General features: G+C 42.4%; 2 protein-coding genes across 2 annotated transcripts; both read right to left on the reverse strand.

The window, feature by feature from the left end:
- Positions 1-225: 225 nt before the first annotated feature.
- On the reverse strand, positions 226-32,998 carry CEP41 (centrosomal protein 41). The gene is made up of 11 exons (XM_063445467.1): positions 32,894-32,998; positions 30,645-30,708; positions 22,692-22,739; positions 16,103-16,164; positions 14,652-14,727; positions 12,924-13,080; positions 8,772-8,941; positions 7,135-7,202; positions 5,747-5,861; positions 1,724-1,942; positions 226-1,116 (listed from the first exon to the last, which is right to left on the reverse strand). Exons 1-11 carry the CDS (start codon positions 32,924-32,926, stop codon positions 977-979), a joined length of 1,152 nt encoding a protein of 383 aa, XP_063301537.1. The 5' UTR covers positions 32,927-32,998; the 3' UTR covers positions 226-976.
- A 17,243-nt stretch (positions 32,999-50,241) lies between these two features.
- CPA1 (carboxypeptidase A1) lies at positions 50,242-70,756 on the reverse strand. Its single transcript, XM_063448306.1, has 11 exons — positions 70,649-70,756; positions 69,852-69,933; positions 68,265-68,399; positions 66,502-66,606; positions 66,044-66,145; positions 65,459-65,557; positions 64,986-65,096; positions 64,309-64,399; positions 51,519-51,718; positions 51,336-51,420; positions 50,242-50,475 (listed from the first exon to the last, which is right to left on the reverse strand). The coding sequence occupies exons 1-11, from the start codon at positions 70,711-70,713 to the stop codon at positions 50,288-50,290; spliced, it is 1,263 nt and encodes a 420-aa protein (XP_063304376.1). The 5' UTR covers positions 70,714-70,756; the 3' UTR covers positions 50,242-50,287.
- Positions 70,757-72,089: the final 1,333 nt, after the last annotated feature.

The raw sequence follows: 72,089 nt of genomic DNA on the forward strand, positions 1-72,089 counted from the left end.
GATTGGACACTACCCAGCACGAATATGAATGTAAGTACTGGGCAAAGAGGAGGCACATCGGGTTAGCTGCAAAAGCAATGTTTTACAGCTCATAAAAAGTAGGAATTTAGCCAATTCGTATATCTGCAGTTACTAATTACCTCCCCCATCATCCCCCCCCCCCCCCCCCAAAAAAAAAGTTTCCAATTGAACTGTATTGTTCAAATTAATTAAAAATATACATTTTGTAGACTTTCCTTTTAATGGGAAGCCAACGTTAGGGTGCCCTTTTAAATGCCTATCATTTAAAATGGGCACTTTAAAAATAAAATTTTTTATTGATCATCTAAAAAGAAACCATAATAAATTACTTACACACCTATGCTTTAAGAAATTGACCTTGTACCCAATAAAAATAATGGGACAAATGCTTTTATCGCAGGAAAAAAAAATTAATAATTTTAAAGGCCACTTTTTAAGTCTATATGAAATTATGTATACAATAAAATTGTCTTTTCAATAGTGCATCAAATAAAAACCACAAAGATGTGAATTAAAAGTGGGTGTTGAAAGGAAGCACATATATTGCATCCAGTATGTATTTGTACAATCCGAATGATCTAAATAAGGCCCAAAATGAAAGGTGCTGATAGAACATTGCATCAGAACAGAACAACTTAAATGTAGTGTTGTTTATATAGGGAATCATGATTATTCTTGCAGCAGTACGGCGTTTACTGGTTATTCCTATCTGGGCAGACAATTCCACTAGAAATACTAAAACACAAAATCAAGTAGGGAACGCCTCACCTTCTATACACAGAAACTAGCACAAAAACCCAGCATTATAAACGTTCTGTAAACAATATTCTACTTGTTCTCATGATGTTTTACTCTTCCACAATTGTCTAGTCTAACAATACTGCTGGAGCGAGAAAAACTGCTCTATGCAACAAAGCAGATGTGGATGGTTTAATGTTGTGGTTAAATAAGCACTTTATTTCCATGGCTTAGTATGGGGACTGCTGCTGCGCATGGTTCGGGAGCTGATCGAGCTGGCAGATGAGGGTAAATGGCTGTTTCTTGAGCTGCCCATTTTGGATTCCAGTCTTGCAGTTGATAAATGACTGGATCTGCCTGAAAACAGAGATATAGTGGTCGTTATGTACTATTTTTTGGACTTTATTAACCTTATATTGATTAGTATGAGACATTGAATTAGACTAAATATGTTGCTTCAATTGGTTGTAAATGTAGCCATCAGGTGACTTTAGTTCTAGTAAAAAACCTTATGGATAGAAATACTGTGGCATTCCACCGAGAGATAGTGTTCAACCTTTATTCTACAAATCCTTGGGGGCGGGTGGGGAGACAGGGAGGTGGGCACTATAGGGAGATATAGTGCCAGAAAAACAACTTTGTTTTCCTGGCACTATAATATCCCTTTAAATAAAAAAATCACAGCATCTACAATGGCATGTGCTGTAGTTGTTGTGAAGGAAAGCAGAACAACCAGCTTTATGTGTGTTCTCATTAGTCAGTTCTTAGGATATGCACATGTGTACCAGGTTGTACCTTTGGTATTGCCTCAAAGTGTGACCAGCACTGGACACAGCCATCAAATATGTATCAAAGATCCCATGTTATGACACCACTGGGGCAACACATGTGAGGGATACTATGTTTCTTTCTCCCCCCCCCCCCCCCCCCACTTTATACACATAAAAATATTGATAGCACTTACTGGCAGTGTCAATCGACCTGAATGTTTTCTCAAGATGCTGCTCTATCGTTTCCAGTTCTTCTGTAGTAAATCTCCATTTGTTCTCAGCAGGTATAATGACTTCTTTTGGAATGACTCTCTTGCGACCAGACTTTGGCTGTGTAGACTGTGGCAGGCACGTAACAGGGAATGTACCAGTTGTAAGACCTTCTGGGAATTTTTGTGCAATGACTTTTAAACCTGTATAAAGCAGCCAGACTATTAAAATGTGTTCTTGGTATTCAAGCAACAAATGCATTTCATCCGAATAGTTAAAATACCAATGCAATATTATAAAACGTTTAAAGGGACCCTCCACTGCCTAAATAAAATAAATAAGATCACTGTTTAGTCGTTATGTGCACAATGAAAATATGCATTTTTTTTTTCAATTTCAATATATACATATCATCCTTTTCCATTCCCACACAAGTTTCAATAATGATTATTATTATCGCCATTTATAAAGTGCCAACAGATTCCGTAGCGCTTTACAAGATTATTAGAGGGGGGATTTAACTATAAAATAGGACAATTACAAGAAAACTTACAGGAACAATAGGTTGAAGAGGGCCCTGTTCAAACGAGCTTACAGTCTATAGGAAGTGGGGTTTAAAACACATTAAAGACAGGAAATAGCAATCAAATAAGGTGGGAGTGAAGAGAGTAGAGTGCTTCCCTTTAAGAGAGAGCAAGATACAGGTATGTAAGGAAGAGGTTACTTTGGGAGGCCATAAGCTTTCCTAAAGAAATGGGTTTTAAGGCACTTCTTAAAAGATTGAAGACTAGGGGAGAGTTTGATGGCGGTTGGCAGGCTATTCCATAGGAAGGGAGCCGCCCGCGAGAAGTCCTGCAAGCGCGATTTGGCTTTACGGGTGCGAGCAGCGGAAAGGAGGTCACGGGCGGAGCGGAGAGGCCGAGAAGGGGCATGCCTATGGATCTGTGAGGAGACATAAGAGGGGCTTGAAATGTTCAGTGCTTTATAGGTATGGGTTAACACTTTGAATGGACTCCTATAGCATACAGGAAGCCAATGTAAGGACTGACAGAGGGGTGAGGTGTGAGAGGACCGACTAGAGAGGACAATCAGTCTGGCGGCAGAATTCATTACAGAAGGTAGCGGGGCAATACGGCTATTGGGAAGACCAATTAGGAGAGAGTAACAATAGTCCATGCGAGAGATTACTAGAGCATGGACAAGCTCTTTAGTAGCATCTTGTGTAAGAAAAGGGTGGATGCGGGCAATGTTTTTTTTAATTTTTTTAATTATTTTTGTTGTGCATGTTATGACAAAAGATCTTGCACAGCCACGACAGCATGGGCAAGTACAAAAATGACAGTAGGGAAAGACATCATCATGGCATATGTAAAAACAGCACAAATTTTTTAAGTTAAAGAGATCTACATGTTAACAGTGTATGTTCTCGTTTAGTTTAAGTGAGTTATATTTAAGATGAAACAGGCATGAAGAACAGGCGTATAAACAGGCTTATGACTCAGGCTTATGACTCAGGCTTATGACTCAGGCTTATAAGATAGGTTTAGAGAGCAGGCTTATAAAGCCGACTCATAGAGCAGGCGTAGAGAATGTGTCTCATAACATTTTAACGTTTTAAAGCGTGGCAGAGTAGACAGCATATTTTTATAGAAAACACATAAGAACATTCTGCTTTATGACATTAGTATAGTAGTTTAAAACATGTTAAGCTAGGCAATCGTGGAATTAGTTTGGTCTCGTTTAGGGATTATAATCCGTTGTTTGTTTTTGCAGGATTACCTGACATTAAGACAGTGTGCTATGTGGGGTGGAAGGTAGACGTAATGGTTGTTAGGACCAAGTAAATCATGGTGGCACTAAAGCATGTGTCATGCCATTATAGTCAGCACCGGTCCCCAACACAGTCCTCTTTGTTCAGCCTATGCTGCCCCTGGAGGTTGGACAGGTGTGCTGGGAGTGAGGTAGGCCGCATCTCCATGGTGCCGAGAGTTCTCCCTTGTGACCCCGGAATTCGCAGGCTCTGTCTCGTGGGACCGCCATTATGGCGCACATTGGAGTGTGCCGCCGTACGGTCATTGGTATGGTGAGTAAGTCCAGCAGCAGAACTGGGGGGGAGTGGAGACTGTGTGGGGTAATCGGAGGAGGTTTGGGGTGCGTCGCTTGAGTGCCTTTGGATCCACCAATTCCCGACTCTGGGCTGGGTAAGTCGTCTGGGGGGTCCCCTTTGTTTGCCACGGTTGTGGGTTGGAGTGTGCAGGGTTGTTGGTCCGGCGGTTCTCCGTTTGTGACAGGGTCGGACGTTTGAGCTTACTGGCCCGTCTGGAGCCCCGTCCATGTCGGCGCCAGTTCCTTGCTCTGGCTAGGGGTGGGGGTGTACGTCTGCTTAGGATTTTTGTCGGCAGTACCTTAGGTGAGCTTGTGGCCTTTCTGAGTGCCACCACTTGTTGCCCCTTGGCCGCCAGCTTCTCCCAGAACGCGGACAGTATAGCTTCGAGTTTGGTCGCAAGGTCGGGCCTGTCCTCGTCCTGACCGCATGCGGCGTCGGCCATTTTGCGGGGCCGTGTCTCATATCTCTGCCCTCTTGCTTCTCTCTTGGCGTTCAGTGCCTGGGTGATTTCTCCTGACGTGTGACCGGGATAACCCCCTCCGATCCGGGGGGTGGGGGGAAACGGGGTGCTCGAGTGTCAGAGTCTCTGGTTTGTTGGTTGGGAGAGCGGCCGTCTCCGTCTCTTCCCTCCCTCGTCGCTTGCAGGCCCCAGCTAGCCATCTTGGGTTCCCGTTCACCGAAACTCTCGGGAAAAGTGTCAGCTGTATCACCAGGTTTCTTTTTATGTGGGCAACAGCTCCCGGTTCAATATGTGGCCCGGTTCCAGCGAATTATCGGTGGTTAGTGGTGATTCCCTCGGGAGCTCAGCTTTCAGGCGTCTGCTCTGCTCGCTGGCTTGGCCCCGCCCCCCGCGGGCAATGTTTTTAAGGTGGAATTGGCATGATTTGACAACAGACCGGATGTGAGGCTCAAATGTGAGGCCAGAATCAAAAGTAACACAAAGACAACGTGCTTGTAAGGTTGGGATGATATTTGTATTACTGTAGCTCTGATGGTATATTTATTTCACATACCCAGGGGTAGATTGTTTTTAAAATTCTACCTGTCCAAGGGATTACAGTTGTAGCCCAATCTACTTGTCTTGACACAAAATAAATTTATATTGGAAAAATTGGAGCCCCCAACAAGAAGCCTGGATATATATTAAAAAAAGGAAAAATAGATTATTATTTTGACCCTTCAAGGGAAAGAAGGCTCGGTGCAAGGTTGCAAATACATTAAGAGGGCTTACAATAACAAATCGCCATTAGTGAGTGACAAGTTAGCCCTGGGGAGTAGACTATGGCTTGCAGTGGTGAGTAACTTTTAAGGCCTGGCTAGAAGCGCATGACTTAAAATTTTATTCGGGAAGGAGGTTTGCTTGAGTAATCGAATGTTAAGTCAAGAATTGTTGGTCGAAAAAGCAGTAATCAGCCATTGAGCCCAAATCCCTGTATACACCAGCACCCCATCTTGTAATTCTTCAAGCAGTCTCAACTCTTCCATCTTTCTATACCAGAGGTAGAATGGTGGGCTGATGTCCTGCCTCCAATACAAGGGTATTAGCTGTTAAGCTACATTGAGAATAAATATGGTGAGGAATTTCTACGAATACTTAGTTAGAATTTTTTGCAGATTTGGGGTTTATATAGTTTATTCACTATTATGCAGCTAAATGATGTCCATTAGGACCTGAAATGTTCTCCTTTTTTCACCATGTCTATCAACAATACAATTTAAGAATGCTAATAACAGCAAGCAAGTTTGACAACAATTATTTAATCATATGATTGCATGTCTCAGAGTAAATTTTTCCTACATTTGAAATCTTGGTCAAAAACATAATTTTCTATATTGAGCACCACTGTAAAGTAAATCACCCATCGCAAAAAAGGTACCGTAATTGAATTAGATAACGTACCTCCAGACAGCATGAAAAGGTTCTCAAATCCTCTCTCACACATTGTGGTGGCTGCTTGACTTGCCATCCTCTCATCTTCATCATACAAGATAATTATTTTACCATGAGCATTTTTCTAAATACATGTGGTCAAGTGAAATTAATGATTTGCAGGTTTCTTCATTCGTTATATGTACAAAATATAACTTTACATGTCAATGTACACATATATAAAACACAAACACTTTTTGGTTGGTTTTATGCAGAGACACTAGTCTACTAAAACTTGGAAACTTTATAATATTTTATTCTAAGTGTTGAGATTTTATATTCATTTGCCAATTTGCTGGAGCTCAATGAACATGCATCTGAAATATTTTACAGAGCAACAGCTACTTGGCACTTTTTTACATGGAATCAACATGGCAGACCATATCTTTAAGTCTGTACTCAAATTCCACTGTGTAGTGGGAGCATATGCTGTACGTCTAGAAACAAAATGTATCCTGGAGGACTGTCAGGCAGTGTTTAGCATAGTCCGGTAAAATGAGAGTTCATTTTACTGTGCTCAGACAACAAAACCATTTGAACCTTTGTTTAAAAAAAAAAAAATATATATATAATAATAATATATATATATATTTATATTTTATGTGTGTGTATATTGATTACATTAAAATGGTGAATGATATCAAAAAAGTCATCTGGGTATGAATTATATGTTCAACCAGTAATCGTTGCAATTAGTTCTATTTATTGTTTCGCATTAGCTTTCCAAATCAAGTGAAGAATTCAGATTATTTTAACAAAGTTCTAATGCATGGGCAAGGGAGAAATGTTCTCACTAATAACCAAAGAGGCCTGCAGAACATTTGCAACGTTTTTTTTCAAGTCACTGCTTATTTGGTTTATGGATCTAAATTTATTTTCTGTTAAAGAAGTCTAACCCCATGATTACAGGTATAGGAGGTATGCTTTTTGAAGTGCGTGCATGATCCCTTTTACTCAACATACAGCTCCTGTGCCTGCTAGAATGGCAACCTATCTTATGAAAAGTATTCTATAGAATGAACCAAATACATAAAAAAAAAAAAAAAAAAAAAATTATCTACAGGGTTCTTCCACTAATGAATGAGGTTCAGTGCAGGCAACCCCAATTGGCAATAGTCAGCTTCTGCATCACCATGCTGCAAGACTCTCTAGCCTGATTTGGCAGGAGAAGGGTAAAATGACATACCGGAGTGCAGATGCATGCACGGTTAAGATAAGCCTTTGTCTGAACGATTTAACTCTTGCTTAAATTAAACAAATGTCAAAAGTGACTGTAAACCATCTACAATAAACCACACAAAGAGTAACCAGGACTACTAGTGCTTTTGTCACTATAAACAGCAAACATAAAAGGATACAAACTCCAAGATGTCATGTGTGAAGGGATTCATAGTCCTTGAAAGCATTGCTATGGGGTAACTATGAGCTGCAGAGAGAATAGACAACAATGGTCAACAAATAACATACTCTGTAACAATGTACCATGACAAGACAAAAAACAGTGGCATCACAAGTTTAGAAGTACTGAAAAAAAAATGGGGAAAAAAAAAAAAAAGAGGGACAATGGCTCCAGTTAAAAGGTGTGAGATACATAAGCATTTTAACCATACATTTGAAAACAGGTTAGGTTATAAAAATGTGGGGCTCGGGATGTCCGCGGAGGGTAAGAATTTGGGCTCCCAGGAGGACACAATCAGTTTGGCTTCCCTTATTGCAAAATGTGTTTAAAGGGCCACTATAGTGCCCTGAGGGTGCCCCCACCATCAGGGTCCCACTCCCGCCGGGCTGGATGGAGAGGAAGGGGTTAAACTTACCTCTTTCTCCAGCACCGGGCGGGGAGCTCTCCTCCTCCTCTCCAGCTGAATGCGCATGCGCGGCAAGAGCCACGCGCGCATTCAGCCAGTCTCATAGGAAAGCATCCATAATGCTTTCCTGTGGACACTGGCGTCTTCTCACTGTGATTTTCAGTGAGAAGCACGTAAGCGCCTCTAGCGGCTGTCAATGAGACAGCCACTATAGGCTGGATTAACCCTAATATAAACATAGCAGTTTCTCTGAAACTGCTAGGTTTATAGAAAAAAGGGTTAGTCCTAGCTGGACCAGGCACTCAGACCACTTCATTAAGCTGAAGTGGTCTGGGTGCCTATAGTGGTCCTTTAACCCTTTTCAAAAGTTAGAGTTTATATACCATACTACAAAAAGGACCCCTTAAGGACACATGACATGTGTGACATGTCATGATTCCCTTTTATTCCAGAAGTTTGGTCTTTAAGGGGTTAAAGAAAATCACATTTCTTAATTTCTCACACTATTTTTAGATTTCATGCATATTAAATTACTTTTCATATATAAATATGTGATGTAAAAAGTAAGCCATATTTCTCCTGAACAAAATGATATACAATAAGTGTGGTGAACTTAAAATGAAAGGCGAATTACGGTTTAACAGACATCTAGCTCAAATTCTAGGTTTTGTTTTGGTTCAGAACTTGGACAATTACTTCTGTTCTTATGGGGTTAAATTGGATTTTTTTTTTTTATCTCCTGCAACAACCCCCTGTGTGTGATAAGGTTCAATAAACAGAGCAAGACATAATAATTTCACTGGGCTGTAAGATGTGATTGATTTTTTTCCCTACAGAGGGTATGCGAGTCACAACAAAGGGAGGTGTGGCAAGGGCTGCATAAACAGAAACAAAACTGAGCAGTGATCCTGGGATCGACACACCAAAACTGCTTCATTAAGCTACATTTGTTTTGGCGCGGAGAGTGTCATTTTAATATCTGAAATTAAGATTCTACTGCAGAAATTCCAGAGTTGAATAGCTATGTTGAAAACATTAGGGTTGTCACTTTGATTATGATCAGCAAACTATTGGTAGTATTAACCCCTTAAGGACACATGACATGTGTGACATGTCATGATTCCCTTTTATTCCAGAAGTTTGGTCCTTAAGGGGTTAAGGATTTAATATTAAACATCTGGAGCACTGACCTCCAACTATGTGGCACTGTTCATAGCAGTCTTTATCCCTCACATCAAGCAGGAGGAATGGGCAGTCTGTGTATGGCTTGTCCAGAGATTGTGGACTTGGTGAGGGTTCTTTCTTAAGAGTTTTGATTTGTGTATTTCCAAGATCTAATTCTCCAACACCACTTATTAGGCTGAAATAAGAAAGCATAAAACATGTGTCACATAAACAAAAACATTAGTACCGTATATACTCGAGTATAAGCCGACCCGAATATAAGCCGAGGCCCCTAATTTTATCCCAAAAAACTGGGGAAACTTATTGACTCGAGTATAAGACTAGGGTGGGAAATGCAGCAGCTACTGGTAAATTTCTAAATAAAATTAGATCCTAAAAAAAATATATTAATTGAATATTTATTTACAGTGTGTGTATAATGAATGCAGTGTGTGCGTATGTGTGTGTGTATGAGTGCAGCGTGTGTGTATGAGTGCAGTGTGTGTGTATGAGTGCAGTGTGTGTGTGTGCATGAATGCAGTGTGTGTGTGCATGAATGCAGTGTGTGTGTGCATGAATGCAGTGTGTGAATGCAGTGTGTGCAGGGCCGGTGCAAGGATATTTGCCGCCGTAGGCAAAACATTTTTTGCCGCCCCCTCCCCCCCCCATATGTCCTGACTTCCCCTCCTCCTCCCTCAGTGGTCCTTACCTCCCCACCCCCGTGTTCCTTCACTCCCCCCCCCAGTGGTCCTGACTCACCCCTCCCCTAGTGGTCCTTACCCTCCCCTCCCCTAGTGGTCCTTACTTCCCCCTCCCCTCCCATAGTGGTCCTTATCCCACCCCCTCCCTCTCCTAGTGGTCCTTATCCCCCTTCTCCCTCCCATAGTGTTCCTTATCCCCCCCCATCCCTCCCATAGTGGTCCATATACCCCCCCCCTCCCTCCCATAATGGTCCTTATACCCCCCCTCCCTCCCATAGTGGTCCTTATACCCCCCTCCCTCCAATAGTGGTCCTTATCCCCCCTCCCTCCCTCCCATAGTGGTCCTTATCCCCCCCTCCCTCCCATAGTGGTCCTTATACCCCCCTCCCTCCCATAGTGGTCCTTATAACCCCCTCCCTCCCATAGTGGTCCTTATACCCCCCCTCCCTCCCATAGTGGTCCTTATCCCCCCCCCCTCCCTCCCATAGTGGTCCTTACCCCCCCCCCTCCCATAGTGGTCCTTATACCCCCCCTCCCTCCCATAGCGGTCCTTATACCCCCCCTCCCTCCCATAGTGGTCCTTAACCCACCCCCTCCCTCCCATAGTGGTCCTTATACCCCCCCCCCCTCCCATAGTGGTCCTTATACCCCTTTTTTTTTTATTATTAATTTTTTTTTTATTATTTTATTTATTTATTTATTTTTCGTCCCCCCTCCCTGCTTGATACATGGCAGGGAGGGGGGCTTTCCTTCCCTGGTGGTCCAGTGGCAGTTCAGTGGGGGGGGGGGGAGGGGGGCTGGCAGAGCTGTAACTTACCTGTTCTGCAGCTCCTGTCAGCTCTCTCCTCCTCTGCGCCGTCCGTTCTGCTCTTCTGTCAGCTTACACTGTAAGTCTCGCGAGAGCCGAGATTTACACTGGGAGCTGACCGAGGTGCTGACCGGACGGCGCGGAGGAGGAGAGAGCTGACAGGAGCTGCAGGAAAGGTAAGTTACAGCTCTGCCAGCCCCCCTCTCCCCCCAGTCTGTATTATGGCAATGCAAATTGCCATAATACAGACTCTGACTCGAGTATAAGCCGAGTTCCGGTTTTTCAGCCCAAAAAATGGGCTGAAAAACTCAGCTTATACTCGAGTATATACGGTATATTCTATGCAACTTGAAGCAAAAAAAAAAAAGTCTAATTGCCTAGATAATAATATTAAACAATGTATTAAAATAATCAGAAAAGGTTTGTTTATACAGTGTAACCATACTGCTGGTATAACTCAGACGCATGGACGACAATTCTAATTTACTATTGGTCTAATGGTCAAATCTGACTTTTTTTTATTGTTTTAAAAAAAAAAAAAATAACTCTACAAGCCCTCAGGTCTGCTATATATGCCTCTCTGCAGTCATGCAGGGTGAGACCTTGAATGAGAGCGTAAATTGATCACTCTCAGCCACTGAGCTAAGCCCTGCACAACTGAATTTAACTCGGTGAAGAGAGCTTCTGGCTGCAGAGGAGCAGGACCTTGTAAACCCCAGGTTGGAAGTCAAACCTGTACCAAACAGTGCGCCAGATTATAGTGTATGGAGTGTTCCTTTAAAAGACAAGTTTTTTTGTTTTAATAAGCAGCAAATACTTAAAAATATATATATATATTTATACAAACCAAAATAAAACCAGCTATGTGATAAATGTTTATAAACCTACAATAAACTTGGTCAGATTGCATTGAAGGGCACGCCTCTCAGCTAAGGGAGTCTCTTCAGCCTCCACCCCTACTTACCATGTCCATCTCAATTTCACCCCAATCCACTAATGACAGAAACAGGGAACCATTGTGCAGCAGCAGGAGAGAGAAACCCAACACCTGAGCCTGCATTGCATGCATCACACTGATCAGACTCCATCTCTGTCAGGAAGTTACAAGGTGAAGAGAGCTTCCAACTACACATGTGTAAATCTGTCAGGCATGCCCAATGCACCCTTCCTGCAATCCTAGGGATACGCTGATTTATTAGATCAGTTGGCTACATCAGTGCCTTTCTGGAGTGGGTGTGAAAAGCATGAGAAAACAAAGCAGGTAAATTGGACCCCCCCCCCAAAAAAAAAAAAAAAAAAAAATCACATTTACCTGCTCTTTTTTTAGCCTGCAGAGTAAGGCAACTGCCTCATTAAAACTAAAGCTTTGTCTCAAAGTGATGCATGCCCCTGTAAAGGGCAACCTCTATTTAACCTTTAATAAGGTGAATTGTCAGGGAATATAGGACTAGATTCGTTAGTTTATTATATCAATTAAAGGGCTATGTCATTTCTCTGGAAATAACATCACTGGTAAAACCCACCACCTTTCCTAACCTCTCCCACTCTCCTCCATGCATCCTTCTCTCACACCTCCTGATGTTCCCACCCCAATACTCTTTCTGTTCTTCTCCCTACCATTGGAGAATCTTATACGAGATCACATGCAGATTAAGCAAACTATGTCGCACAGGTTACCTGTCTTCCTCAGAGCATATCACGCGAATACTAATGTCATACTAGTTCATTACTACTTATATTTAAAAAGAATGACAGATGCTAGGTATGATTCAATTACCATGCTTTAACATTGTTGTTCAAGTTCTAACACAAGAATCTTATGGGAAACGTGAAGTTTTGTAGTAGATTGATATCTTGGTATAAGGACCATATGAAATATAAAACAAACAATAAAAGGGTTTATTGTATAAAAGCCATTTTTGATAAAGTGCTTTGAGACTAAGTGGTTAGGGTAACCTTTGATGATGTTCCAACAGGAGCACTTGTTCTATATTATAGAGACATGTTCTATAATAAAGTTTTATAAAAAACTTTTTTTTTTTAAAAAGAGGGGAGTCATATCACCATGACGTCATTTTGGCACCAAAACCTCAGCACCCATCTCCCTGAGCCCCCATGCCCCCTCCACCTCAGCACACACGCCCCCTTCACCTCAGCACCCATGCCTTCTTCCACCTTTTGCACCCACCTTAGTCCCATGCCCCACTCAGCACCCATCTCCCTTAGCACCCGCCTGGACTCCCTGCCCCCCTCCACCCACCTCAGCACCCATCTCTCCCATCAATTCTAACACAACGTGTTGACATACAGGAACACATCACAAGTAGCATCCCACACACTGAACCCCACAAATCGCCTACAAACACATATTTGGAGGCCACTTGTATGATTGAAAACAAATGTGGGGGATGCTGCGTGTGATGTCACCAGCAAACAGAGGGGGAAAAACTGTGCACCAGAAGGGGGCCCCTGGTCTCCCATAGCCCAAGGGCCCTGTGAGTTGTCAGTCCGCCCCTTCATACACTTGTATTGTTTATTTCCTCCAAAATATAATGAACAAAACCTAGAGCTGCCAATATTGAGAACATATTATACTGCAGTAATAGTATGCATGGTGTCAAGACCAAGAACCACATTCAGCTTAGGTAAGAAACCTGTAGTTTATTTACCTCTGCAAAGTAGATCGCGCAGAATGCAGCGACTCCCCTCCTCCTTCATTATCAAGTATCTGGATGGGACTTAAAGCCACACTGTTAGGGCTTCCTTTACCATTAGTTCTGTTTGTTGCAAGTTCTGTATCTGCTTCGGCTATAACAGAGTCATTGTCTAGGAGGAAAAAAAATGTGATTGAAGGAAAAAAAAAAAGAAGTAATTTCTAATTTATTTTTATTGTCTGTATTACTGGGGGGCAAGTTCACTGTTAGCATAAGTGACCTGGGTGTCTAGATTTTTTTTATTTGGAATTTAAAATCAGTACAAGAAAAAGTAAGCAATTTTAAGTTGGATATATAATGCATTAGAAATACAGGGGCATTTTTTGCCATTATCTCCTTTAAAAGGAGCGGGCACAAAGGGGTGCCACAATATAGTTTGCCAGTGCTATGATCATATGACCATAGCGCCGGGAACCGTGCCTGGCTCTCCCCTGCCGGCTCTGCAGGACCGGAGGGGAGGTCAGAGATCTCCCTCTCCGGTCCGCTAGCACCAGGGTAGGGAGGGAGAGATGACACGGGGGAGCTCTAACCTGCAGCTCCGCCGGGTTCTACTCTTGCAAGCTCAGAGCTTTGCCGCGGTTACCACGGCAATGCTCCGAATCTCGCGGGGCGGGAGGGATATGAAAATATTTTCATTTTTTTAAAATATATTTGTAAATTTACCTTTCTACCCCCACATAGACACAATAGCTCTCCCATACACACAAACTGTACCTCTAATACAACCTGTCCCCCCCACACACAAACTGCCCCACATACCACTACATCCTACACACACACACACAACAACCTTCACAAACACAATGCACCCCCGTACACTCCCTGCACCCTACACACACACACTCACACAAACTGTACACCTCATGCACAAACACACTGTACCCTTCACACACTACATCCTTCACAAACACAATGCACCCCCGTACACTCACTGCACCCCTCAAACGCACACATATTGCACGCTTCACACAAAATACTGCCTTTATCCCCTACTACAGCCCCTTACCCGGCAGATCCCAGGTAAGTTGTCAAACTGTTCTTAACCCCTTAAGGACCAAACTTCTGGAATAAAAGGGAATCATGACATGTCACACATGTCATGTGTCCTTAAGGGGTTAAACAGTTTGACTACTTACTCTCAGAGGGCACTACGGCACTACTGGCACCATCACCACTACAACGTGCTGCAGTGGTTATTGTGCCTGGATTGTTTCTATTAAAAAAGAAATAAATAAATAAAAATCTATCCCAAGATTACATACTGGATCTGCGCCTAAACGGCAAGCATTTCTGCCAAACATTGGCCCAGTATATGCCGCTGCGCTGTACATATATACAACCTAGGAAATTTGTTTGACTTGGGGCGCCTTGGAAAAATATTGAAATATTAAGGGCGCCTTGAACCTAAAAAGTATGAGAACCACTGGTCTAAGCAACTATTGTACCCAGTGTAGTGGTTGCAATGTTGAAAGCATATGGGAACAGCCTTGTTTTATGCAAGGGGAGATTTTATTTTTGGCAAATCACAGTTTGATATACAAATGGGAAATGGAGCCTATAGAAAGAAAAAAAAATTAAAAAAAATCTTTATGATAGCTAATGGACTTCTTCTTACAACATCTCTAGATGTTTCCATAATTAGATAGCTGACATACAATACTTTAACAATCAAATATTCATTACCTTCCATCCTCTGCAGCTCCTCTCTGGTCATTTCAGCAACATCACTGTCTTCAGATACAGATGCAACCTGAAGAACCTGAGTACAGCAGACAGTTATCCCATAATTATTAATTTAAAAACAGCTTTGCTATGAAGAATATATAGAGATCGTGGTCCTTTTCAAACTTGCTCTGGGATCCACAAACAATACCATACGATTACAGAGTATGAAACATAAAACATGGATCTGTAGCAATCATCCACCTAGATCCTTAAGAACAAAAGCCTGAATTGTTTTTCCTTTAAGTAGAGGCATTAGGAAGGATACTATTCAGTCTAAAACCGAATTGTCCCTTGGAAAACAATTTGCCCAGGAGTATCCTAAGGTGTTCTGTGTCTGATGCAAGTTCAGTCATGTGCAATGAAGCTTCATGAGCCAGTTTGAAAATCAAAATGATTGCCAGGCCCAGTTCAGAGCCAATTACTGTCGTAAGGGAGCGCATAAGGGTCTGTAACTCCAGCAGGTGGAGATCACGGTCAGTGCTCCATTGCGAATTCAGCCCTTTGAAGTAAATCAGTGGGTATCTGTTGTAAATCAAGCAAGATGATGGGAACAATAAAAGTAATCTGCATCTCCCAGAGATGCAGATTGCACACTCCATGCACAAGACCACCAGAGATAACGTCTATCTACACTAAAAAGCAAATAGGGGTGGGGTGGAACTAATTAGGAAAAAAGAAAAACCCTAATAAATGTAAGAAATCTTAATACATTCTCATCACATACACAGAACTCATAATTAACTCCCAACTCCCATTACACGTGCATGCTCCAGCCCTCTCACACAATTCCCAAAACAGAAACGCAGGAAAATCAAAAGAAAACATGTGCTATTTTTTGGGGGGTGCTAAAAGTTGAAAGACATTATGTTCGTTGTCATGGTGATTAGTCTTAATTTAGCACTTTGCCCCAGAACAGCACCTACTTTTGCCTTTATAAATCTCCCCCATGGTGTCACACGTCTGCTGTTGCTTGCAAGTACATGGCTTTGCTAAAATGTGCAGCTCTTAACATCTATTTAAAATAGATTGTTTTCGGTTTCCTGCACACAAAATGCAGAGAAACCTTCATTTTAAAAAACAAAAAACAAAAAAAAACATGCTCAATCTTATATTTTCTAGATCACAAAAGGGGAACTGCTAAATCTTCTGGTTTTGATTTATGGAATCAACAATTGTTTTCAATACTAAAAAATATATCAGAATTCAAAAGAAAGTTTCAATTCAGTTTCAGTTTCTTCTCTTTAATTTCACTAATTTGGACTAATTGTTGTAAATTGATTGTCAACTCATGATTTAGTTAAACAACAAAAAACCTTATTGATAGACATTTTCAAAACAGTAAATTGACACTAAAAGTAAAACTGTAAACTGACACTGCCTTATTGAGAAGAGGAAAAAAAGCCAATTACCAGCTGGGCAAATGTGGTAACCTTAATCCTCTTGAACAATTCATCTTTTTTGTACCGATAATCTGCAAAACAAAAACGTTGGTAAGAAATGAGAGTGCCCAATAGCCCAAGAAAGAGAGATATATAACAGATCATGAAAAACACATATTTAAATTACACGAATGGTATATTTCAAGAAAAAAAAACAAAAAAAAAACCAACAACATGTTAATAGGTTTGATAATGTGAACGTTTATTTTACATATGATAGAATACGAAAATGTCTCCCAAATTAGACCAATTACCAAATTAGGTTGACATATAAGCAGACTAACAGAATATAAAAAGGTGCAGCAATGGAAAATATATTTTTATGAAGCATATCAAAAAAGGCAAGTTATTATCCTGCAGAATGGTATATAAAAAAAAAAAATATATATATCATGGTAAAGTCAACCAACTGCAAAAAACAAAACTAAATGACAAGCCTTACATATTTTTAATTATTATTATACTTTATATCTAAATTAGGAACACATTACGCAGTGCTGTACATGGGTATAATTGGTACAGGTAAACAAAGGTACAATACGTTTGAGACAATACAACATTTGACAAATACAGGAGGTGATTGAGGGCCATGCATGTATCTAAAAGGGAGAAAACTGAAAAATCAAACATAAGCAAATCAGGTTACCAGAAGTATAATAGTTCATGACATTTCATGCAATCTTGCATGTATGTGAAGCAATACAGAACCTAAAAAAAATAAAAAAATAAAAAAGGAATGTGCGATATCCCCTTTTCAACATGAATGCACCAACCCACTTTACAACAACGCCAATTATTTAAAACTGCTTTAGGCATACCACTCTAAGACACCATGGCAATCAACAACATTCCAGAACCTTTAGACTAAATTACACATACCTGGTTCTGCCTGACTGGGAGCTTCATCAGAGCTTTGGGACATTTTTTTGATAAAGTTTAATAACTCAATGCAAGGTGCGGAAAAGCCCCAACGCACAGCTGAATCTTAGGAAGCTACTAAGCACAGTTAGTGTATTAAAATGTCCTAAATCTAGCCCCAGATTCTCTCATTATGCCATACCAAAGGACAGCCAGATCTTTTGTTCAGTTTTATCAGATTTGTATACTTTCAGCCATCATATTCGCATAGTTGTTCTCAAAGCAGACAGAATTACTGTACCCAGTATTTGATTTCACATTGATAGGAGGAATCCTTACCAATACACAAAAGTGCCCATTCTAATCAACCTAGAAATGTCTACATTATACTGCACATGAGAATAGACACAGATTTGTGTGTGTTCCAACCAGTGTTGAAACAAGGGGAAAAAAAAAAAAAAAAAAAAGGAGAAACCTGATGTTCCCTGAGGGAATTAAGTTCTGGGCAGCAACAAAACATCATTTATTAAGCTGCCAGTAAAAAGAGCACTGCAAATTGTTTGGACATTTAAACGAGAAAGAAATGATTGTGCTGCAAGACTAGATTTCTCACCAAATGGGTTAAATATTGTAAAGCATCAATTGCAAAAAAAATTTAATGTCAGTATAAACCCATGGCTAAGACCCAAAAACTGGTTGCTCCTAGGCAGGAAACAGGTATTTCAAATACATTGCACCAGAAATGCTCCATAGCACACTGCAGTACCCAAGTCGGTTAAAATGCTGGACAGTACAGTAGACCCCACATTTTCTGTTTAAGAGGAATGCAGGCTGGATGAAGGGGTTGTCTTCAATGTGCGGTGTACTGGAAGTCTGACCACTGTCAAAGGAGTTATTGTCCACAGCATCTTGAATACCGGTAAACCCAAGTCCTCTTAAATGTAAAATATGGGGTATACTCCTTTACCTAGTGCCAAAAGTTCCCACTTAGGCTATCACAACCCTAAATATACCAGTGGTATTTTTTTTTTTACTATAAGTGCTTCATCCAGCCCTGACACCCCCAATGTACTCCAAGGCACCATAACAACTTAATTGAATTTAGTGTTCATAATAGGCTATAGAATTCCTAAACGGGTTTTCCTCTCCATAATAAACATGGTCTTAAGGGACACGATGGGCACCCAGACCACTTCAGCTCATTTTTACATTGCAGCACTAAGTCTGCCTCCAGTGGCAGTCTACCAGACAGCCACTAGAGGCACCTGCTGCTTGCTAGGCAACTTTTGGTCGCCTGACCTTGGATGTCCTCACACTCTGCATGAGGACATCCAGTGTCAGAGAAATTCCCATAGGAAAGCATTAATTAAAGGCTTTCCTATGCAGAGGGACTAATGCAGTTGCGGTACTCGCCACACATGTGCATTAGGTCCCCCAAAGGGATGCAGAGCACCAACACTCCACCGAGGGACGACAGCACTGTGATCAGGTAGATAAAGGATTTTAACCCTTTATTGCCGAGGTGGCGCGAGGGAGTGGGGAGGCAAAGGGAACTATAGTGTTAGGAATACAGGTTTATAGTATCCCTTTAATGACATTCGATTTGGTATGCGATTCATCAGTTTCTATGACAGTATTTAAATTTAATAGGTAAGCCACAATTGAAGTCTGTATTGACTGACAATATTTAGTAAAATACTTACAGCAGGCAATACTTTTTGTAAGCCAATTGTTGCCATCCTCAACATACTTTCAGAGGTGTACTTATTGGCAAATGTATTTGCTTAAGATGCGGTTGCTCTATTGAGCACATTTGAGAAAAATGTATAGAAGTTAAAAGAACATTTAAAACAGAAAGGTTACACACACACACATATCAAAAAGGATGCTACGTTTCTAAATGCAGAGGTAAGGAAAATTATTGAAGGAAACTGGAAGAAAAATTTAAGAATTATTTTTTAATAAAGGATTGGGACACACATTGTTTGCACCCAGGGCCATCAACAGAGGGTACAAGTAGTACCCTTGTAAAGGGTCTTGTCCAGCAGAGCTGCCCACATGGGAATGTGTAGAGCTTAGTAGTCTGTTTGGGGGAATAAAGGGAGCGCTTTATCAGATGGGAGCCTGCAAGCTCCTTCACAGGTGGCTGTGGTGGAGGATGTTCTATCATAGGTATCACTTCCTGTTTGCATTAACCTTGTAGCAAGTCCTAAAAGAGTATTCTCTGTGCTTTGATACATATCTAAGGGCTCAAATATGGGCAGTATATGGAGGGGCTTTATCATATCGCCACACTCTGGTATTAACTGTGTGGCTGCGCCAGGGTTCTTGCTGTCCTACTGTGAAAAGGAAGCAGCACAGCTATACTGCATCTGAGGTAGTACTACCAAGAGAGGGAGGAGAGGGTAGATAGCTTTGGTTGGTTACTGTAGAGGGAAGATGTGTATCTGTGCAGGTGTGTTTGCATGTGTTTTCTGTTGCTTACGTGATATGTTGGAACCCTCAGGTGCCTAATAAACCAAGGTGGTATTACCTAAAATACAGAGTGTAAAACAAAACAGATGTCATGGCACTCTGTGAATCCAATGCAAATTTTTTATTCAACAGGGAATGGCAACTTTTCAACTCCAATGAGTCATATGGCTTGATAAAGACTCATTGGAGTCAAAATGCCTTTTAGTGTCCATTAAAAATCTGTATTGGATTCACCACGGAGCGCCTGGACATCTGTTAGTTTTACACTCTGTGTTTGTATGCCTGACTGTGTGTCTGTTTGGCTGTGTGTGGGGCCTGGGCCAATTTCTTTAAAGGGGATCCAAGACTTCAGATTTTTCTCTGTTTATGATATTTCAAAACTGGATCCCATTTACAAAAACTAGATTTTTAATAAATTAGTGTGTAGTGCCCAAAGAGGAAGAAGCTTGTGCCTTGGTCCCTCACCACGCCATCTTCACATTGATAAACTTGGCTACATTGTATGGGAATTTATACATGTGGTATACAGTGCAATTTAGGAGGTGTCGATATTAAAACTTTAATCAAAGCACCAAGCCCACTTCAAGCATCTTGACCACTTTAAAATCACTGAAGTCGGTATGTGCAGCATTTCACTAATACACCAGACACAACCAGAGTTTGCTGCTCGATGCGTAACTCCACCAGGTTCCAAGTTAGCATATTGGGCATGTATTGTCAACACCATTGCATTTTGGGCAAACGCCTAATGGTGGCCGAGACCCCACTCTATGCTGCCCAAATACTGCTCTTGCAGCTTATCCAAATATATTTCTATATTATTTTCTCCAAACTTAGATTTTAATTTATTAAACAGCAATATGTTACTCTATTTTTTAGTTCTGTATATTGAAATTGCATCATATTTTCCCTTCAGATACAGTATATGTTTATTGTGGACACATGGTTATACTGTGTATCACATACTTAAGATATTTTTGTTTGCTTTTTAGTTTTCTCTGCATTATAGCCTTATTTGCAAACATTTCTTTTATTTTGACAGTGATTTGCCCAGAGAGAATATGGGGGGAAAGTGCTTTCTGTTCTGCTTTAATTGATAATTAGTTACGTAATTGATTTTGTGTTCCTTTCAATCGTCTTGAGGATTTTTAAACTCACCATTTGCGCAAATAGGATTCTCGAAGGAAGTGTCTGAAGGCACTAAACGTGTAAGCGTACCCTGTTGGGCTCTTTCTTTCAAGTTTTAATTTGATCAAGGAGCCCAGATTCTCCCTCTTTGGGACATGCATATATTCCATTTCCAATTTTGCAAAAGATTCATCTATGGGGAATGCATTCAACAATGGATTTCTCCTGTGTGTCTGCCTATTAATGTACAGACTACAATGCAAGACCTCGGAATTGCTGTTTACACATTTAACTCTTCATAAACAGGTTTTAAAGGTTTCTTCAGATCCAAATGGGTGTGCAAAGAGGTTATTTAAAACTAACATGCTTTATAAATTTGATAAAAATAACTCTGATAACTGCTGGAGGTGTAACAAAGCTTGAGGCTCTCTGTATCCACATATGGCAGAAATGTGAGGATTTAACTGATTTAAAACAAAAAAATTATTATAATGTTTAATACATTATTATGAAAATAAGTTTGTTTGACCCCACAAATGTTCCTTTTTCAAATAGGATTACAAAAATGGAAGAAATACCAACTACAATTATTTACACACAGCATACTTGCATCTAAGATCTGTCTTGCCAGAAATTGGAAACAGCAAGGTAATTTTAAATTGACCAGAAGTGTTTTTAATCAAATTAATTATCAGTGCATATCATTCTAGGCACAATCCTTTAATCAAGTACTGGAAATTATAGGAGCTTTCTCCCTTTGCAAAACCGATTTTATGATTCGTTTAAATATATGGTCTCCTCTGCTCTCTATCAAGCTCCCCTGTATGAATGCGAACGAACAACTACTTTTATGTAATCTATATATATATTTTTTTTTTATAGATTATTTAAAATAGAATTAAAGATGGGAAATAAAAAAAAAAAAAAAACACACACACAACATGCTTTGATGTGAGATACAAAAGATAATTATTGTAGACAAATCATCATTGGTATATAAAATGTTTATATAGGCCAGGCCATATTATTGTACTTGGAAATGTTATATCAATATTTTAAAACTGTAGACGTAGCCTTTTGTTTCAAACATATAAATAAATTAGTTCTTTCAAATGTATTGCTTCATATGGATCATATTGGAAATATTCTATAAATGTGATTTGTGTGCAGCAAATAAGTTTGAACCTATGTTTTATACCATTTGTTAAAAGGACATGCAATTTCTTTGGAAACCACATAATTAAAGGAACACTCCAAGTCAATAGCCACTGGACCCAGCTGTAGTAGTAGGTGCCAGCAGAATTTGTCAAACCATTCCTGCACAGTTTGATACTTGAGTCACACTGAAAAAAAACACACTTTTTTTTACCCAGTCTTCTTGAGATGGGGAAGACAGTTGAGCTTATAAGGTGCATGAGTGCTCATTCACTGGCTGAGAGCACTCAGCTGACAATCTCAGCCAACGAACGAATGCCTACATTGGCATCTCGCTTTTCTTATGCAAGAAGACAAATACAGCCCGGGCTTCCAGGTAAGTGTCAACCACAGCAAACCTTGCACAGGAGGGGGGAGACCAGAAACACTGTTTTTTTTCTCCTCCTCTCTATCAGGGTTAATGCAATAATTGTTGGGATTCAAAGTGAATTTCAAACTGGAGGCTGCAGTTAAACTGGTATTGGCTTATTTATCCAGTTTTAAGAAGCGCAGAAGTGTTGTGTATTTAAGCAACACTAGTGGCCATGGAAAGATCCTAGCTCCAGGCACCCCAAAAAACAGAATGGGTTGTACTGTATTGAGTGTTATTTATTTTGGAGGATTTTTCATAATTGCTTGGCTTGCACATTCCCTCCAAAATGGAAAGTAGGCCACCAGTAAATATTAGTTTTCTGCTGTATAATGATTTTAGTGGTGCAGTAAGGACATACAAAAGAACACTACCTGAAAAACATTACTACGTGTATAACACTTCTAACACTAAGATGGTACCAGGGAACTCCAGGCATTATAACCACTTGGATGAGATGAAGTGGTTATGGATGTCTAGAGTGTCCCTTTAACCAGTAAGTTGAGTTGTTATGAAAGTAGGAAATTTACTTACTTCGCTTGATCTCTTCTATCCTTTCCAAATATTTGGTCATGCTGCTACCTGGAGAGAGAGACATTATGCTAGTGAGTTACAAAATCTACTGTATGCTTTTATATATGTAGGTGATTATTACTATGAGGTCATTGCTACTGAACAAGAGTGACACATATACAGTGAACCTGTCATGCCAGGTTCAACTTGCTATAACACAGTTCCTATGGCAGTAAGTATATACTTTATAATAGTGATAAATTCTATATTCAATTGCTTTATCTGCCGTTATATTCATACTTGCCTCTTTTACAGTGTTCCAGAGCTGCATGCCTTTGTGTATGTGTTACCATCCCTCTCTGACCAACTTGTGAACATGTCGCTAAACAGGGCAATCCTCCTCCCTGATGCTGACATATTGACTTCACTGCCAAAGCATTGGCATCAGAACATAGGTGGGGTTAATATTGGTTAAAATGGTTCTGTTATCTTCAGGAGAACACAATGGCACAAGGGGGAAGCAGAAGAAAGTCCCCCCTTAAGCACCGCCATCATCTTTCAGCTCCAGTTGCTTTATCCACAAGGAGCTCACATCTGTGCTGAAATCTTTTTCACGTGCATAGAGAAGCTAAATGCTCCCCATGGAGATACAAGAAGGAGATGCGGATTGGCACTGGGCCGTGATTTGCCGTGCATGCGCACTAACCTCCTATCGGTGGGGGAGAGGGGCATACCTTGATGTAGAACCTAAGCAATGCCAAAAAGGTGCAGTATGCCATTCAACTGGTACACACAAGATTTGGAGGGAGGGGGACAAGGAATATATGGGGGTTACGCCTTAATATGAAACCAGGCTCCCTTGATAAATGCATTCTGCCGAAACATTGGGGGTGTATTGGTTGACTCTTGTCCTTCTTCTCACTAAGTCTGGTATGTTGTCTTTGTGTAATTTTTTTTTGGGGGGGGGTTATGGAATTCAGCATCTCATATAGTTGTCTTGTATACTCATATATAATTTCTTATGCATTATGCAGTTTGCTTGTATGCAACTTAATAACTTATAGATATTGCATTGTATTCTTTATTGGACATTTATTGTCTTTTTTATGCATTGATACTGTTTATGAGAGCCTATTAATTTGACCCATGTAGTAAACATCCTTTTCTATGTACTTTTGTGGTTTTGCTCCTTGTTCAAGCAATTAATATGAAACCTGAGCAGTGCCAGGCAGATGTAGCGTGCTGTGAACACGGGGGTACAAACCAGACATTGGGGGGTAGGGACCATCGCTGTAGATATAGCTGATGATGTGCTGGGTGGTCTATCGGACCATGGATTGTTGAGTCAGCCACTCATGCAGCAGGGGCTTGTCCAGAACACTACTGAAGAAGACGAGGAACTGAATGTTGATAGTGAAACAGGCCATGGCCAATGTGGACAGGGAACCAAGTACGAAGCCTTATTGGCCCCCACTTACCCAGTTATATCAGGCAGTGTACAAGCTTCTGTTCAGCTGGTGCAGGCAGTTATTGGCGTCAATGGTAGTCATAGTGTGGTCTGAAGGAGATCTCTGCCAGCCATCCCCCACCAGGCTGCCCTTGTCCACTTTCTGCAGCTCCACCAGCACCACTGTACCAGGACAGCTTCGCTTGAGCTTCTCCTGGAAGCCCTGCACCCCCATTCTAGCAGCTGTAGGACTAAGTGGAGGGCTGGGGGCAGCCATGTGCCAATCACACAACTACCCAGTGAGGGGAGGACCCCTATAGAGCACAGTTGACCAAACAGTAGATCCATTAAAGGGACACTATAGTCACCTGAACAACTTCAGCTTAATGAGGTTGTTCAGGTGAGTGCTACAGCTACCCGGAGCCTTTTTCTTGTAAGCACTGTATTTCCAGTGTTTACATTGGAAGCTTGGAACACCTCTTGTTGCAGTCAGACGGCCACCAGAGGGACTTCCGAGTTCAGAGGCCCTAAAAAGGCCTCTCGTCCGATGCATTCTGGGTGAATGCATCAGACGGGCTATCAGCACACAAAGCACTGTGAACGCGCTTTGTGTGCTGATAGCCTGTCAGCACTGCTGTGGGCGTGGCTTCAGCTGACAGCTGAAGCCCGAACCCACAGGGACGCTTACTGTCCACAATAGTGGTTGAAGGGGGGGGGGGGGGGAGACCTACTCTCCTTCCCCCCCCCGGCCCCCACCGCTGTGCGGCGGGTGGGGGCCCTAAAATTATCAATAAGGGGGGGACCTACTGTCCCCCCCCCGGCCCCCACCCCTGTGCGGCGGGTGGGGGCCCTAAAATTATCAATGAGGGGGGGACCTACTGTCCCCCCCCGGCCCCCACCCCTGTGCGGCGGGTGGGGGCCCTAAAATGATCAATAAGGGGGGACCTATTGTCCCCCCCGGCCCCCACCCCTGAGCGGTGGGTGGGGGCCCTAAAATGATCAATAAGGGGGGGGACCTACTGTCCCCCCCGGCCCCCACCCCTGTGCGGCGGGTGGGGGCCCTAAAATTATCAATGAGGGGGGGGACCTACTGTCCCCCCCCGGCCCCCACCCCTGTGCGGCGGGTGGGGGCCCTAAAAGGATCAATAAGGGGGGGACCTATTGTCCCCCCCGGCCCCCACCCCTGAGCGGTGGGTGGGGGCCCTAAAATGATCAATAAGGGGGGGGGGATCTACTGTCCCCCCCGGCCCCCACCCCTGTGCGGCGGGTGGGGGCCCTAAAATTATCAATAAGGGGGGGGACCTACTGTCCCCCCCGGCCCCCACCCCTGAGCGGTGGGTGGGGGCCTTAAATACAAAGGAGGGGGGGGGACCCTAGTTAACCCTCCCCCCCACCCCCCCCCCCAAAAAAAAAAATATCTCCCTACCTACCCCCCTCACCCTAAAAATAATGAGGGGGGGAACATTAACTAAAAACCTGTAAAAAAAAAAAAAAAAAAAAAAAAAAAAGAAAAGAGATAAAAAAAAAACTTACCATTCGATGTTTTCTTTCTTCTAAAATCTTCTTTCTTCAGCCCCAAAAAAGGCCAAATAAAAATCCATAATAACCGACGCAATTTTAAAAAAAATAAATAAATAAAAAACGAGCGCAAAAAAAGAATCCATCTTCACCCATGGAGGGCTCCGCGCAGACTGAGCTCCGCAGGGTGGGGAAGGCTTATAAAGCCTTGCCCCGCCCTGCAATTAGGCTAAGAACACTCTGATTGGTGGGTTTAAACCAATCAGAGTGCTCTTTGTCATTTTACAAGCGTGGGAAAGTTCTTTGGAATTTTCCCACGCTTGTAAAATGACACAGAGCACTGTGATTGGATGGCTTGAAATCCATCCAATCACAGTGCTCTGTGTCATTTTACAAGCGTGGGAAAATTCCAAAGAACTTTCCCACGCTTGTAAAATGACAAAGAGCACTCTGATTGGTTTAAACCCACCAATCAGAGTGTTCTTAGCCTAATTGCAGGGCGGGGCAAGGCTTTATAAGCCTTCCCCCGCCCTGCAGAGCTCAGTCTGGGCGGAGCCCTCCATGGGTGAAGATGGATTCTTTTTTTGCGCTCGTTTTTTTTTTTTTTTTTTTTTTAATTGCGTCGGTTATTATGGATTTTTATTTGGCCTTTTTTGGGGCTGAAGAAAGAAGATTTTAGAAGAAAACATCGAATGGTAAGTTGATTTTACCTTATTTTTTCTTTTTTTTTACAGGTTTTTAGTTAATGGTCCCCCCTCATTATTTTTAGGGTGAGGGGGGTAGGTAGGGAGATATTTTTTTTGGGGGGGGGGGGGAAGGGTTAACTAGGGTCCCCCCCCCCTTTGTATTTAGGGCCCCCACCCACCGCTCAGGGGTGGGGGCCAGGGGGGACAATAGGTCCCCCCCCTTATTGATAATTTTAGGGCCCCCACCTGCCGCACAGGGGTGGGGGCCGGGGGGGGACAGTAGGTCCCCCCCCTCATTGATAATTTTAGGGCCCCCACCCGCCGCTCAGGGGTGGGGGCCGGGGGGGGCAGTAGGTCCCCCCCCTCATTGAGAATTTTAGGGTCCCCACCCGCCGCACAGGGGTGGGGGCCGGGGGGGGACAGTAGGTCCCCCCCCCCCTCATTGATAATTTTAGGGCCCCCACCCGCCGCACAGGGGTGGGGGCCGGGGGGGGACAGTAGGTCCCCCCCCTTATTGATAATTTTAGGGCCCCCACCCGCCGCACAGGGGTGGGGGCCGGGGGGGGGGGGACAGTAGGTCCCCCCCTCATTGATAATTTTAGGGCCCCCACCCGCCGCTCAGGGGTGGGGGCCGGGGGGGGCAGTAGGTCCCCCCCCTCATTGAGAATTTTAGGGCCCCCACCCGCCGCACAGGGGTGGGGGCCGGGGGGGGACAGTAGGTCGTCCCCCCCCATTGATAATTTTAGGGCCCCCACCCGCCGCACAGGGGTGGGGGCCGGGGGGGGACAGCAGGTCCCCCCCCTTATTGATAATTTTAGAAAGCGAGCCGAGCGGTCAGTCAGACAGCTCAGCTCGCGAACGCGCATTCCACGCACATGCGCGGTAAAGCGCTCAGGTTCTTCATAGGGCGGCATTCAATGCCGCTCTATGAAGAACGCGATTGGTGCAGCGCGAAGCCGTCCCATTGGGCCCCGCGATTTCGTCATTTTGACGAAAAAGGGGGCGCGGCCTAGCGGGGAGCTCGGCGCTGGAACGGAGGTAAGTTTTTAATATAAAAAAACCTCGAAATTTTTTTTTAATGAATGAAAGTACATATAAAAGCAAGAAGGAAGGCTGGGGGACCTGTCTTTCTTGCTTTTATATGGTGACTATATGCTTTGCCAGGTGGAGATCTACCATTTTCTCATCACTGCGTGTATTCACACATACTGACACATCTGTGACACTTACACACACACAGATATACACAAGGAAACACAGCGACACATACACACGAAAAGACACAACATGCATATTTTAGTCACCCTCCTACATCCATACCTTTAACCTTCCTGGTGTGCAGTGGAGGCTGGCTTAATGGAGTGGGCTTCAGCTCTCTCTTCCTTCTGTCTCCACTCTCCCGCATGGCCCAATGTGCTGATAGAGGGATGCAGGCTTTGGTGTTAGGGTCAGCCGAGGAGCATAACCCCTAGGCAAACAACTGTGCCATGGACCATCCAGGCCTGTAGAGGCAAGTACCTTTCAGATCAAGTATATACGCACACACATGCAGGGCTTAATATATGAAGTCCCATGTTACTAGCTTTATCTTAAAAGGTACTCGCCACTACAAGCCTAGAGGGTCTATGACAGACTAACCATGGACCTTCCCTGTCACAGGTGCCTCATTTTAGAGCCATATTTAACCTTGCACTGCAGAGAGTCTCAGCAAAAAATGCTTTCCAAAGTAGGTAGGTTTTATAAGAGTACATTGGTGTTGTGGCAGGCTTATGCAACGTATGATCATATAATGTAACTAAAATAAGTCAGGTGCTATTATAAAATAGAAAGTACGAAATTCTTTGAGTTGAGAGAGAGAGAGAGAGAATAAGAAAGTGAGCGTGTGCATAATATCACTCATGGACAGCTGTGTCGTTAATGCAACGCATCAGCATGAGGTTGGTTACTGGCTTTTGGTATTTGCTTTACAAGTAATGCCAAGCCTCCATAGCAAGCCAGTAACCAACCTCATGCTGATGAGTTGCAACAATGAAACAGCTGTCCATGAATGGTTCACTGGCTTTGCACCTCTTCCTGAATTGTGTTTCAAAGCTGTTGTATACAGCAGACACATACACCAAGGAATCCATATAAAACGTGGAAAAATAAGGCAAAAATGTGGTTCTTTGTTGAACTTAATAAAGCACTTTTGATGTATAGATTATGCCCCTGCAGTCTCACTGCTCAAATCTCTACCATTCAGAAGTTCAATCACGTTGTTTATGCTGCCCTAGTTTCACCTCCCTGCATGTGACTTGCACAGTCTTCCTAAACACTTCCTGTACAGAGTTGTCTAATGTTTACACTCGTGCTCTGTTAAAAGCTTGCTAGACCCACCAGGAGCCTCCTGTATGTACTTAAAAGAGCAGGAAAAAAAACAAAAAAACTTCTGAAATAAGTTACATCTGATTGAAAATGAAACCATTTTTGTTTTCACGCAGGCTGTGTCCGTCACAGACAGGGGAGGTATGGCTAGGGCTGCATAAACAAAAAATATTTAACTCCTTCATGGCAGAGAACAGAGCTAAGAGACTGCAGGGCATGATCTATACAGCCAAACTGCTTCATTGAGGTAAAGTTGTTTTGGTGACTAGTGTCCCTGTAACTACAGCATCAAAAACAAAGCCAATTTTAAGCATTATCTACATATAAAAAGTAAACACTAGAATTTTATTTTAACTAAGACACTTATATAATAGGTTATAGCTGCCTAAGTTACCTCCTTAGTGCACACACAATCCTTCTCTCTAACTGGTCAAAAGAAAAAGAATGAGGTAGGCTTCAAGTTGCCATTTTAAGAGGTGCTTTATTTTGGTGCCAAATACCTGCATTGACAGAAACTTTTTAATCAAAGGATCTCATCATTGTAAGATAAATGATGAGAGTGCTTGACTGAGCAAAAATTACTTCACTCTTCAGTCAAGCAGATATCACTTAATGGTCAGTTTTTAAAAATAAACGTTGCCAAGAGTAAACCACTGTCAATGTTATAGTTTAGCAGAAAATTTCAGAGTGCATTTGTCAAAAAACTATTGTGAAAAGTTAATTAGTGCATCATGACTGTATTTATTCAACTTGCCTGTGGGAAAAGAAAACAACTTCATCTACCAATACAAAGGAAACAGAACACATTTGTTTCCTAGAATGGATCTTGTCTCCATTTAATTGTGGATGATTAATCTTTTGCAATGCAGAAATCTCTGATGGTAGTTTGATCAACTATCTGGACAGCCCATTGTTTCTGGAGTTAAACAATTTTGATCATTTAAAAATAATTTCTATTTAAACAGATATTATATACACTGTGAACGGAATCTTGTTTTGGATATGTGTGCAACAGTTTTAATATTTTTTTCCAAGGCTTATAACTTAAAGGTACACTATAGTCAAAAGAATTATTCCCTTCAGGCTTTTTGCAGTAAACACTGCTTTTTCATGGAAAAGGCAGTGTTTACATTACAGCCTAATGATAACTCCATGGGCCACTCCTCAGATGGCTGCTAGAGGTGCTTCCTGTTGCAGAGTTGCACAGCGTGCAGCATTGCCATTCAATGTCTCCACCCTCTGCATGGAGACACTGAACTTTCCTCACAGAGATGCATTGATTCAATGCATATCTATGAAGAGAGGCTTATTGGCCAGGGCTGTGTTTGACTTATGCTGTGCCTCTGCCCCTGATCTACCTCCTTGACAAGCTCAGCCAATACAATGCTTTCCTATGGGAAGGCAGTGTGAATGGCTGAGATCACCACTTCTGATGATGTCAGCCAAAGAGGCAGAGCCAGCACCAGCAGACTGGCATAACGGTAATATTTTACAATATTTAGGACGGCAAGGAAGCTAGATGGTGTTTTTAACACTATAGGGTCAGGAACACAAACATGTATTCCTGACCCTATAGTGTTAAAAACACCATATTGTTCCTTTAAAAAGCATACCTGTCATTGTACACACAACCTTAGTTTAAACAACAAAAATAAAATGTCATCTGTATGTCATACTAAGAGTCCACTTAGCACTCTTTGTTGAGGAAAACATTTCATACAAGGTTATTCACTAGTGATAATTCAATGTGAATTTCAGATTTAAGGGTAAAGTAGTCGAACTGGAAAAAATCTCTATTTAGCTATGTTTTCTATGTTTACTTTTGAAATTCACTTTGAATTAACCCTGAATTTTCGTTTTAGTGAATAGCCTTTTTAGTTAAAGGTGGCTTAAAGTTGCTCTACACCATGTTCACATTTCCTATGTTAAGGGAAAGGGATACATTGGTAATTTACTGACCAGTATCCAGTCTTGTCTTGACATGCACGTATTTTGGATTCTGGGGAATTCTCTTCTTTAAAATCTGAAAGAAAAAATAGTTTTTATTATACTGCAACACATTTCAGTATTCAACATTTAGACTGAAGTATTATTTATATAAAACAGAACATTTACTGCATTTCAAATATCTCTTCCCTTTATGGCAGAATTTAGGCTTCTACTGGTTTGTGCTCTTCTGTTGATTCTTTGGTCCCTTACCAATCTTTCAATACTAGCTGAATTTTCATTGGCTAGAATCAACCAATTATATAACAAGTTTAATTTCAAATAGGTCATTTAAAAAAAAAAAAAATAATGAAATCCTTGCTTCCATGTTCTATTTCCCAGATCAATTTCCAAGCTATGGTTTCCTTAAAGTTCTACTACAGTAAATTCTTCCAGATTTATTATTCTACAGCAAGCATGTCAAACTCATGGCCCACAATGAATATTTTTGCGGCCCGCGAGCTAGTAGGAATCTGCTCTCCCAACATGGCAGGTGCCTACCCTGCTAATTTACCCGGCCGGGGGAGAGATCTCTAGTCGCAGCGAGGGAGCTCAGTCTTTTTGCTCCTCACTGCTGCTTCGCGCACGCCGTCTGAAGTGAAGCCGGGCGACGGAATATAATGTCATATTCCTGAACCCGGTATCACAAAATTGCACGCGCGGGAGCAGTGAGGAGCAGTAAGCCTGAGCTCCCAAGAAAAGATTAGGGAGAGGTACCACACCAACTCCCAAAGGTAGGGAGCAATGAATACATAATATTGTTTTTTGTTTTAAACAAGGGCTGGGGTTTACTAGAGGGGGGTGCTGGGATTTAGTACAGAGGGAGGGCTGTGAATTAGTACAGAGGGGGGACGCTGTTTTTTTTATACTGTACTTTTTAAAACAAACCTACGTTTCTATGAATATTTAAGGTTTGTTTTTTGTGTGGCCCACATAAACTTAAACCTTGATTATATGGCCTGTGCTAGCCTTTTAGTTTGACATGCTTGTTCTACAGAATCAAAAAAGTTTATTATTATGCTCTTGTAACAAAGAACATTGTGTGGTGTCGGAGAGGGAAGAGCGACCACTCAGTGCCGAGTGAGATCTGTGCTGGAATCAGGCAAGTACAGTAAACGTTTATTAAACCATACAAAGCCAGGGTTGGGCGCAAGGGAAGTATAGTGCTACGAATACAGCTTTGTATTCCCGAGCACTATACTATCACTTTAAAAAGGTTTTGGGGGAGGGGGGTAAGCTGGCAGTTACTTGTGCCCAATATGTCAGTAGTGAAATTTTTTTTTATTAATTTAAAAATAAATAGTGAAAAGAAATTTTTGCAACTCTAATGGGCAATTTGGAGCTTCTTTACCACTTCAGTGATTTAAAGTGGCCATGGTGCCTAGCGACTGTATGTGCAGCGTTCGTACAGAGTTTAAACCGTTGGTTGCCGGAGCTGTAACTCCACCTGTGGGCCAGTGTCATCACCCAGCCAGGAATAAGAGCTCTGGGCTGGCTAATATCAACTTTATGTACATTTCTTTGCACAGTGTGCCATTCATTAGTTGAGAGTGGTCAGCTGATACTTTCAGCCACTGAATGGCAACTGGATCGGCTACCGGCTTACAATTATAAAATATTTCCTCAACATCCAATGATGTGGGAAGAAGCAGGCAGGAAATTGCATGCCTACCTGCTGCATTATTAAGACCCACACTGCCATAAGTGTTACTAGAGGTAATAGAGTAGCAATTGATTCTGACTACCGATTAGTTAATATGGGGTACTGAGAAACCCAATTTATGTGTGTGTTTGTATGTTGTGACAAGTGTAAAAAAAATAGTATGTATCTTACTGTTTGATCAACTAAACTGTGCAATACATATTGTGAATTGATTATTACTCATAGTAGTGATAGCAGACTATAGATGGTGTATTACTAAACCCTTTTAAAATAGAATCATTTACCCACTAAATAGTGAATTACAGGGAATTAATAATAATAATAATAATAATATAGTTTAGGCTAAAACAGCGGATTTGGACACATTCTCCAGCCCAGCTGAAGTCATGGTTTGACTACATATTTAAATGACACGGTGTGGGTTTGACTCGCGGTTTAGTGAATAAATCCCTTATAAAGCAGTCCCAGGTACACACAGCATATAACTGCCAGCAGCTCGATAAGGGAGCCGCACTGAGCCGGATACCATGCAGTATCCACGCGTAGGTCAAGCTCTCACCTCGGGATCGCCGATATTCCTCCTGGCCGACATGATTCCTTATTTATTTTTTATTCAAACTGCCTGCACAGCAGCCGCACACACAACTGCCCTCCTTCTCCGGCGGCTTCAACTTCCACACGTGCCAACACCTTGTCCGCGGATTGGCCGAGTGCAGACTGACAACCAATCACAGAGGCCGTTACTCTTGCGTGGGCGTGACTTCTGATGTCCGTGACAGTTCACGGCGGTTGCTAGGTGACAATGGACGCTGTGTTCTTGCTGGTGCCTTGTCTGACCAGTTCCCGCCCGGCTGCCCGGGGGACAGGATGGGTCTGGTGGGATAGTTCTCCATCACACTACTTCTTATCAATATCTGATAACTGCGCCATTCTCCAGAAACCCTATCACTCCCAAGGGCGTAAAAAATAATCGTTATCACGGAAAATAATGTGTGCCATATAGTTCGTCACCAGAATCACTACAGGAACTAGCAGTCTTCTTAAAGGGATACTATGAGTGCCAGGAACACAAAGCTGTATTACTGGCACTATAGCTCCCTCTGCCTCCCCCTTCTCTCGCACCACTCTGCGGTGGTAAATTAAGGACTAAACTCCCTTTATTTAGTACCTGATCCCAGCGCCAATGTCCCTTGGTGCTGAGTTGCAGGTCCGCCTCCGTCACACGAAGAGCAGGTACTAATGCACATGTGCGGCAAATGCTGTATGCGCCTTAGACCTCTCCATAGGAAAGCATTGAATTAATTCTTTCTGTGACAGATCCCTCTGTCTTGGACTGGAGTAACCCTTTTTCTTCATTCGTTAGTTGTATTCTTGTTTCTCCGTTCATGTGGACTCTATGCTGTTCCCTTTTTATGTACCGAATAAAACTACCGAACGGCCGACCACCCAGTAGAGAAGTGTGCTGCTGGTTAACCTCTTGGCCCCATTAGAACGTTGAGGTTAACCGCAGACACCTCTTAATTGATACGGTAGTTGGGTGGTCGCCATTCGTATACCGACCACGAGGTCGCGGCCATTTTAAATCCACGAACACACAGCGGTGTTCGATGCCTAATTCATGGAACTCAAAACGGACACTTTTTGGCACGAACACCGCTGCAGCCGTCGACCTCCCTTCTTGTTCGGTAGAAAGTCACGAACGGCCCTGCGTTTGGTATTTTATTCATGAATATGCTATACCCCAGATAGACATCCCGTGGAGCTCATTGGTATGAAAACTGACTTTGTGAACTCTTTGGCTCCGCGGCGATTGGACTGTGCGCATAGGATCTGAGCGCTATTCGGTACTTTTGTGCGCTCAGATCTTAGCTATCTGGGGACCTGTGGAATGCCAGTATTATGTTGGAAAATGTTGCAGTTATGTATTTTTATGTATTTTTGTTATATTCATATAAAATGGCGTTTAGGCTCTGGCCTGGGAGATAATTGAATTACTTCACAATTATCTCCCTGGGCAAAGCAGAGGGTGCTGGGTAACAAAAGGGGAATGGCTAAGTGTGTACCCTGTGATTGGCTACTGTAATGTCCTTGTCACAGTTTCCCATCTGGTCCCCTAGGGGAGTGTCCACCAGGTGGGAGACCTGCATAAAAGCCGGGCATGTAGCCCTCATTAAACAAGATTCCTGCTGACCCTCAACACGGAGCTTCGTCTCGTCATGGCGGGGATTAATCGTATGGAGTACGCTTATTCGTCTGTATTGGGAGAATAACTGATTCGTATTATTGCTGTTCGGCTGCTTAAGGGAATAAGGGAAACGTATGATCGCTGTTCGGCAGTTTGGAGCGCTTAGTGGCTACCTCTGTATTCGGTAAGAGAACGTCCTGTACGGCAGTGTCAGGGTATTTATATCGGCAGACATTTTGTGCTATGATAGAAATTAAAATGTACATTGTCAGTCACTCTGAACAGAGTAGACTCCATTTTGTTATTTTCAAGTTAACAAAGAGACACAAAATTTCTACCCTTTCTATTCATATTCGGACCGAAACGAATTGCACATGTCTAATCTTGATGTTCGTCATAATCCCCATATGCTACTTAGTCTTTCTACCGAATGGCAGGGCGGTTGGTAGTTTTGGCACGAATTTCCGGTACTATGCAGGTCTCAGCGGTGTTCGCCTACTCGAGTGTCCAATTTTAGTTCAAGACACTCAATGGCAAAACACCGCTGTTCGGGAGTTAAGATGGCCACGGCCACGTGTAAAAGTCCCAAAATGGCGGCTACCCAGGACGTTAAACAAAGCGTTTGTGCGTTTCCCATAAAGACTGCATTTGCCGATCAGGGATGTAAATTACCATATAATTAGGTAGCAGGGTGGTCCTGTGTTCGGTCGTTTGCATTCGTGTGATGAATGCTGGGTCCATACCGTCTGGGTCTCACAATTAAGCGAATGTTTTAAAAGTGACGAACTGCTTTAAAGAAGAATCCCCACGAAAGCAGGTAAGCATCTCAATTTGTATACAGTTTGATATCTTTTACTGGATAAACAATATATTGTTATAATCCGAGGTCTCTGTTCCTGTGTATGTGCTCGGCTAGCTCTTAAAGGGACGGTAATAGTAAATGTTCCCAGGCATAGGGTAGGGTTTTGTTATGTTACCCTCTCCGGGGGCCGGGCGAGGTCCTCTTTCCCCGCCGCGCGTGGCTCATCCGACAGGGAGATCTGGAAGGCGTGCACTGACCGTGAGACGCGGCCACGTGACTCGCCGGGCGCGTTTTTAAAGGGACAGTGGGAGCCAAAATGCAAAACGGTCTCCCATTGGCCCATGTCATTCCACATTCCCCATACACTCGCATTTTGGGGGCGTGGATATGACAGGGGCCAATCAAATTAAACACTAAGGTATTTATACTCAACTTTCCCTTAGCTCCCTGCCCTATTGTGGTTTCTTATTCAGTTCCCTTTAGTGCTTGTTTCGCATAGTAGTGTTTTTTGCGTGCTTGACCTTGGCTTTGTACCTGACTCAGTTTTTCTCTTTATCCCTGCTTTGTCTTATTTTCCGGTTTCCTGACTCCTGTGTACCTGGCTAGTTCTTGTTTTCGCTGTCTCTCTGTTCCCTTGACCTCGGCTCGTTCTTGACTCTGTCATTTCCCTGTCTACGTTGAGTCCGGCCATTCTAAGGCCCAGTAAGACATATCTTATTTATCTTGTCTCTTGTTGGACTAAATCTGCGGGTTGGGGTACACTACCGTGACATATATACACATCTACACACAAACACATAAATACACATACACTGTCTAAATGTATTTTATTAATATATATAATTATATATAATAATATCAAAATACACGTACAATGATATTGATTAAATATATATATAATTATCATTATATATATATATTTATATATAATATAAAATAAATATATATGTAAATACGTTAAAAAATAAAATTAAATAAATAAAAATATATATGTGTAATTTCCTTCTAACTGTATTTTAAAATTTATATATATATATATATATATATATATATAAAATGAAATAATATATATCTATATACATAAGTATATATGTATATATCACTATATATATATATATACACACACACACACACGTGTGTGTGTGTGTATATATATATATATATATATAATAATTCTACGTATATAATTATGTAATAATTTTACATAATTAGGTCATTTTATTACAATTTGCGGGACCTGCCTGACAGCCCAGGCCGAAAGTCCAGGGAATTTAATTTGCTAGCACTATATTTAAAGCGGCACTGTCATGCCGAATTCCGTTTTTTTTTTTTAACCCCCCTCCCGCCTCAACTACATCCAATCGACCCCCTAGTCACCCCCAAATGCCCCTATGCCCCCCACATTACCTATTTTTTATTCTTTATTTTCTGCCCCGATCTATATTCAGGGCGCCGCCATCTTTGTGTGGGTAGGTGAAGTCCCTGTGGGACACGTCATCTACCCACACTAGATAGCCCTGAGATTCCCGCACATGCCCAGTGAAACATCTGGACATGCGAACAGGAATTTCACCTATTCATTCATTCATCAGACAGACGAATGAATGAATAGAAAAAAATCAGACGAACAAACTAACACTGTGTATCAGTGGGCAGCGGGTGGGGGCCATAATAGTAATAGGGGGGGGGAACTACTGTCCTCCACCCCCCGGCCCCCACCCCTGGGCGGCGGGTGGGGGCCATAATAGTAATAGGGGGGGGGACCTACTGTCCTCCCCCCCGGCCCCCACCCCTGGGCGGCGGGTGGGGGCCATAATAGTAATAAGGGGGGGGGGGAACCTACTGTCCTCCAGCCCCCGGCCCCCACCCCTGGGCGGCGGGTGGGGGCCCTAATGGTAAAAGGGGGGGGACCTACTGTCCTCCCCCCCGGCCCCCACCCCTGGGCGGCGGGTGGGGGCACTAAGTAAATTCCCCCCCCCCCATCAAGGTGACTAGGGGTGCCCAAGCCCCTAGTCACCCACCCCCCACCCAAATAAAAAATGCCCCTACCTACCCCCCTCACCCTAAAAAATAGTGAGGGGGGAATAAAATTGCTAACCTGTAAAGTAAAATTAAACTTACCATTCGACGTCTTCTTTTTTCTAAAATCTTCATTTTCAGCCCCAAAAAAGGCCAAATAAAAAACCATCATAGCCGTCGAACTAAAAATAAAATAAAAAACCCGAGCGCAAAAAAAACCCCCGACGAAAAATAAAAAACCCGAGCGCACAAAAAAATAATCCATCTTCACCCATGGAGGGCTCCGCGCAGACTGAGCTCCGCAGGGCGGGGCAAGGCTTATAAAGCCTTGCCCCGCCCTGCAATTAGCCTAAGAACACTCTGATTGGTGGGTTTAAGCCAATCAGAGTGCTCTTTGTCATTTTACAAGCGTGGGAAAGTTCTTTGGAATTTTCCCACGCTTGTAAAATGACACAGAGCACTGTGATTGGATGGCTTGAAATCCATCCAATCACAGTGCTCTGTGTCATTTTACAAGCGTGGGAAAGTTCTTTGGAATTTTCCCACGCTTGTAAAATGACACAGAGCACTGTGATTGGATGGATTTCAAGCCATCCAATCACAGTGCTCTGTGTCATTTTACAAGCGTGGGAAAATTCCAAAGAACTTTCCCACGCTTGTAAAATGACAAAGAGCACTCTGATTGGCTTAAACCCACCAATCAGAGTGTTCTTAGGCTAATTGCAGGGCGGGGCAAGGCTTTATAAGCCTTGCCCCGCCCTGCGGAGCTCAGTCTGCGCGGAGCCCTCCATGGGTGAAGATGGATTATTTTTATGTGCGCTCGGGTTTTTTCTTTTTCGTCGGGTTTTTTTTTTTGCGCTCGGGTTTTTTATTTTATTTTTAGTTCGACGGCTATGATGGTTTTTTATTTGGCCTTTTTTGGGGCTGAAAATGAAGATTTTAGAAAAAAGAAGACGTCGAATGGTAAGTTTAATTTTACTTTACAGGTTAGCAATTTTATTCCCCCCTCACTATTTTTTAGGGTGAGGGGGGTAGGTAGGGGCATTTTTTATTTGGGTGGGGGGTGGGTGACTAGGGGCTTGGGCACCCCTAGTCACCTTGATGGGGGGGGGGAATTTACTTAGTGTCCCCACCCGCCGCCCAGGGGTGGGGGCCGGGGGGGAGGACAGTAGGTCCCCCCCCCTCTTATTACAATTATGGTCCCCACCCGCCGGCCAGGGGTGGGGGCCGGGGGGGAGGACAGTAGGTCCCCCCCACTACTATTATGGCCCCCACCTGCCGCCCAGGGGTGGGGGCTGGGGGGGGAGGACAGTAGGTCCCCCCCCTACTACTACTATTATGGCCCCCACCCGCCCCCCAGGGGTGGGGGCCGGGGGGGGGAGGACAGTAGGTCCCCCCCCCCTCTTATTACCATTATGGCCCCCACCCGCCGGCCAGGGGTGGGGGCCGGGGGGGAGGACAGTAGGTCCCCCCCCCTCTTATTACCATTATGGCCCCCACCCGCCGCCCAGGGGTGGGGGCCGGGGGGGGGAGGACAGTAGGTCCCCCCCCTCTTATTACCATTATGGCCCCCACCCGCCGGCCAGGGGTGGGGGCCGGGGGGGGAGGACAGTAGGTCCCCCCCCCTCCCTACTACTATCATGGCCCCCACCCGCCGCCCAGGGGTGGGGGCCGGGGGGGAGGACAGTAGGTCCCCCCCCCCTTTATTACCATTATGGCCCCCACCCGCCGCCCAGGGGTGGGGGCCGGGGGGGAGGACAGTAGGTCCCCCCCCCCTCATTATCTTTATGGCCCCCACCCACCGCTCAGGGGTGGGGGCCGGGGGGGGGGGACAATAGGTCTCCCTTATTTTACTTTACAGCCCCCACCCGTCGTTTAGGGGTGGGGGGCAATATTTTTTATTTTTTTTTTACAGTGAGCAGCCACAGGCTGCTCACTGCTTACTAGACATGCCCCTTCTCGCGGTATAGCGAGTAGGGGCATATTATTTACTAATACCAAGTCATTTTTACTTAGTGTTAGTAAATTTGGCTGAAAGACCAATTTAGGTCTTTCAGCCTTTTAGTAGATAGCTCCCTGATACCGTGGGAATTAGGGAGTTATCTACTAAGCGGCTGCAAGATGCAGCCACAGCAATGAATAGGATCGGAGTTTCATTCATTTGAATGAAATTCCGATCCGAACAAAGTACCGAATTGCATCCTAACACCAATGGAGAAACAGTGCTCATTCTGTTAGGATGCAATTCGGCAGTTTTGCCGGCGTTCTGTCTAAGTTCGGCAATACTGACAGAAAGCATTGTGGGAACTGGGAGGAAAGCTAGGGATCATGGGAAAATTGGTCTGACCAGTGGAAATGAAGCACACTTTGCTCCTCCGCTGGTCAGAGCTGGTCAAGCGGAGGAATCCTCCATAAGACAGAGTCCCTACTTTGTCTTATGATTTTAAAGAAAACTAAAGAAGACAGGAAGAAAAGAATAACAGACCCCGAGAGAGGGGGAGAAGAGGAAGAGATTGAGGAAAGGTAAGTTCGGCATGACAGTGCCGCTTTAACCCTGTAACTTTCCAAGACACTATAAAACCTGTACATGGGGGGTACTGTTTTACTCGGAAGAATTTGCTGAACACAAATATTAGTGTTTCAAAACAGTAAAATGTATTACAATGATGATATCGTCAGTGAAAGTGACATTTTTAGCATTTTTCACACACAAATGGCACTTACACAGACTATATAATTGTTGTGATACATTTGTGTTCAGCGAAGTCTCCTGAGTATAACAGTACCCCTCATGTACAGGTTTTATAGTGGTTTCAAAAGTTAGAGTCAAATATAAGGCTGGCGTTTCATTTTTTTTCACATTGAAATACGCCAGATTGGTTACGTTGCATTTGAGACCGTATGGTAGCCCAGGAATGAGAATTACCCCCATGATGGCATACCATTTGGCCAGTGTTTGTGACCAAGTGGCTACTAAAAAAGACTGGACATACCCCATTTGCAATACCTTGGGTTGACTACTATTGCAAATGGTATGCCATCATGGGGGCAATTCTCATTCCTGGGCTACCATACGGCCTCAAAGGCAACGTAACCAATCTGGCGAATTTCAATGTGAAAAAACTGAAAAATGTCATGCTATATTTGACCATGTAATTTCCCAAAACACCATAAAACCTGTACATAGGGGGTATTGTTTTACACGTGAGACATCGCTGAATACAAATATGTGTATTTTATTGCAGTAAAAGCAAACAGTATTATGACATTCACAGTTAGAATGTCACGTAGAACTAAAGAAAATTTTATTAATTCTTACTTTCTCCCATTTTTTTTATATTTTATTCATATTAAATTATGTTTTATACCTAAATATTTAATGTTAAATTAAAGCCCTGTTTCCCCTGAATAAAATGATATATAATAAGTGTGGGTGCACATAATATGAAAGAGGTGAATTATGCCTGAACAGATATATAGCACAATTCTGATATCTAGTATTAGTATCTTCCAAAAAAGAAACAATTTCATAGTGCAGCATGTAAAAGAATCATAAAGATAATGCAGATGTATTTAGAACCACTGACATGGTATAGAGCCACGAACAGGTTCTATAACAATGGCATTGGTGTGCCCTCCTCTCAGGCTGATATAAACTGCAACAGGAATTCAGACACCGGTAGTATTCAAGTACAAAAAGTTATGAAGAAAGCATTAAAAAAGTGGGGCCAAGTGAAGCAAATACACATGTAACCATCCTCACCACTGGCACATCCCCATATAGTAGTACAAAAACAACACGTTTCAGCCAATGGTCTTCTTCCAAAAATGAAACTTGGCCCCTCCATTTTCTTAAATAGGGTCTATTAATCCAAATCATCTGTCAGTTCTTCCGGGTCATGTTATCTGATAACATATTACAGAACTTTCACTTTTGTGCTATAACAAATCACATAACTTTCATTGACCAGACCAACGGAGCAGAACTGGCTACAGCGTCGTTTTAAAAAAAGGGAAAACCTATTTGAAGAAATTGTATGTTACACAATGAGAATAGAGCACATAACCAAATACTAACATACAGAATCATATGAGGAAAAAAAGATAATACATACAAACACACATTAGGATCCAATGTGAATAAAATGGTCTACAATGTTTTTATTGAAAGGGGAGCATTTACAAGCTAGATTTTTTTTAAACCTTTCTCTTGTGGAAGTGACTTCTTTCAAGAAAAAGAAGGTAGCACAAGCTGAAAAAGACTTTTATATCAATTGCACTGCACTGCACTGCTCAGCTGGTGAAGGATGCCGCTGATGTTTTGGCCCCCTATATTGCAGACATTGTTAGTATGTCATTTGCCACCGGAGTTGTTCCTGGCATTCTGAAGCAGGCTGTGGTTATCCCCCTGCTGAAGACTCCAACTGTGCCACGCTCCGAGTTGAGCAACAATCAACCTATTTCCACCTTGCCTTTTTTGGCCAAGATCATCGAGAGAGCGGCGGTATGGCAGATTCAGCCTCACCTGGAATCTAATTACATTCTGGATGACTTCCAATCGGGATTTCGACCTGGTAGAGGGACAGAGACTGCCCTGGTTAAAGTCCACGACGATCTCCTGTGGGCCTTGGACAGAGGGGAGGAAATTGCCCTGGTACTCCTGGATTTATCGGCGGCCTTCGATACCATCGATCATGATAGATTGACAGAGAGGCTACTTACTGTGGCTGGTGTGGATGACAGGGCGCTGGCTTGGGTGACTTCGTTTCTCCACGACAGGGTTCAAAGGGTAAAATTGGGAACATTTTACTCCTCTAACATCGCCCTGACGTGTGGAGTCCCCCAGGGTTCGGCTTTATCTCCAATCCTGTTTAACATCTATATGAGGCCACTGACCCATATCATCCGCCGCCACATGCTTCCCTATCATATCTATGCCGACGATACCCAGTTGTACTTTCGCCTGGCCAAGAAAAAGGAGGATCAAATCAATCTTTCTTCCTGCCTACAGGATATCCAGTCGTGGATGGGAGCCAATTATTTAAAACTTAATGGCTCCAAAACTGAATGCATCATCTTCAGTAACCAGGAGGTGAATAGTATCTTTCCCTCATGGCCGGACTCGTTTTCTCCATCTCTGAGTCCTGCCACCAAGGTCAGAGATCTGGGAGTCATTTTCGACTCTAGGTTGACACTGAAGCCCCAGATCAATCAGGTGGTAAGCTCTTGCCACTACCACCTGAAGCTTCTGAGGTCTATTTTTAGATTTATTGCCCCCTCCGATCAAATCTCGGTGGTCAACGCCATCATCGGTAGCCGATTGGACTACTGCAATGTCCTGTACCTTGGACTGCCTCAGAACATCATACACAAGCTACAGTTGATACAGAACGCAGCTGCTAGGCTACTTACGGGTGTGGCCCGCAATGACCATATCACTCCATCTTTAAAAGCCCTGCACTGGCTGCCCGTTCGTGAACGGGTTCTGTTTAAAAATGGTTGTTTGGTATATAAGGTATGGGACCAGACTATCTGAAGGATAAATTCACACGCTATGCTCCCAGTCGATCCTTGAGATCGGCTGATTTAGCCTTATTGAAGATTCCAAATTTTAAAAAGAAAAAGTGCGGAGGGAGGACGAGTGATGTTCAGGGAGCGCAATTTTGGAACTCCCTGCCTCTGACATTAAGACTTGAGAATGATCTACTGAAGTTCCGCCGGAGCTTAAAAACAGTTTTATTTGCTCAGTGTCAGGATCGGGACAGGGATCCAACACGCAGGGTACAAAGAGTGGAAAGGTACGTATACCGGGCCTTAGAATGGCCGGACTAACGTACCGAGAGTAATAGAGAATAGTCAGAGACAAGCCGAGGTCGAGGGAACGAGAAGACAGATAAGCGAGAGACAACCCGGGTCAAGGGATAACAGAGATAAGCAGGGTAGTACAACAAGCCGAGTCAAAACCAATAGAGCAAACTAGAATACCAGAGCACTGAGTGACTAGACAAGCTAGAACCACGACAGGGCAATGAGCTGAAGTGAGAAGTAAGCTTAAATACCCTGGCTCAAGATGGTAGACACGCCTCTGACAAGTACCGATTGGATATCGGACACTTGAGTGGCAGGTCGCTCGTGATAGCGTCATGACGTCACGTATTAAGCGTCCCGCTAGAAAAGGACGTGGATTCCTCGCGGTCGGTGTTTAAGTGACTGGATGAACCGCGAGGAACGAAGGAAACAGCTCGTTTGGACGGATAAACTACTAAGTCTCTACCTCTTTTAGAGGTAGAGACCTCAGGTACCCTGACAGTACCCCCCCTCTCAGATACGCCCACCGGGCGGAAGGAACCGGGACGAGATGGGAAGCGGAGGTGAAATGCTCTGCGAAGGCGAGAAGCATGAACGTCCTCCTGAGGTACCCAACTCCTCTCCTCAGGACCATATCCCCTCCAGTTGACCAGATATTGCAATTTTCCCCTTGAAATTCTGGAATCAATGATGGAGCTGACCTCGTACTCCTCCCGACCCTCCACCTGAACAGGACGAGGTGAGGAAACCTTAGAGGAGAATTTGTTGCAAATAAGAGGTTTCAACAAGGAGACATGAAAAGAGTTAGGAATGCGTAAGGCAGGTGGCAGAGCAAGGCGATACGCAACCGGGTTGATACGAGTGAGAACCCTGTAAGGACCTATGTAGCGAGGAGCAAATTTCATAGATGGAACTTTTAGGCGAATATTCTTAGTACTCAACCACACCCTATCCCCAGGAACAAAGACAGGAGCCGCTCTTCTATGCTTGTCAGCGTGTTTCTTGAATAACGAGGAATTATGTAACAGAATTTGCCGAGTCTGATCCCATAATTTCTTCAGGTTGGCGACATGATCATCAACCGACGGTATCCCCTGAGAAGAGGAAACCGAAGGAAAAATTGAAGGATGAAAGCCATAGTTCATGAAGAAAGGGCTAGAGCGAGTTGAATCACAAACAAGGTTATTGTGTGCGAACTCCGACCAAGGAATCAAACCGACCCAATCGTCCTGGTGTTCGGAAACAAAGCAACGTAGATACTGCTCGATCTTTTGATTGGTACGTTCAGCAGCTCCGTTAGACTGAGGGTGATAGGCAGAGGAGAAGTTCAATTTGATTCCCATTTGAGAACAAAAGGATCTCCAGAAACGTGAGACAAATTGAGAACCTCTATCAGAAACAATCTCCGAAGGAATCCCATGTAGGCGAAAAACCTCTCTCGCAAAAATCTCTGCCAATTCAGGAGAAGTCGGAAGTTTAGTTAATGGCACGAAATGGGCCATCTTAGTAAATCTATCCACCACCGTGAGAATAACAGTCTGTCTCTTGGAAGCAGGCAAATCTACGATAAAGTCTATGGACAAACAGGACCAAGGTTTCTCAGGAATGTCCAAGGGGTGTAACAGACCACAAGGAGATGTATGAGGTTGTTTAGTCTTGGCACAAGTCTCACAAGCTGCGACGAACTCCTCAATATCTTTTCGTAGTGAAGACCACCAGAAATCCTTGGATATCAGAGAGTATGTCTTGCGAATACCAGGATGGCCAGCTACTTTACTTTCGTGAAAACATTGTAAGAGCTCCAGTTGGAGTTCAGGAGGGACAAAGTTTCTTCCCTCAGGAGTGTTTCCGGGTGCCAGATGTTGTGACTTCAAGATCTGGTCAAGTAGCGGAGAATGGATTTTGAGACTGGTATTAGCAATAATATTGCATTTGGGTACAATGGAGGACAAAAGTGGTTCAACTGAAGCAGAAGGCTCATATTGGCGAGATAGCGCATCGGCTTTAGAATTTTTTGACCCAGGTCTGTAAGTCAGAACGTAATTGAAATGGGTAAGAAATAACGACCAACGAGCCTGCCTGGAGGACAAACGCTTGGCCTCTCCGATATAAGACAAATTTTTGTGGTCCGTTAGAATGGTAACAGGATGTAATGTACCTTCCAATAAATGTCTCCACTCTTTCAAAGCCTTGATAACCGCTAGTAATTCTCTGTCACCAATGTCATATCTGCTCTCTGTACCAGACAATTTTTTAGAGAAAAATCCACATGGATGTAATGGTTTATCAACACCCAACCTTTGAGATAGGACAGCACCTAAACCAGTCTCTGATGCGTCTACCTCAAGTAGAAAAGGCAGGGAAGTGTCGGGGTGAACTAAAATTGGAGCGGAAGCGAAAAGCTCCTTGAGAGTTTTGAACGCAAGAAGAGCTTCAGTAGTCCAATTCTTAGTATCAGCCCCCTGTTTGGTCATATTGGTGATAGGCGCGATAATTGAAGAATAACCCTTAATAAAGCGCCTATAATAATTAGAAAAACCAATAAATCTCTGTACGGCTTTAAGACCTTTGGGTAAAGGCCACTCTAGAATGGACTGGAGCTTATCCGGATCCATCTTAAATCCCTCCCCAGAGATCACATAGCCGAGAAAGGTTACCTGGGTTTGATCAAAGCTACATTTCTCCAACTTGCAGTACAAGCCATGCTGGAGAAGCTTGTGCAAAACCCTCCTGACTTGCTTGTGATGAGTCTCAATCTCACTAGAATGTATGAGTATATCATCTAGGTATACAATGACGCAATCTTGCTGAAATTCCCTAAGAACCTCATTTATCAGATCCTGGAATACAGCTGGTGCATTGCATAACCCAAAAGGCATAACTGTATATTCATAGTGGCCATATCGAGTATTGAATGCCGTCATCCACTCATGTCCCTGCTGGATTCTCACCAAGTTATATGCCCCTCTGAGATCTAACTTGGTGAAAATTGTAGAGCCCTTCAAACGATCGAAGAGTTCGGTGATCAAGGGAATCGGGTAGGCATTTTTAATGGTTATCTTATTTAGGCCTCGATAATCAATACAAGGTCTTAAAGAACCATCCTTCTTTTTAACAAAAAAAAATCCAGCCCCGGCAGGAGAGGAGGACCTCCTAATGAATCCCTTGTCTAAATTTTCGTGAATATACTCCTCTAGAACTGAGTTCTCTTTCGTAGATAACGGGTATACATGACCTCTGGGCGGCATGGTACCAGGGAGTAGGTTAATTTTGCAATCAAAGGACCTGTGTGGGGGTAAGGTATCGGCTTTCTTTTTGTCAAATACTGCCTTTAAATCTAGATACTGAGGCGGAATTTGTGTCTCTGTAGGATTGTCAGAGTTAGCCGAGGTGTTGGTTAAGCAGAGAGGTGAGACCTTCCGCAAGCATTTCTCTTGACAATTCTGTCCCCATGAAACTATCTCCCCTGACTCCCAATTAATAATAGGGTTATGTCTCCTCAACCAGGAGTACCCCAGGACTATGGGAATAGACGGAGAAGAAATGAGCAGTAGGGATATGTCCTCTCTATGTAGGATGCCAACAGTTAAGTTAATCGGTATGGTCTCACGGAAAATAACAGGCTCAAGTAACGGTCTACCATCGATGGCCTCAACAGCCAGTGGTGTCTCTTTTAACTGGGATGGAATAGCATGCTTGGCAGCAAAACCCTGATCTATAAAGCTCTCAGCAGCTCCAGAATCGATTAGTGCCATAGTCTTTACTACTCCCTTTTCCCACTTTAAAGAAACGGGTAACAGAAGCCTGAGCTCTTTGTAGTTGTGAATAGAGGACAAAGTAGAAACACCCAAGGCCTGTCCTCTAGAGAAACTTAGGTGCGAGCGTTTCCCGAACGATTAGGACAATTTAGGCGTAAATGACCTCTGACTCCACAATACATACATAAACCCTCCCTTCTCCTGTACTGTCTCTCCCTCTCTGTGAGATGAGTACTGCCTATCTGCATAGGTTCAGAAATACGTAAGTCCTCGAACTCAGAATTTTGAAAGGTAGGCGCTAGTTTAAAGGAGGGTCTACGGGTCCTATCTCGAGTGTTCTGCCTCTCTCTTAGGCGTTCATCAATACGAGATATAAAAGAAATTAAATCCTCCAAATTCTCAGGGAGTTCTCTAGTAGCGACCTCGTCAAGAATTACATCTGATAACCCATTCAGAAACACATCTATATAAGCCTGTTCGTTCCACTTAACTTCTGCCGCCAAGGACCTGAACTCTAGTGCATAATCCACAAGTGTTCGATTGTCCTGTCTAAGGCGCAACAGTAATCTAGCTGTATTGACCTTTCTACCAGGGGGGTCAAAAGTTCTTCTAAACGCAGCTACAAAGGCATTATAATTATAGACTAGTGGATTATCATTCTCCCATAAAGGATTGGCCCATCTCAGAGCTTTCTCAATGAGTAAAGTAATAACAAATCCAACCTTCGCTCTATCTGTAGGATAAGAGCGGGGTTGTAATTCGAAATGGATGCTAATCTGGTTCAGAAAGCCACGACACTTCTCCGGTGACCCGCCATAACGTACTGGTGGGGTAATACGGGAAGAAGCACCTACAGTGGCTACCTCTAGACCTGAGACTGCAGGAGAAATAGAAGGAGTACGTGTCTCCTCAGGTGGGTTACTAGCACGAGACAAAAGTGCCTGTAGTGCTAGAGCCATCTGATCCATCCTATGCTCCATGGCGTCAAACCTGGGATCAGAAGAACCAAGCTGACTGTTTGTACCTGCAGGATCCATTGGCCCTGTCGTAATGTCAGGATCGGGACAGGGATCCAACACGCAGGGTACAAAGAGTGGAAAGGTACGTATACCGGGCCTTAGAATGGCCGGACTAACGTACCGAGAGTAATAGAGAATAGTCAGAGACAAGCCGAGGTCGAGGGAACGAGAAGACAGATAAGCGAGAGACAAGCCGGGTCAAGGGATAACAGAGATAAGCAGGGTAGTACAACAAGCCGAGTCAAAACCAATAGAGCAAACTAGAATACCAGAGCACTGAGTGACTAGACAAGCTAGAACCACGACAGGGCAATGAGCTGAAGTGAGAAGTAAGCTTAAATACCCTGGCTCCGGATGGTAGACACGCCTCTGACAAGTACCGATTGGATATCGGACACTTGAGTGGCAGGTCGCTCGTGATAGCGTCATGACGTCACGTATTAAGCGTCCCGCTAGAAAAGGACGTGGATTCCTCGCGGTCGGTGTTTAAGTGACTGGATGAACCGCGAGGAACGAAGGAAACAGCTCGTTTGGACGGATAAACTACTAAGTCTCTACCTCTTTTAGAGGTAGAGACCTCAGGTACCCTGACACTCAGGCATACGGGATGACATGAAATTTTTAACCTGGTTCAAATGCATGTGATTATAATGCTGTTGTGTGCTGGATATTGTTTTGCTTGTTTTTGATTGCTGGTATGCGCATCGAGACCCTATGGGTAATAAGACTGCGTTTCTTAAGAATTTTTAATAAATAAATAAATAAATTGTTTGGAACTACTGCCAGGCCTTTTTGTAAATGTTTCCTCAAGAATCGATTCAACCGTTCAATTTTTCTTTGTATGGACAACGTTGCTGCAGTCTGATATGTCAATCATTTAGGCAGTTCAAAATCCAAAAATGTTTCTGGCCGTTCTGTTCATCTCACAATATTTCAGTGCAAGAGGAATACTGGTTTGTCAAATATGGCTGAAGATTGGCATTCTCGTCATATTGTAGACAACAGAGATTGACACTTGAACAGGGAGGCAGATAGATCATCTTTGGGGACCATTCCAAATAGACTTATTTGAATTGAGACCGAATTGTCATCTTCCAACCTTCTACAGTTGGAGACCAGATCTAGAGGCTCTAGCTGTAGATACGTTATGTCAAAACGGTCTCAGACCAGAAGTTATGCATTCCCTCAGTTTCCTATGATTACCAGGACAAATTCTCATATTCGGAATCCGAAGGCTATGACAATTCTAATAACATCGTTGTGGTGAACACAGTCATGGTTCTCTCAACTCCTGGAAATGACATCTCTTACCAACCAAGAAGGTCAGATTCACAAATTGTTACAACAAAACCTTCTGTTTTTGCTTCCATGGAAGATATCTGGAGACCTACTTTAATCGAAGGAATTTCAGAATCAACTTTGCCATTACTACATTCACAGTGATCTACAGTAGGTATGCCCAAGAGAAACATACTGTTTTTCACATATCCTTTGCCACCAATGACAACTGCTGTGTGTAATGAATGATCACTGTCTTCTCTCACCAAGTTGTGACTTGAAAACACTTCCTGGGACATTTTTACATAGTCAACCTAGCTGGTCAATCCCAGCTACTGCAGTCCACTGGAATATATTCAAGTGGGGCAGTTCAAAACCTTAGAGCTTGAACTGTCCAGCCCATTCACAAACCCACACCGTGCTAGGCAAGCAAAGTCCCTGCACAAATGGTGCTGTGAGCCCACATCCCCTTTGCTAGCCCTTCAATGCTAGAGGCCTATGGGAGAATTTCCCCAATGCCTGCACTTCCATAGACATGAGTATTAAGCAGAATGCTTAATACCGTGATGCTCTTTATTGGCCTCAAAAAATACTGCAAAAATGTTTCAGCATTTGAAAACTAAGTAAGCTAATAAAGTATTACAGAGGGATAAGTGAAAAGCTGGTCAGGCAAGTGGCAGATTTGTATTTGTATAAATTGAATTAATTTATGAAAATTGTTAAAATGGACAAGGGGCAAATTAATAAAGAGGACAGACAGCATACAATGTCAGACAGTGGCTGTAAATGCCATTAAGCAACACGGATATTTAGTTCTTGGTATTGAAGGGTAATTACTTTTTTTTTTAAAAGTAATAGATACTTTCGAGAACGTGTGTTTCTGGTAAAGTAGTGTGTATGAAGTTGTAATACATAACATAATAAATGATTGGTTTCTACTATTTGAGGCTAAAATGGAAGAAACTTTCTGTATTCTTCCAAACTCACTCAACACTATGTTACTCAAGGAACTAATAAAAAAAGATCTGTGCAACTGAAGATGTTGAATGTAAATAACCTTTATTAATACAAATAAGTGAATTGTTTAGTAGAGGTTGTCACGAGTGTGCTCAATGAGCTTAGTGAGGGCCAGCCATGTCTCCTCTGCAGTAGGAACGATCTGACTAGCTGGAAGAATGAATCCATAACGGCCAGTGTCACGAAGCTCAAAGGTAAAGGAATACCTGATACCCTGATTGTAGGTCCAGTCAACGGTTCCACCACTGGCTTGATCTATATTTGAAAACAAATATATTGTTGAAAATCGCAAACCCATGCGTGACATTTAATCAAACTTCATCAGTTAGAATCATAAATTTAAATGCAAATAAACTCAAATGAACATTATTGTTTTAAATGCATGAACGTTTTAAAACCATTATGTATCAATTTATTTTATCTACAATGCTTAATTAAAAAAAAAAAATACATATAGGATGACACTCGCCTACCATTTTAAAGGTCAAACTATAACATGAAATGATACTCCATTTTAATGCTTTATAAATGTATTAAAATACAAGACATAAAATTTAGAAAAGTAAAAAATGCTATTGATCTTTGAAGTTTCAGTTGGTGCACGGTCTAGTGGGTCTGCCTGAAGCTGCTAGCAGACTTCCCCCACCAGGAAGAGACTTTTATCAGCAGCTTTTATGAGCTCTGTAAATTGCTAGTACTGTGGCTGCTATAAGTTTATATTACAGGTCCGTCCGTTCAATCTTTAGTGGGTAGAGCGGCACACTACACATTCTAGGAGTAAAGAGAGCTCAGCCCTTGTATGCATTTTTTTTTTTATAATCAGCCTGGAACAAAAGTATCTTGCTGAATGATTGACAGGATCCAGAGGCAGAGCTAAGCAATGGAAATAATATTAATATATTCAGCCTGGAACAAAGTTTTTTTGCAGAATGATTGACAGAAACCAGAGGAAATGGAAAGCAAATCTTATTGCTGGCAGTAATTCTAGCAGAAACATTACACAGACAGGGTCTTTGTACCATTTCCAATGTAACAATCTGAAATGGTTATGGTGCTTACAGCAACCCTTTAGAGAGATCGCCATAATCAAAGTTTATTGTCACAGAGAAACTTACAGATGGTGGTGATGATGCTGCCATATGTATACTGTGTACCATAGAGTGAGGCCAAGGCATTGACTGCACTTCTAGACACACTATCCTAATGAGAAAAAAAAGAGAAACAGAATAAACTTTATAGCAATAGGCCCAACCAATTCAGAAGTAATTCACGTATAGCACAGTGTATCAGTATTTTACCAGTTCTGCATAGTGTGCTGCACGGGCAGTGGTGTATCCATATGGGTAGAGCAGCATCTGGGAATAACTGTGAATAGAAACAAAGCCCTTGATTTTGCCATGACTTTTCACAAAGTCCACAATAGCTTTCACCTCGGACTCAGAGTGGGCAGCACGTCCTCTGTAGGTCTCAGAGCAAGCATTGGCGCTAGATCCACCACCTACAGAACCGGAGAAAATAATGTTTACATTCACAATTTATTTCACAATGTACAGCATACTTATTTTAAATTCTATCACATATGTATAAAATTTACATATATTCATTATGCACAGTGACAAAATAATTTTTGTGTGATAAAGGGACACTCTAGACCAGGGATAGGCAACCTTCGGCACTCCAGATGTTGTGGACTTCATCTCCCAAAATGCTCTTACAAAGCTCTGACAAAGTATCATGGGAGGTGTAGTCCAAAACATCTGCAGTGCCGAAGGTTGCCTATGCCTGCTCTAGACCTTTAAAGCATTTCAGCTTGCTGAAGTGCTTTATGTTTGAAGAATGTGTACTCTTTTTTTTCATTGCACAAACAGTGGAAATTTCAATAGAAATTCACACTTATAAATTGACCTTGGCTGTCAATCATACAACCAAGCTTGTTGCTTCCTGGTTTGGTTGGCTTAGTGGAGCCAAACTCAAGATGTGATGTAATTCCAGTAAAATACAAGTTTAGCAGGCTAAGATTGCCACAAGGCATATGTATGTATATGTGTTTGTAGTATCAGTTGGTTAATTACACGTAGCTAAGATACTGTCATCACTGTACTGACCAGGTGCAGGAATGTAAGAACTGGAATTACGCGTCCCTCTCCTTTGTATCAGATGAGCCACGTGGTTAGACCGGATGGATGAGTTTAGACTCTATTTATTAAATAGGTTAAGGGTATGTGTGGGTGTAGTTAATTGTGGGAGGAGCTACAGTGCTATATAAGGAATGTACTCTATGTATTCAGTACTCAGACTTTGCTGTATTTTGGTGACGCTAGTCCCTCTGAGTCCCGATCGGTGATCCAATAAAGAATCTCTTCCTTCCTGAAGAAACCTGTGTCCATCTCTCTGTGCTTGGCTTCCGTCAGTTTCTCCGGTATCATTTGGTGCATTGGCCGGGAAGCTCATCGTTCAACGGTAGCTGAGAGGCAGAGGCGTGAGACGGTCTATCTTTGCCCACGTTCTCTACGGCTGCACCCCTGAACTTCTGCGTGGACCTCCCTTCGTCTCGGCGCCACTGGTCTGTTGTCCAGGAGATCATCGGCCTCTACGTGAGAAGTGCTGGGGTGTCCCCGTCGATGAGTGTGAACTCAGGTTCAGGAACGAGGAGGTAAGATAACTGCTGTTTTAGACGGCAGGACCCGCTAGGGGTATACCGATTGTGCGGTAGGCCCAAAGGGGTTTTTGAATCTGTATCTGCCCCCTCTGTCGGAGGGAAGGAGCGAAGGCGCACCGCTCGATCGAACGCTCTTTAGTCAGACCGTTTGATTTGGTTAGTCAGGCGGGGTCCTGGTGTAAGATAGCCCTAGCCGGACACCGGTGTCTTGTCTAGACTAGCGTTCTAGGGTGTATATTACGTTCGCTAGGTCGGAGGGACCGGGAGACTAAGCGGCGCCTGTGTAAATTCGGTTCGCTAGTTCTCATCCTATCTGGGCTAAGTGGGAAGGCGTGTAAATTTGGAACCCACTAGACTTTTGATAGTACGACTAAGAGGCGCCTGTGTAAATTCGGTTCTCTAGCTCGTTGTATAGTGCGACTAAGAGGCGTCTGTGTAAATTCGGTTCTCTAGCTCGCTATATATGTGGTGATTGGGCAGTGTGGCTAACCAAAACGGGTGTATATAGTTTTAGGTAGTCCATTCAAGGTACTGGCCAATAGTTTAGTTGGGAATTGTAAATGTGTTAACGATTGTTTTAGTAAAGTGTATATCTTGTTAGATAGCGCGAGCTCAGCCGTCTAGCGAGAGTGTTAATAGTGTGTTGCTGTATTATAGTGCACGGTACCATAACCCTGTATATTTACTGACATTATATAATAAGTACTAATCATTGTCGTCCATTGCATGTTTAACACCATAACCACTAATAATTGTATTGTGACCTTAACTTGTGCTTTGACCTATGCTAACCGTACTGTAACCGCTATTTGTAAAAGACGATGTTACTGGGGTGTGTTATAGACGGGTAATTCGTATATAGAGAATTATAGCGTGGGTGACTGTATAGTTACGCCAAAGGGCATAATATTGATTATATAGTGACTGGTGTAACAGCTGTGTGTGTACGGGAATTCCCTGAGTGTTTATTGTTATTGTGTACGTTTCACTTGGTAACCGTACCACGTGGTGCTGTTGCCAGAGGAAACGGGTGTGACTGTTGAATAGTACGCGTGTATAGTATTCGTTGTCGACGACGTTCCATTGTTAAGTATGGGTGCGTCGCAGTCAACGATTCCGGATCCCTTAGGATGTATGGTTAAGAATTTTAAAAAGGGATTCAAAGTTTGTGATTTTGGGGTAAAGATGTCTCCTGTACGTTTGGTCACTTTGTGTACTAGGGAGTGGCCTACTTTGGTTGCGGCATGGCCGCCACGTGGCAGTTTGGATCCAACTCTGGTACAGCGCTTACACGTGGCTGTATCGGGTAGGCCTGAACTTTACGGCCAGTTTCCTTATATTGACTGTTGGAGACAGGCCGTAAATGACTCGCCAAAATGGCTCCAGACATGCCACGAGGAGCAGTGTCGCCTCATGGTAGCTAGGACTTGCTCGTCCACTAGGACTGGTGTTAGGCCCATTTTGGACACGCCCCCTGAGTCCGAGATCCCTTTGCCGCCCCCTTACTTTCCGGTAAGAGGAAGTGACGCAAATACAGGAAGTCCTGTAACCCTTCCCTCATTACCCTCATCCACTTCCGCTTCCTCCTCCAGTACAGGATCCACCCCCCCTCGTACTAAATCTCCCCTTCCGGAACCAGAATCCACCCCCATTAGAAACGAATATCCTGATTTGGCGCCACTTCAGACTTCCGGTCAAGCTTCATCTAGCTCGGCCCGAAGTGTTCTATTCACTACCTTTTCCCAAAACCAACCTCCCACATCCCCATACCCTATATCTCCCCGACCGGAACCCATGACTGACGCTTCCCTACGTAGCCCCATCCAAACCCGACAGTTGACTGGTGCCCAACAATTAAAGCACTATCAGATGCCTCTTCGCTTAAATCCCGGGTCAGCTTATATCGATGCCGCAGGTCAAATGGCACACGCTGACCCTGTCTTCGTATATGTCCCTTTCACCACTACCGACCTTTTAAACTGGAAGACCCATAATTCCTCGTATACTGAGAAACCACAAGCCATGACTGATCTGTTCACCTCAATAGTATAGACACATAATCCGACATGGGCTGATTGCCAGCAGTTATTAATGACTTTATTTAACAATGAGGAAAGGACAAGAATAAATCAAGCAGCCATTAAAGCATTAGAGGATAGAGCCCGTGCTTTGAACCAAGCTAATCCAGCAGCATGGGCCGCAACACATTATCCCAACACTGATCCCGATTGGAACGTAAATGGTGCTGATATGGTTCAACTCAGAGCCTATAGAGACGCTATAATTGCTGGCATGAAAGCCGGAGGAAAGAAAGCCATTAACATGTCGAAGACAGTTGAGGTGATCCAGAAAAGCGATGAAGCGCCCAGTGTCTTTTATGACCGATTATTGGAGGCATACCGCTTGTATACCCCCTTTAATCCGGAAGACGCAGACAATTCCCGAATGGTTAACTCCGCCTTTGTCAGCCAAGCTTACGGAGATATTAAGCGCAAGCTACAAAAGTTAGAAGGGTTTGCAGGTATGTCCATCACCCAACTAATGGAGGTAGCAAATAAGGTCTATATGAACAGGGATACAGAAAGTAAGAAAGAGGAAGAGCGCAAGATGCGTAAAAAGGCTGATATGCTAGCGGTAGCGATCGCAGGCGTAGATAAACGGGGCCCAGATAGAGGCAATAATAGATGGAGTAGGGAGCCTTTGAGTAGGGATCAGTGTGCGTATTGCAAGGAAGAAGGGCATTGGAGGAACGAATGTCCGCAAAGAGAGCAGTACGAGAGAGACCAACCCAGGGCAGGCTACGGAAACTTTAGAGGCAGAGCGAGAGGTAGAGGAGGTCCCGGAGGGAGTAATGGTTATAGAGGGAGTAATGGGAACAGAGGAAGTGTTAGGGAAGACAGGTATATTCCAGCAGCGCAAAGGTCTCGCGATAGAGAAGGTAGGGACTTTGTAGGATTGGCTGACACGGTCATGGAGGACTATTGATACCGACCGGGCTCCATCCCCCTTGGTCGAGCGGAGCCTATGGTCGATGTATCAATAGGGGGGAAAAGGAGTGCGTTCATGATCGACACTGGTGCTGAACATTCAGTGGTGACTAATCTAGTTGCTCCTCCATCTGGAAGGACTATTACTGTGATAGGAGCAACTGGAAGAAGTGCTGAAAAACCGGTTCTTAAAAGTCGACTCTGTACATTGGGAGGCCACGTAGTAAAACACCAATTCCTTTATATGCCTGAATGTCCAGTCCAATTGCTGGGACGTGATATGCTATCCAAATTACAAGCGCAGATTACGTTCCTACCAGATGGAACAACATCTTTAAAGTTTAATGGACCTTCAGGTATTATGACTTTATCCGTACCAAAGGAAGAAGAGTGGCGACTTTATACAGTGTTGACTAGCCAAAACCCTAGGAGTGATGAGACATTGTTTAACATACCAGGAGTTTGGGCAGAGAACAACCCACCAGGACTGGCCCGCAATATTCCACCAATAAAAATTGAACTGAAACATGGGGTTTATCCAGTGAGCCTAAGACAATATCACATTCCGCAGAAGGCTAAGAAGAACATCCAATCCTATCTGGATAAGTTCATACGGTATGGTATCCTAAAATTCTGTACTTCCCCCTGGAACACCCCATTGCTGCCTGTTCAAAAGCCCGGTACAGATGAGTATCGACCTGTACAGGACTTAAGAGCAGTCAATGATGCGGTTGTTAGCATACATCCAGTTGTACCCAATCCATATAACCTGCTTGCTTTAATTCCGGGCGGGGCTACTTACTTCACAGTCTTAGATCTCAAAGATGCCTTCTTTTGCCTCCGAATTGCCGCAGAAAGCCAATGTATTTTCGCTTTCCAATGGGAGAACGCTGTAACGGGCTCAAAACGCCAAATGACTTGGACAAGACTGCCCCAAGGGTTTAAAAATTCACCTACCCTATTTGGTTCAGCTCTAAGTCAAGATCTACTGGATTTCGAGTCTATCCCAGGAGAATGTGTATTGTTACAATATGTAGATGACTTGTTGATAGCAGCAGTTACAAAAGAAAAATGTCAGCAAGCAACGCACGATCTACTACATATTCTCTGGAAGGCAGGATACAAGGTGTCCAGGAAGAAGGCTCAGTTGTGTTTGCCAACTGTCAAGTATCTGGGATTCCATATCTCTGAAGGTCAAAGGATTATGGGGCCAGAGAGAAAAGAAGCTGTCTGCCAAATACCAATACCCAAGAATAGAAGACAAGTGCGAGAATTCTTGGGGGCAGCAGGCTTCTGTAGGATATGGATTCCCAGCTATGCGATACTGGCAAAACCTCTGTACGCAGCTATCAAAGGTACAGAGCACGACCCCTTCTTATGGACCCAAGAACAGCAAACGGCATTTGAAGATGTGAAGAAGGCTTTGATGAGTGCCCCAGCATTAGGTCTACCTGATCACACACGACCATTCTACTTATATGTACACGAGCAAAGAAGAATGGCTGTGGGAGTATTGACACAGTACTTGGGATCATGGCAAAGACCTGTTGCCTACATGTCTAAGCAACTGGATGCAGTGGCCAGCGGACTTCCACCTTGTCTAAGAGCCGTAGCTGCAGCCGCCCTGCTAGTAGCTGAAGCCGATAAACTCACTCTGGGTCAAGAACTTTATGTACGAGTCCCACATGCAGTACAGACGTTGTTGGATTACAAAGGAAATCATTGGTTTAGTAACAGCCGTATGACCAAGTATCAAGCAATGTTGTGTGAAAACCCAAGAGTGCATTTAGAGACTGTAAACACCTTAAATCCAGCTACCCTTTTGCCGCAACCTACTGAAAGTCAACATGATTGTTTGGAAGTAATGGATGAAGTATTTTCAAGTAGACCAGATCTTCGTGATTTTCCCATCCAGAACCCCGATGTTCAATATTACACCGACGGCAGTAGTTATGTGAAAGAAGGGATCCGCTATGCAGGATATGCAGTGACAACAATAGACAAGGTGATAGAAGCTCGGCCACTGGCGAAAGGAACATCAGCACAAAAGGCAGAATTAATAGCACTAACACGAGCGTTACAATTGGCTGAAGGTTTAAGAGTAAATATCTATACGGACTCTAAGTATGCGTTTTTAACCACTCATGCCCACGGAGCTTTGTATAAAGAAAGAGGACTACTGAATTCAGAAGGCAAAGAAATCAAGTACGCAGCTGAAATCCTACAACTATTGGAAGCAGTGTGGGAGCCGAAAGAAGTCGGTATCATACATTGTCGAGCGCATCTGAGAGGAGATGGTGATGTAACCAAGGGAAATCGGATGGCAGATAGTGCAGCTAAGCGTGCTGCTGAATCAGGAAGACAGGAGTATGTGGGGCATATAGCTGCTCTTATACCAACTCCACTGTCCCAATGGACTCCAGTTTATACAGCTCAAGAAGAGGAGTGGTTAAAGACTGAACCGGGAAAGTATTTGGAGAACAAGTGGTATCAGCTAGAAGATGGAAGAATAGTCATACCAGCATCGCTAGCGGTAGAAATTGTCCAAAATTATCACAACGGGACACATTCTGGGAGAGACAGTACTGAAGAATCTCTTAGAAAACATTTCTACATACCAAGATTGTCCAACTTGACTCAGGCCATTGTACGCAGATGTGTAACGTGTGCTAAGAATAATGCAAGACAAGGACCAGTAAAGCCACCAGGAGTCCAGTTTATGGGGGGACTCCCCATGTCCGATCTACAAATAGACTTTACAGTGATGCCTAAATCGGGTGGACATCGTTACCTGCTGGTAATTGTGTGCACCTATTCAGGCTGGGTAGAAGCATGTCCTACTCGTACAGAGAAAGCAGGAGAAGTTGTAAGATTCCTGCTACGAGAAATAATACCCCGATATGGACTACCCTGTTCTATAGGATCGGACAATGGTCCAGCTTTTGTTCATCAGTGCCTACAACAACTGACTCATATGCTTGGTATAAAGTGGAGGCTTCATACTGCATATAGACCCCAGAGTTCTGGTAAGGTAGAGAGAATGAATAGAACTATAAAGAACCAGTTGGCTAAAATGTGTCAGGAAACCCAACTTAAGTGGAACGTTCTCTTACCCATAGCTTTATTGCGAATCCGCAGTACCCCTACCAGAAGGATGGGCCTCTCTCCTTTTGAAATCATGTATGGGCGACCACCTCCCGTACTTGGTAACTTAAGGGGGGACTTGAGTCAGTTGGGAGAAGGAATTACCCGGCAGCAGGTTGTAGAGTTGGGTAAGACTATGGAGGAGGTACAGAAATGGGTACAAGATAGATTACCTGTGAATATTTATCCCCCTGTTCATAGTTATCATCCAGGAGATCAAGTGTGGATTAAAGAGTGGAATAATGTACCGTTAGGGCCCAAGTGGAGAGGTCCTTATGTTGTTCTTTTGTCTACCCCTACAGCGATAAAAGTAGCCGAAGTAACTCCGTGGATACATCACTCCAGGGTTAAACCAGCAGCAGTCGATTCTTGGCAAGTTACAGCAGATCCAGAGAATCCCTGCAAGATCCGGTTGAAACGCACTACTCAGTCGGAGTAACGAGGAATTATTGTGGATTACAAATTTTATTGTTACAGGTGTGAGTGAGAAGGCCATAATAAAGCCTGTCCGCTTACCAACACATAGTGTATAAGCCAGGAAAGTCTCGAAGGGACACCTGTGAAGACGAGCAGAACTCCATTCCCTGCAGCCCTCACATCCTGGAAGCTGAGGTTCCATCGCACGGACGAAGACTGAGGATGACGGCGAAAGATGTGCTTTTGATTGTGTTTATTTATATGTGTTTTTATATTCAGGAAGGTAGAGGTACCGACACTCCTAGCTGTGAGGTATGCATTAAGACTACGAGAACAGGTAACCATATTTCCCAAACCCTAATTTGGCATTCACAATACGAATGTAAAGGAGAGGTATCAAGATGTAGATACCTAAATATAGACTATAGTGTGTGCCATTTAGGAGTAGGAGAACCTAAGTGCTTCAGTCCAGAGTATCAACCTCGTACAATTTGGTTGACTCTCAGGAATGGAGATCCTCAGGGGACCCTAATTAATAAAACGGTGTTAGAATCCGTACATTCTTCGGGTGTTCTGCTATTTGATGCGTGTAAAGCGATATCGAGTGGTAGAAAGCCGTGGAATGTATGTGGGGATCTTAGATGGGAGAGGACGTATGGGTCTAACGATAAATATATTTGTCCCAGTAGCAAAAATAAATATGTGAGTCCTAGATGCCCAAATAGAGATTATAACTTTTGTCCATATTGGTCTTGTGTGGGGTGGGCAACTTGGGGACAGACAGTAGACAAAGACATGATAGTGACTAAGTTGCCGACTAGCCCTTATTGTAAGTCTATGGAATGCAACCCAGTCCATATACTCATTAATAACCCCGACAAGTTCTTAGATAAGTATGGAAATTTATTTGGGTTTCAGATATACGGGACGGGTTTAGATCCTGGGACATTATTGTTTATAGGAATAGAGACTGATACGGTATCCTCCCAGACTCATCAAGTATACCATTCCTTTTATGAAGAGATGAGTATAGATAATAAGATCCCCCATAACGCTAAAAACCTGTTCATCGATTTAGCTGAAAGTATTGCCGGTAGTCTTAATGTTACCAACTGCTATGTGTGTGGAGGTACTAACATGGGAGACCAATGGCCTTGGGAAGCAAAGGAGGTAATGTCCGGTTCTGAGGCAGTTGACCAACTAATATCTACACAAGCCGATTATCATTTGAGTGTTAGAGGTAAATCTGAGTGGAGATTAAAGACCTCCATCATAGGTTATGTTTGCATAGCAAGGAAAGGAATAATGTATAATACTTCTGTAGGAGAATTAACTTGTCTAGGGCAAAAAGCTTATGATGATGATACTAAAAATACAACTTGGTGGTCGGCTTCAAATGTCTCAGAACCATCTAACCCGTTTGCTAGATATGCCAATTTAAAGGACGTGTGGTTTGATCTATCCATCACATCTACCTGGAGAGCCCCAGCAAATTTGTACTGGATCTGTGGTAAGAAAGCCTATTCGGAGCTGCCACAGGACTGGGAAGGGGCATGTGTGTTAGGTATGCTCAAACCATCCTTCTTCTTGTTACCGATTGAAACAGGTGAGACTTTAGGTGTTAAAGTGTATGATGTGAATCATAGGAAGAAAAGGGGACCCATAGAGATAGGCGCCTGGGAAGATAATGAATGGCCTCCCCAGCGTATCATAGATTATTATGGGCCAGCCACGTGGGCAGAAGATGGTACCTTTGGTTATAGAACCCCAATTTATATGCTCAACCGTATTATAAGATTACAGGCGGTGGTTGAGATTATTACTAATGAGACCTCACAAGCACTCAATCTTCTAGCGAAGCATAATACCAGGATGAGGACAGCAGTGTACCAAAATAGATTAGCCTTGGATTACCTTTTGGCAGTAGAGGGAGGTGTATGTGGGAAGTTTAACCTGAGCAATTGCTGTCTTCAAATAGATGACGAAGGGCAAGCAATAGCTGAGCTTACTAGCCATATGGTTAAACTAGTGCATGTGCCTACTCAGGTATGGAAAGGGTACAATCCAAGTAGTTGGTTTGGTAGCTGGTATGAGTGGTTTGGAGGGCTTAAGGCAGTGGTAGGTGGAGTCCTACTGATTTTACTGTTGTGTCTACTCCTACCGTGTCTTATACCCTTAGTAGTTAGGTCTGTGCAAAGCCTGATAGGAAGTATAGCAGAGAGGAAGGCTGCTGCACAGATAATGGCGATATATAAGTATAAGGCTCTAGATCAGGGAGAACCAATGCAAGAAGATGAATGTTGAAGATTCACATCATAAGATAAGTCTGGTCTGGTTCATGGTAACCTGAGGTATATGCAAACCAAGGTTAAGTGATGCCTCAAGTAATTGTGAAATATCAGAGGCATCAAAGGGGGGAATGTGATGTAATTCCAGTAAAATACAAGTTTAGCAGGCTAAGATTGCCACAAGGCATATGTATGTATATGTGTTTGTAGTATCAGTTGGTTAATTACACGTAGCTAAGATACTGTCATCACTGTACTGACCAGGTGCAGGAATGTAAGAACTGGAATTACGCGTCCCTCTCCTTTGTATCAGATGAGCCACGTGGTTAGACCGGATGGATGAGTTTAGACTCTATTTATTAAATAGGTTAAGGGTATGTGTGGGTGTAGTTAATTGTGGGAGGAGCTACAGTGCTATATAAGGAATGTACTCTATGTATTCAGTACTCAGACTTTGCTGTATTTTGGTGACGCTAGTCCCTCTGAGTCCCGATCGGTGATCCAATAAAGAATCTCTTCCTTCCTGAAGAAACCTGTGTCCATCTCTCTGTGCTTGGCTTCCGTCAGTTTCTCCGGTATCAAAGAGGCAGTCTTGCAAGGGCTTCTCGTTGAACTGCATTGAGAAATCTGTGATTGGACAGCCACAGGAAGACTGGGCTGTGGATGAAGGGGGGAGGGGGGATTTGAAAAGGCTGCAGACAATAGATCTGCAGTTTTTGCTAGCTATTTTTAGCTACACTCTCAATGAAGAAATGCATAATTAAACTCTTGCATGTCTTTCTTTCTTTCTTCTTGCAACAGAAGACCACAACAGATAATCTGTCTAGTGAGAGATTCATACCATATCGAATATTTGTCACTTTGTGATTGCCATCTTCATTCATTCCCTATAGGGAATAGTGGGTGTCCAAATTAAAAAAAATAACAAAATCTTTGGACAAAATTGGGTTCCTCCTAATCAATATTTTCTGGATTTGGATGAACGGAAATTAGAAAATTAACGAATAAAAACTATTTTCCCCCTATGTAAATCTTTAGTAATCACCCCAAGAGTTATGTTTAATATGTAAATCTTTCATAGCATATCACAACATTTGAACATATTTACATCAAGATCTGGAATTATAATTTCTTCCTTTGACAGAGGGAAAGGTAAACTTTTTATCGTAGTTTACAACATAGGGATTGTATATATGAGAGGCTTTTCTCACATTATCATTTAATGCAGGAATATCCTCTCTACTTAAAGGGACACCCTAAGCAACATAATCATTACTGCGTAATGTAATGGTTCTAGTGCAAGGAGGCTGTCACTGCATTGTTACAATTGTAAACATTGCCTTTCCTGAGAAATGCAGTCTTTACATGTGATCTTGTAGAAACCAAATTTGAAGCCACTCAGACAGCCACCAATTGCCCCGGGGGCAGTCGTCCAGTCTTTGCATGAAGATGTTTGAATGCTCCCCTCAGCGATGCATTGAGGCAATTCATCTCTTTGAAGAGATGCTGATTGGCACAGTACAGCAATTGCTGTGCATGGGAAGCAGCCTTATGAAAGCATTGGATTGGCTGAAACCGTCTGTAAAGTTGAGACGTGAATAGAGGACTAAACGGTAAGTAAACTTTATTTTACTTGTTAAAGGATCACTATAGGGTCAGGAACACAAACATGTATTCCTGACCCTATAGTGTTAACACCACCATCTAGCCCCCTTGGGCCCCTCATGCCTCCATAAATATAGTAAAAAAGCTTACTGTATTCAAGCCAGAAGCTGTAAATCTGCATGCTGTTAGACTCAGAACAAGCAGTCTGCTGACATGTGGTAGCCTGATCCAATCACAATGCTTCCCCATAGGATTGGCTGAGACTGACAAAGAGGCAGATCAGGGGCAGAGCCAGCATGATTCAAACACAGCCCTGGCCAATCAACATCTCCTCATAGAGATTAATTGAATCAATGAATCTCTATGAGGAAAGTTCAGTGTCTGCATGCAGAGGGAGGAGATACTGAATCACAGGATGTTGTGCACAGTGCTGCCCTGTGCTTTGCTGACAGCAGATCTGAGTGGATGGAGGCATAATATGCCTCCATCAACTCCGAAGTCCCTCTGGTTCACTCTGAGTGACTGCAACTGGAGGTGTTCCTATCTTTCAAAGTAAACACTGTATTTTCGCTGAAAATACAGTGTTTACATGAGAGGCTGCAGGGAGCTATAGTTCTCACCTGAACAACCTCATTAAGCTGAAGTTGTTCAGGTGACTATAGTGTCCCTTTAAGGGGAGAGTGGGGGGGAGGGCAAATAATCAAAATAGACAATAAAACACTCTAACATTAGAAATACAAACATGTATTCCTAATGTTGGTGTTTCCGTTTGTAACAGTCTCCAGCATTTTTAGAATTTTGTTTTCTCCACTTGCCATACTCTTTTAACGAATTATCCATAATGTAAAGCATATCAAAGCTATGCATTCAGAACATTTGATTGTGAATTGGAGGTTATAATAATAGTTTCACAGAGTAGAGCACATGATTTATTAATTAAAGTGCACAAAATAAAAAAATTTAAAATACATTTAAAAAATAGTGTTACCTCCAAAACCAGCATCCCAGTTTCTGTTGGGGTCTGTACCAACGCAGGTTGAGCCAGTGTTTGGAGATCTGGTTTTACGCCACATACGGTCCTGTAAGGTTTATATCGCCTGTTAAACTGATTCTCATATTTATCAAATAGATGTGTTTACCTATTGCTTAGTGCAGATAAGATATCAGAGTATTATGGGATAATTAAATATTTTGGTAATTGCAGACCTTATTTAGTTGTATTGTTTTATTTTCAATGTAGATTACTTGTCTGTGTGAGAAACGAATAAGAAAAATAATTCTGCACACTTTACAAAATAGAGTAGTAGTTAAGATTTGTCATTTTGCAGTGAAAGGTCTACCTTGCTTGTCTTACAACCATCTGTCCTAGAGTCTAGCTATGTCATTGTTTCTTTAAAGGAGGAGTCTAATTTGATGATATGTTATATTTCTTACAGCGTTTTCATAGGTATACTTACAAAAAGCTGACACGTTAAATGAACACTGCACATACCATAACCACATGCAAATTCCCTGACCACCCCCCATTTTTAGTAGTCACACCATTTTACAATGGTTTGTACCTGGGGTTCACCAGGTGCGGCTTCCCACCTCCCCTACTCTTGGCACAGAAATGAAAGCTAGGTACCAAAAACTCCTATAATAATCTTAAATTAAATACATTACCCTTGTGTGAGTGTAGACGAAGCCATCAGGGTTTGTCACAATTTCCAAAAAGATATCCAGTTTATTCAGGGTGTTAGTCAATGATGCATCACGACCATAATCGGTAACAATCTGTAAAAAAGATTATGTAACACAATGAGGTGCCATTCATTTCTTCTCAAACAGATGCAGGAAAAGTCATTGATGTGTTTTGAAGTTGGTCTGTTTTTGGATGAATGACTACTCAAATACTTTGTAACATTTGTGAATGAAAGGCAACCAAGTAGAGGAGTGACTGTAGCATGTAATCCATTTTCCAGTAGAGCTGGAGTTACTTAATGTTCAATACAATCACACTGAATATTGAATTTAGAGTGACAATTATTTTTGACCTACCAATTTCTCCTTTGTCATTAATGGTTTTCCAATATGAGTTGATACACCTGTTTGTTGCTAGGCTAGCCACAGTTGAATTGTAACTGATAATCTCATACCTTTTTTGCAAACCAAAGTCCACTGGCCTGAGTGACCCACTCACGAGAATGAATGCCGGTGTCAATCCAGAAAGCTGGGCGGTTTGATCCTGTGCTGAACTAATAAAGATGAGAAAAGTTAATATCCAGTATTCATTAGCAATGGTATCTGAAACAGTTTCTAAAAACAAAACACACATAATGCTATCACAAACACTTCCCAAATACAACAAAAAGAAAAAGAGAGACAATCTCTCATAGTATATATATCACCAATCAAAAGATGCATGCATTCAATTATGGATTTTTTTCTTTAAGGTATATCTAAAACAGCTTACAAATGCTGCAAATCTATTGTATGCAGCCTTTGTAAGTCTTCTCCGTGTACCCAGCCCAGACTTCCTGTGGCTGTCCAATCACAGCTCAATGAGAAATCCCTATAGCAAAAACTAAAAGGACCGGTTATCTGATTAACAGCCATTAGGATATAACAAGATTCATTTATAAAAGTGCCAATTTCTATCTAAATCTCTTCACACATAATGTACTTCATTAAGTTGAAGTGATTTATGGGTCTGGAATGAGGATAAATAAACTACACCTTACCTTCAGGACATTAAGTGGGCGACCTTCATAGCTCTTGCCAATGACAACTTTGCTCACGAAGCCTGGGTTTTCAGCCACCAGATTGTCAATAAAGTTGTTAATCTGTGGGATGGAACCAATACAGTTCACATGAAAATCAGCACAATACATTCTTGAAACGTGCTTCTACTCCATGTATCCACTAGGTGCACATGTTCTTTTTAATTTAATTTATCCCTGTACTACCGACAGACATCTACATTGCAGCATCATTAGATGTATACATATTTAAAATATCATATGTCTTACTGTTGGGATCTGCAAGCTAGTATTAAGTGAGTTTAGCTTTTGTTTTCCACAGTCTAGATAGCGCCGCTAAAATTTAATTTTGCTTAGGATTAAACAAGGACATTATTCACTACACTCTTCCGGAGTGATCATAGATACGAAATATTCATACTGAATGTGGTTCATGTTACCTCATCAAATGTATGGTAAACAGCAAAGTTAAAGGAGGCAGTGGAACGTGAATTCTCCATGGAACGTCCAATTCTCATATCTCTCTGCTCCTCATCCAGCATACTCTACAGGAAACATACCATACAAAGCTAATATTAATAGTCTGAGCTAAAACATTGTTACCAAGGAAATGAGCAACCCATGGTCCAATAATAGGTAGGGAAACACACTGGACACGGGAAGAAGGGTAACATGATTAGAGGCATAACAAAGTGCAAATTGTTAATATTACTAAAAGAAGTCTGTATTGATTTTTCCCATAATTGTACATGTATCTCTGCCTTTAAAAGGACTCTGATAGTAAATTATCAGCTCTGCTGTACAAATCTCAGATCCTAATTGACTGCGGACATCACATGCGATGGTTACTATCACACTGATGTTCACATGTTAATTACAACTACACTTACTATATGAATTTGCTGGGAAACTTATTTCACACTTACTATTAGACTTGTTGTCTACTTAAGGACACAAACATGTTTTTCTATGTGTATGTTCAACTGCAATTTTAAACTTTATTTTCATTAGTTGCCCCAACACATATTATATACTGTTTTTAAAAAGACATAATGGACTTTAAAGGGACTTTATAGTCACCAAAACAAATACAGCAAATGTAGTTGTTCTGGTGAGTATAGTCAGTTCCTGTAGGCATTTAATGTAAACACGGCCTTTTCAGACAAATTGCAGCCTAGAAACATATCTAGTGGCCACTCCTCAGAAGGCCACTGTGGGTCACTGTTGCAGTTTGACAGTTAAAATTACCTCATAAATGCATACCATTGGTGAAAGTAGACAACATGGAGTATGTCATATAGTATATTTTTAACCTTACGTGTTTCAAATGTGATGGTATTTTATTTTCACGGTTTTTAACATGCACATTATAGTTTAGCTGATTATGTTCTAAACATGATGTGTGCTACTGTAATAAAAATCACTAAATTGCATCTTGGGGCATTTTAGTAGCTCACTTATTTAAATGACTCCATAAATGCATAAGATTTGCAAAAGTGGACAACACGCTGACTCTCGTATGATATATTTAGAGCTATATTGAGTTACCTTTTTTTTTCCCACAGTTTGTGGCATTAATATTTATTTTTGTGTCCCCAGATAATAAAGAGGAATATCAAGGTATCGACTGATACCTGGATCGCGTTGGTTTGTTCCGAGGATTTAACCATGCTCACACCCTATTCCTGTCAATTAGGATTTAAATATCCATTAAAAGAGTTGCAAGCTGTGCTTGCTTTGATCACAGCATGCAGCTCATTTGTCATCTGGCTCTAGCTTATATAGGGGAGCCCAAAGTATCAACTGATACCTGAGTCTGTGAGTCTCTAGTTGTACAACTGGGGGATTTAAATCCCTATTTAAAGAGCTGAGTGGAGCGTACATATTTATACTAATTAAACATGAGCACACACGCACACACACTAAAAGGTGCTAAAAGACAAAACATAAATTAAATAGTAGTAGTAGGAAATTGGGAACATTAGGTGTACTGACTTGTTCATATGTATGATTTCACTTTCTTTATATTTTCTAGAAATAAATTATGTTCTCATGTTTTTTATATTATGATTAATAATTTTCCTTTATAAGTCCTCAATCTAATTTAGACACACACTGAGCAATGTTATAGATATACAGGTAGAACTGTGCATAAGCTGACCTTTACCTGTGATCATATCCCACAGTCCCATCTTTCATTTACCTGCAGGTCATGGATCATGATGGAGTATTGGATGTTGTTAGATTCCAGGTAGACCTTAACAGCCTGCAAGCTGGCGAATGGCACACGAATATCAATGGGGTAGAAGAAAGTTGTGGGCGCTCTCCAGAAATCAATCTGAAAAACAACAAAGAGTTGTTAATGGTATAAACCAATTTGGTGAGTGCGAGATAATGATAAGAGCATGTTCTATCAATTTCTCCAGGAAAGATAGCAATAAACTGGTAGCTGAAAGAGATAAAATATCTATGGGATTATCCTCAGTTGAATTCCCATACCTGGGCTGTATGTATCTATTTTCAGCCTTCTGGAAATTTGGCATGCCTAGTTTCTAACATAACATGTTAACATTTATAGTAAACTAATTATACTAATTGTTCTCTAACCAAATTACAGTTACTCATACTCATAAATGGCATTTTTTAATACTAATATCTTACATTTTGTTAAAGGACCACTACAGGCACCCAAACCACTTCAGCTCAATGAAGTGGTCTGGGTGCCAGGTCCAGCTAGGTTTAACCCTTTTTGCTGTAAACATAGCAGTTGCAGAGAAACTGCTATGTTTACAAATGGGTTAATCCAGCCTCTAGTGGCTGTCTCACCGACCGCCGCTAGAGGCGCTTCCGCGCTTCTCACCGTGATTTTCACAGTGAGAAGACATCAGCGTCCATAGGAAAGCATTGAGAATGCTTTCCTATGAGACTGGCTGAATGCGCGCGCGGCTCTTGCCACGCATGCGCATTCAGCCAGGGACGTCAGAAGAGGGAGGAGAGTCCCAGCGCCGAGGGAGCCTGGCGCTGGAAAAAAGGGAAGGGGATTAACCTCTTCCTCCCTCCTCAGCGCCACGGGAGTGGGACCCTGAGGGTGGGGGCACCCTCAGGGCACTATAGTGCCAGGAAAACGAGTATGTTTTCCTAGAACTATAGTGGTCCTTTAAACTCTTCAAAATAAATTAATTACAAAACAATGCTTTTTGATATTATTCAGTTTATAATGGTGCACAATAAATCCACTGTAGGTCCAATTTGCTAAAAAAAAAAAAAAGCGTCTCTCTCATTTTGTTATCAATCTGTGTTATTATTTGCAGTGTGATGGGAGATTTCTTATTGCTAATACAAGAAGATCTATTTGTATGTGTAGACAAGCAAAATTGAATATATTGAATTCACCCTTGGACTGGATTACTGCTATGATATGTAATAGTATAACTATACTCAACTAACTTCTAATTCAGTATTGCAATTTAAAGTCATACATTTATTTTATAATTAGTGTTGTAAATCTTAAAGATATTTAATATGTATGTGAACCTATATTGATATTCTAAACAGTTATTTTATTATTAAGAATTCAGGTTTGGTTTTCTACCAAATTGTTTTCGATGTAGAAAATAATTTTTGGGTATTCAGGAACATCCATTCTCATTATGCAGGTTGCCTCTCAGGAGCCAATACATGTTAGGAAAAGTTAAATCAAAAATTGTTAAGCAAATAAATAATTTTTAAACTAAAAACTGTGAAAGCAGATGCTAATATGTAGAATGAATCATTCACAATACACGTGTACCTTCAGATGTTCCAAATTTTCCAATTCTCGCACCAAGTTAACTTGTTCCTCATCAGCAGGGAGGACTCGGAGGACTTGCTGTCTATATAAGAAAAAATCAACAACTCATTTACATACAATAGGTTAATTCCTTATTGAATAAAACAACAAATGTAGCTGTTAGGGATGCAACAAAGTAATGTAGTGAGATATGGCTACCTGACATAGACTGTCTACATGGGGTTCATTTTATGTCTTAGTATGGAGCAGTTTCAGCTATTTCAAACTGCATTACAATGATTAATTATTATTACATCTGTTGCAAAGCACTCATATTTCGTGATATGTGTCTGTTTATTCAACAAACTGAAAGCTTATAGATCTGATACCTGTATCAGAATAAAGATTTAGATTTTTTTGGATGCCCTCAAAAATCTGCATAATCTTGTAAAATGACCTATGTGATATTTGTTAAAAAGAATATGAAATTGTCCACTGTATTGATCAACAAACAGAAGCAGACATTAGTTGTTATAGGTATATTTTTCTCTTAAACATATCATGGTAAGCATTTGGAGTCATCTTCCAGCAAAAATCCTTTAGTAAATGTGAAAATGTAGGAAGGACGTGGAAAATACGGTGAGTGCTGGGTAAAATAGTGTTTCAACCAGCTGCCAGTTTTGCCCTTTTACTACAGTTTTGAGGCTATGGGAAAAGGGGTTTCCAAATAAGTCTATATGTCTTTATTAAATACCGCACAGCATACTTTGTAACATATTAAGATTAAAAGAAACTTTTGATTCCAATGTTCTACTTACCCCACGAAATCCTCCATGCTGGAGGCAGCCACCACTAAAGCAAACAGGACTAGCAACCCCTTCATTGTGGAGAAGATAGAACTCTGAATGTCATGGGTAAGCTTTAAATACTGTCCTCATTCACAAGTCTTGGTAACTCTCATCAATGATTGGACAAAGGCTCCGCTACATCTGTGTTGTTTCCCACTTGTACCTGCTTAATAATGTGGAGAACAAACCATCTGGCACACACCTGGCTAAATATAAACATTATTTTCAGTAGCTGCAATCTTTTTCCTTCATTAACCCTTTCATAACACATGACGTGCCACAAACGTCAGGAATGAAAGTCGGTGGGGCCCAATGAGGAACTAGACTCATCATGAAGTGCAGTTGTTGGTTAAATAGAGTAAATTACTGCTCCAAGACCTCAGCAGTTAAAATAACATTATAGTGTTAGGAATACAAAAGTGTAGAGGGACACACTAGAGTTTACTCCGACTGAGTACCTCCTCTAGGTCAGCTTCCTAGGTGCCCTCAGGGATCCTGGAACACTTTAACCCAAGTCACCGAAGCTTGACTGGGTTTACTGGGAAACTTTTCCACTCTGAACAAGACTACAGCTCTCTCCTTCCAGGCAGGTATCAACCCTCTGCCTTTGCCTCTTCAACTACTGCCTTTACAAAGGCACTTGTGACTTTTTAAACTTGTCCTGGGTCCAAAGCAGTTAGCCAACTGGTACAAAGACTCTGTTTCCGCGACCCATAAAAACAAACAAACAAACAAAAAAAAAAACAGACAGAACACACAGTTACCAATGGAACAAAAACACACTGCTTTAGTTTAACTCAGGACTAGCCCCTATCTGCATTACATTTCACTTATAGTGATGCACTTAATCTAATACATACAACCAAATCATATGTGGAATCATATTGGAAGTTATAGTAATAAAATAACATATTTAATAATGGGTGGGGAAGACAACGACAAACAAGAAATATGTTCCCTGCCTGCAGAAACTATAATATGCAAGTCTACCAGAATATGCCAATTAATGAGCCGTGCTACTCAGGTAGTGCATGTGGCTGTTTCAAGTTCTTAACAATCAACAGATTGCACTGCACAGGCTCCATAGCCATCTCCACCTAGTAAGTACAGGGCATTAGCAGGCAGGATAGCACATGAGACATTTAAAAAAGAATACACATGCTGCACCTATAATGGGCACAGGATGACTTAAACATAGGAATCATCCGGGGACCTACTTGAAGTATCTGTCTTATGCTCCTGGTGATGGTGACTACCGTCACACCTGATTACAACATAACCTCCCAAACTTTTGAACTTAATTTAAAAAAGCTTAAATATAAGGAGGCACTATGGAAACACTTTGCCATTAAACATTGCATCACATATGAACTCTTTTTCATATTTAATTAAAATGTTATTGAAAAAAAAA

Source organism: Pelobates fuscus, chromosome 3 (assembly GCF_036172605.1).
Source record: "Pelobates fuscus isolate aPelFus1 chromosome 3, aPelFus1.pri, whole genome shotgun sequence".
NCBI classification, from domain to species: domain Eukaryota; kingdom Metazoa; phylum Chordata; class Amphibia; order Anura; family Pelobatidae; genus Pelobates; species Pelobates fuscus.

Excerpts from the sequence above, each read along its gene's own strand:
- CEP41 (XM_063445467.1), bottom strand. The coding sequence starts at position 32,926 with ATGTCGGCCAGGAGGAATATCGGCGATCCCGAG. Across the intron at positions 13,081-14,651 it reads GGAGCTGCAGAGGATGGAAG|ACAATGACTCTGTTATAGCC; the intron begins GTAATGAATATT and ends TTTTCCTCCTAG. Across the intron at positions 1,117-1,723 it reads CAGGTCGATTGACACTGCCA|GCAGATCCAGTCATTTATCA; the intron begins GTAAGTGCTATC and ends CTCTGTTTTCAG.
- CPA1 (XM_063448306.1), bottom strand. The coding sequence starts at position 70,713 with ATGAAGGGGTTGCTAGTCCTGTTTGCTTTAGTGGTGGCTGCCTCCAGC. Across the intron at positions 65,558-66,043 it reads GCCCACTTAATGTCCTGAAG|TTCAGCACAGGATCAAACCG; the intron begins GTAAGGTGTAGT and ends CATCTTTATTAG. Across the intron at positions 50,476-51,335 it reads CAGCATCATCACCACCATCT|ATCAAGCCAGTGGTGGAACC; the intron begins GTAAGTTTCTCT and ends TTTCAAATATAG.